Source organism: Numenius arquata, chromosome 7 (assembly GCF_964106895.1).
Source record: "Numenius arquata chromosome 7, bNumArq3.hap1.1, whole genome shotgun sequence".
Taxonomy (NCBI): Eukaryota; Metazoa; Chordata; class Aves; order Charadriiformes; family Scolopacidae; genus Numenius; species Numenius arquata.
The window spans coordinates 3,835,910-3,897,975 of NC_133582.1; the positions used below are offsets into that span (position 1 = coordinate 3,835,910).

At 40.6% G+C, this 62,066-nt stretch overlaps 1 protein-coding gene across 1 annotated transcript; it reads right to left on the reverse strand.

Annotated features, from left to right (window-relative positions):
* Window positions 1-6,711: 6,711 nt before the first annotated feature.
* On the reverse strand, window positions 6,712-59,473 carry IBTK (inhibitor of Bruton tyrosine kinase). The gene is made up of 28 exons (XM_074150371.1): window positions 59,290-59,473; window positions 50,581-51,243; window positions 47,198-47,294; window positions 46,510-46,634; window positions 45,692-45,802; window positions 43,992-44,162; window positions 42,780-42,897; window positions 40,289-40,469; window positions 39,592-39,715; window positions 37,240-37,417; window positions 36,236-36,410; window positions 34,828-35,424; window positions 33,316-33,402; window positions 32,252-32,334; window positions 32,117-32,154; window positions 29,130-29,226; window positions 28,698-28,799; window positions 27,709-27,826; window positions 26,014-26,074; window positions 25,152-25,279; window positions 23,274-23,386; window positions 22,505-22,653; window positions 21,594-21,757; window positions 19,771-19,863; window positions 18,467-18,625; window positions 13,792-13,944; window positions 9,580-9,712; window positions 6,712-7,659 (listed from the first exon to the last, which is right to left on the reverse strand). Exons 2-28 carry the CDS (start codon window positions 50,902-50,904, stop codon window positions 7,534-7,536), a joined length of 4,005 nt encoding a protein of 1,334 aa, XP_074006472.1. The 5' UTR covers window positions 50,905-51,243; window positions 59,290-59,473; the 3' UTR covers window positions 6,712-7,533.
* Window positions 59,474-62,066: the final 2,593 nt, after the last annotated feature.

Below are 62,066 nucleotides of genomic sequence, written 5' to 3' on the forward strand. Positions count from 1 at the left end.
AGAGAAATGGGAACACTCTGCTCAGCAAATGAAGAGGAGGCACAAGGACTACGCCTAACAGTATCAGTGATATTCTACTTACCTATTCTATTGGCATATTTCCCCAAATTCAAGACCATTCCCCTTCAAAGATCCCACTGTTGGAATGCAGCTTCTGAGCACTCAAACTGGAAAGCTTAGTTCTGTGGTGGGGATGGGCCCCACCATACTCCAGGTGGGAGCTGCCTCTCGACACATCGGTGTCCTCCTCGCTCGACCCCTTTGCCTCCGCCCCGGGAGGATCAGCAAGCGCCTCCCGTACTTAAGATGGAAAGCATCATCACGGCTTTCAGGAGGAAACTACTAACGCATTCACAGCTCGATGGAGCCAGTGTGAACCACCCAGCGCCGCAGCCGCTGTGCCAGGGCTGCCGGCTCCACGGTCCCCGGGAAAAAGGGAAAAGTTACGGTGCCTCTGATCCGGCAGATTTTTGCTACTGTGTTTCATAAAGCCTTTCCAGCACTTACTGTAAGTTTTACTCCATATCACTCCATTAAAAAAATCCGTGGGATTTTTTAAAATCTCATCCCCTTAACCAGCTAAATTTTTATCATCGAAGCGGGAGACTTGCTCCTGCTTTAAGTTACGTGAGGTGTAAAAGCACGAGCCAGGAGAAACTAAATCCAGCTTCAGAACTACATGAACTTGGACGTTACTGAAATTAAGGTGGCAATTTCAGGCTCCGAAAAAAATGCACAGCTCGGTGACTGCTGTGCAGGGAAGACTTTATATGGGAGCGCTGAGGAATCTTTGGGTGCTCTTTATACCAAATCCACTCTTCAAGAAACCCCAAAGTGTCGCATACACGTTTTGCCATCGCCACTTAGGCTGAAAGCCTAGCTGGAGGGTAGAGAGGCTTTGCAGAGGGATCTAGACAGGCTGGATCGATGGGCTGAGACCAACGGGATGAGGTTCAATAAGGCCAAGTGCCGGGTCCTGCACTTGGGTCACAGAAACCCCAGGCAGCGCTACAGGCTTGGGGAAGAATGGCTGGAGAGCTGCCTGGCAGAAAAGGACCTGGGGGTGTTGGTCGACAGCAGGCTGAACATGAGCCAGCAGTGTGCCCAGGTGGCCAAAAAGGCCAACAGCATCCTGGCCTGTATCAAGAACAGTGTAGTGAGTAGGACCCGAGAGGTGATCATCCCCCTGTACTCGGCACTGGTGAGACCCCACCTCAAGTACTGCGTCCAGTTTTGGGCCCCCTACCACAGGAAAGACATTGAGGTGCTGGAGCAGGTCCAGAGAAGGGCAACGAAGCTGGTGAGGGGTCTGGAGCACAAGTCTTACGAAGAGAGGCTGAGGGAGCTGGGGCTGTTCAGCCTGGGGAAGAGGAGGCTGAGGGGAGACCTTATTGCTCTCTACAAGTACCTGAAAGGAGGCTGTAGAGAGGCGGGGGTCGGTCTCTTCTCCCAAGTTACAGATGATAGGACAAGAGGCAATGGCCTCAAGTTACGCCAGGGGAAGTTCAGGTTAGATATTAGGAAATATTTCTTTACTGAAAGGGTTGTCAGGCATTGGAATGGGCTGCCCAGGGAGGTGGTTGAGGCACCATCCCTGGAGGTATTCAAGAGAGGAGTTGACATAGTGCTTGGGAATATGGATTAGTGTTGGGTGGTGTGGTGGTGTGTGTGTGGGTTGCGTGTGTGGTGGTTTTGTTTTTGTTTTTTTGTGTTGTGGTTTTTTTTTTTTTTTTTTTCATTGGTTGGACTAGATGATCTTAAAAGGTCCCTTCCAACCTCTGTGATTCTGTGATTCTGTGATTTCTGCCGCAATCGGTGCTTTTCTAATGTAGAATCATAGAATCATCCAGGTTGGAAGAGACCCTTGGGATCATTGAGTCCAACCATCTACCCCACTCTACAAAGTTCTCCCCTATACCATATCCCCCAACACCACATCTAAACGTCTCTTAAACACCTCCAGGGATGGTGACTCAACCCCCTCCCTGGGCAGCCTGTTCCAATGCCCGACCACTCTTTCTCTGAAAAATTCTTTCCTAATGTTCAGTCTAAACCTACCCTGTTGGAGCTTGAAGCCATTCCCTCTCGTTCTGTCATTAATTACCTGTGCAAAGAGACCAGCACCAACCTCTCTACAGTGTCCTTTCAAGTAGTTGTAGAGGGTGATGAGGTCTCCCCTCAGCCTCCTCTTCCTCATAGATACATATACGTACCCAACAGCCCTTCACAGGAGGAGCTTGCCCTGCGCAGCGTTAAACCTTCCCACCTCCTCGTCCACCAAAGCTTTAGCAATACGACGATATTCTGTTCCTGCTGCTCCTTCTCAAGCTGCAACGGAGCAAGGAGAAAAGTAAGCCCGAGTAAAACCCGGGTTTATCGTTTCTAGGAGAGAAGAGGGTGGACGTTGTAAGATGAGAGTGAATACAGGGCAGCAGAAACAACTTGCGGGCTGCAACTCGCTAGGAGTTTTCAGGATTCCGGCCCAAACCTCCTCTTTGATGCCGTTTGCCAGAAGCGAGCGAGCCCTGGGAGCGCAATTTCCAACCTCCCTCTGCTCACGGCGCTGCCCGAGCCCTGATGGGGGCTCTGGAACCTCACACACGGCAAATAACATCGCATGCTTTGAGAAGTAACCATATACCTCTTTTTCCACCCCGAGCAATCAAGTTAGGCTCGTGCTTTTTTATTTTTCTTGTACTGTTTTGCCATTTCCCTGCCCCCCCCCCCCAGCTTAACTACTGGGAATCATTTTGATTTTATTGCTTCAAACAACGGGAGTTTCAGGTCAGAGCTTTCCTGGATTTACTAGAGGACATTTTAGAGACTAAAGGAATACTTACTGCCTGTTCTTGCAGGTTGGCTGAAAGATGTTGCCTGTTAAACACCTGGAAGGAAATATCCACGTTGAGGTTATAACAAGCCGTGATTAAAATCTTCGCCTTCTCTTGGCTTTTCTCTTGTCCTGATGTTACTAGGATAATACCATCTATTTAACATAGCAACGGACTGACCTTGTAATGTTAAGATTTTCAGAAAAAAAAACCAACAAAACACCAAAAAAAGATACATGGAAATATATGCCCCATCCCTGGAGGGGTTCAAGGCCAGGCTGGACGGGGCTTTGAGCAACCTGGTCTGGTGGGAGGTGTCCCTGCCCGGGGCAAGGGGTTGGAACTGGATGATCTTTAAGGTCCCTTCCAACCCAACCCATTCTGTGATATCAAAGATGTACCAGAAACTACTTCTACATCGTCAACAAGGAAATGCAGAGGATGTGAGCTCAATTTTCTTCTCTTTGTAGCTCACCTTTAGACACGTTGCCATCGGCCCATGGCTTCTCCAAGCAGCGGGCATGTGCAACTTCTCCTGCCTTACCTTAGGGTGCCTTCCCCCAAGGAATTCTTCTCCACCAGTTCAACTAGTTCATTTTCCCTATTTAAAGTGAAATCGCGACACTAAAACTTGCAGGTAACAATCATCATAGACTTGCCAATAGCAGGTCAAGCACTTTTTACCAGAACATTAGCTTACGAGGCTAGCAATTGCTCATGAACACGGAAACAAAACAAAAAGAGAAATACATCATGACCAGCTCGTGAAGGACCTGCAGCCCCTTCAGAAGGGGAAGGGACAGCCCAGAGGAGCGTGTTCTGCAGCAGAGCCCCTCACTTCAGAAAGAGGGTCTGAGAGGAACAAGCCCTGGCTGAAAAGAATTTTTATATAGCTGATCCCAGAAAAGCTACATGGGGCTGGAACAGGCAACTAGGAAGGAGAGACTTCCAGATTGTCCTCCAGGACGTGACAGTAAATAGAATCGTAGAATTGTCTGGGTTGGAAGGGACCTTTCAGATCATTGAGTCCAACCATCAACCCAACTCTGATAAAAACCATCACTAACCCATGTCTCTAAGCACTACGTCAACCCGTCTTTTAAATACCTCCAGGGATGGTGCCTCAACCACTTCCCTGGGCAGCCCATTCCAACGCTTAATAACCCTTTCCATGTAAAAATTTTTCCTAATATCCAATCGGAACTCAGAACCTCCCCTGGAGCAACTTGAGGCCTTGAGCAACTTTACTGCTTAACTTTAGATTAACCAACTCATTGCTTGTGTGTTGATGGCCACCGCCTGGAAGCTGGGTAAGAGCTCACGGTTACTGTGCCTCCCAAATTCAGCGAGGTTTAATTGTTAACATTTGCAAAGGGGAGGGGGGGGGAGATAAAGTTCAGATGAAAAAGGTTCACCACCGCTCAGCGCACACAGATGGAGAGGAGAGATAACACCTTAACTCTTGTTTGCTGAAGTGGTGCAATATTAATTCAATTCTACTACCGCACACAAACGGGAGGAGGAGTTACGGTAGGGCACACGTGCACGCACACACGTTCTCCTTCAGCCCTGATGCCATCAGCTGCTTGTGCAACACAAAGACGTGATCCTGGAAACCCCACCGCGTTCACAGCCTCGCAGCTCCGTTCCATCTTCGCTCAAAGGCGGGCAGCGCGGCTCGTAAACACCTTAAAATGCACACAGTGGGAAAAGGATAAACAAAAATATCCGTACCTGTGCATAAAGAACACAGAAGAGAACTCAATACATTCTTTATATTTTTAAGACCAGGCTGGATGGGGCTTGGAACAACCTGGTCTGGTGGGAGGTGTCCCTGCCCAAGGCAGGGGGTGGGAACTGGATGATCTTTAAGGTCCCTTCCAACCCGAACCATTCTGTGATTCTATGACTCTTTTTACTGATTTATCACCTGTTCGGGCACTGTGTCACCAGATGGCACGAGCGCGGTTCTCACCACAAAGTGCTGTGCTGCCACCAAGGACCTAGAGCAGGATGTCCCCTTCAGAAGAAAGCAGCCCCGGTCATGCTGCAAAGGCTGTCACAGCCGAGGGATCACAATGACAGGAGCTCGTGTTCCCGTGAGAGGTGTTCTCATGACCTCTTCACCCGCCGTCCGGGGATCATCGCCAGGCTCACGTAGCAGATCCAGCTGCTGGGCTTAAAGCAAAGGTCACCCGGTGTCCTCCCACCCCCAACTGCATCACCCACGAGACAGGCAGCTGTTTCCTCGTAGCCAGGGGGTTGGGTCACCGGCTGACAAACGTAGGTGACACCTTCCTGCAGAGCTACGGGACGGCGAAATGACCCGATGAGAAAGAAAGGCTCATCATCTACTTGAGTGTCGCTCGGGTCTGAGGAGGCAGCGATCTGTCAACGCTTTCCCAACCCGCAATTCTCAGACCCATACAAAAAAAAAATTAATCTACTCTGACATCACGTTAATCCTGGGAAATGAGTTTTCAGTCAAAGCAAAGCACACAACTGAGGAAAATTTAAGGTTCCACCACCTCCGCAGAAAAGACCTTTACATCTGTTGATGCAACTGCCTTGTTCTGGGTTTTTGTTCGGGTTTTCCATCCCCAGAGCGTATCCAGGGGTTTAGAAACTTTTATTTCTCTTTCCACTATAATTTGAATTTCTTAAGTACATTTCAAACACTTTAAACTCTGTTGATTTCCAAGTTTTAAGATAAATAAAGACGGAATCTGTAAGTTTACAAAGGTTTCTGTGACATGTTTCAGCCTTAACTTTAAGCTGTTCTAACACAGCAGTATAAAAAATGTTCTCAGCTCCAGAAGAGCAGAACGCTGATCGTTCCTCTTTTTTGTGAACATTAAGTATATTTATTTATCATCACTCATTAAACTGCGACAATAAACCCAGAACCAGTAAGTAGTCAAGCTCCTTGGCACAGTGGAAGCACGAATCCTCTTATAACGTCAGGAGAACGACGTTAAACAGCATATCCTAATTGACTTTGAAAACAAAAATAAATATCAAAACGCAAAATTAGGAACTCTACAATGATTTTATATTTGAGAACAACTTGGGTTCACACCTGGAAAGGCCCCCTGCTTTTATAGCTGGTTTCTCACAGCTGTTTTTTAATTCAGAAGGGCAGTTTCAGCAGGTCCCAAGGCCCCGCAGTGCATCAAGTAAAGCACTTAACGCGCGTATTCTCATCAGCGCAGTCAATGAATCACCCACTGAATTTAAAAATAGAATTAAAAGCTACGCCCTCCTTTGCGTGTGTAGCTTCAAAATGCCTACAGTTCTTGTTTCATACGCAAAAGAAATACTTCTAGATTCCCTCAGAGTTACCTAAAGCGTTGATTATATATACACAGCACATAAGTATACTAACTTTGTGTAAATCAAGATTTTATGGTTTATTGCATTTGTTTACAATTTTGGGGGGGAGGGGGAATTTTTTTGGTGTAGCTTGACCTGAAACCATTAGACATATCTACATAGGGTTGTTGGTTTTTTGTTTGTTTTTTTTTCCCCCCCCCCGCAAGATTCTTTTATCACACAGTGATCAACTCTCTACATTCATTTTCCGTAGCGCTCTCGATTCCAGTTTTCCAGAGTCCGTGAGTTACTGACACTACTGAGAAAGTCCAAGTTCAAACACACCTACACAAACAGACAAACTAGACAGAATAGTGCAGATAAGGCTACTTTTTTTTTTTACTTTTTGTTGTGGGTTGTTTTTTTTATATATATATATCTATATATATATATAAATTCGTTTAAACCAGGCACAGAGAAGTTTGGAACACACAATACTGAAAGCCACCTATGATATTCTTTGAAGGTTTGGGTGTTTGCAAATTCCAGAGTCAAGCGCTCGCCCCTAGAGCTTTAACACACAGACCTTTTATTTCCTCAAGCACTTCAAGCGAGTTGTACCTTAAAACACGGTGGTTCTAAAACTGTACCATATTTACTGGGATAAGACTATAGAGGAGCTAATGAAGTGCCACCACGTTCTATTCACCCGATCGCTCAAAGGCCAGCCCCACGAGAGGGGGGAAAAACATGCACAACCGAAGCAAAAGCGGGCGATGGTGAGGGCAGAGGTTCATCGTGGAGCGTGACAGCAAAAAATACCGGCCACAACAATCAGAGGAACCGGTACTTACACACGTAACTTAAGGACAACTGCATTATCAAACTGTACTTTAACACGAAGTTCAAGCACAAACTTTTTTTTTTCCCAAATATTCCCAATTTGCCAGAAAGCTCTGAAGAACATACCCCACCCCACCCCCAAACTTTAAAGGTGTGTAATTCTGCACATTCAATTCCACGTTAAATCACAAAATAAGCACTCGCTTTTCAGCCATCTGTGAATTTAACAACAACAACAACAAAAAAAAAACCCTCACAACTGAAGATTAGCAAATGCATTTCCAATCTACAGCTTCATGTAACATCACCAATAATATGTCTTGTTATAGAAATTCTCTCAAAACATACATACAATATATACTGTGGGTAAAGGACACAGTGAACACATTGTTTCCATTCTCTCGAACAAACACCTAGTGATTATGTGCAGCGTTTTAATGCTGATGTTAAAAACTACATGATTCCTGTTCTTCCAGTCCCGTTTCGTTTGTAAGAAGAATTAGAACTTCGGAAGTGCACACGCAACACGGACTGTGAAGAGTACGAATTAGTGCTTGTTCCACATCGGTGCCGCTATAGGTCCCTGCGGAGCCCTTTCAACAGTCACAAACTCATCGGGGTTGTCAAAAGCTTCGTAGTGGATTAATAAATCTTGAATAGCACATTCCTCGATCTGGAAGGAAAAAAGAACATGTAGGTCAGTGTCAGATCTACATTTACACCAGCAACACGGTTTACGAACTGGCTTTTCCTGGTCCTGCATGCATGTCTGCTACAGACCTCCTCATCAGGAAGCAGTGGTAGATGAGCCCTTCTTGAAGGCAACTTGAAGAAGCCTCATGTTTGCAGGTCCTGCTCCTCACAGGAAACAAGCCACCCTGAGATCTGCACCACCGCAGGGCACAAGCACTGGTGAAAACTTCCTAACACACATGATCAAGGAGCTGATGAAGGGAGACACTCTGCAGGATCTCATACTTACAAACAAACAAGGACTGGTCAAGGTCAAAGACAGCCTTGGCTGCAATGACCATGAGACGTTGGAGCTCAGTAACCCAAGAGATGGGAACAAGACAAATAGCAGGATAACAACCTGGGACTTCAGACTAGGATCTGTGCAGGGATCTGCTTGGAAAAAAATCATGGGATATGGCCCTGGAAAGAAGAGAGGTCCAGGAGAACTGGTTGATTTTAAGGGTCACCTCCTCCAAGCTCGGGAATGGTCCATGCCAATGAGCAGGAAGCCAAGCAAGAGGGGCAAGAGGCCTGCATGGATGAAAGAGCTCCTGACAAAATTCAAACAAAAAGGAAGCAATACAAGAATTGGAAGTAGAGAAAGGTGACCCAGAAGGAAAACAAAGACACTCTAAGCACACAGGAAGAGAATGAGGAAAGTCAAAGCCCATCTGGAGTTGAATCTGACAAGAGACCTGAAGGGCAACAAGAAAGTCTTCTATGGCAGCAAAAAAAGACAACATGGGCTCACTGCTGAATGACAAAAGGACATGAAGAGGCTGGGGAACTAACAGCTGCCTTCATCTCAGTCTTTAGTTGCAAAATCAGCCTTCAGCAGTGCCAGGCCCCTCAGATCAGAGCTGGCAAATATGACTGCAAGCCCACTGTCAAAAGAAAATCTCTGAAAGGTTGTCACGATAAGAATTGGTCCCTGAGGGCTGGAAGAAAGCAAATGTCATTCCTACTTTCAAGAAGGGCAGGGCAAGGAGAACCTGGGTGACCACCTACCAGTCACCCTCATCTTCATCCCTAGGAAAGTGGTACAGCTTAAGTATGGACCAAGAGCTTAAGTGAACAAGCTTAAGTATGGACAATATAAATGGGCAGTGAGAGAGACTGAAAACTGGCTGAACTGGTGATCTCAAAGGGTTGCGATCGGTGGCACAAAGTCCAGCAGCTACAGGCCAGTCACTAGCCCCACCACAGAGACTAGGGCCAGTACTGTTTAGTATCTTCATTAATTACCCACACAATGGGACAGAGTCACCCTCAGCAAGGCTGCAGACAATCCAAAATTGGAAGGAGTGGCTGATAAGCCAGATGTTAAGAGGAACCTCATGAAGTTCAACAAAGGAAAATGCAAAGGGTGACAGCCTTCTGTGCTCTACAAGGGACAGCATTGCCAGCAGATTGAGGTAAGTGACCCTTCCCCTCTACTCAGCACTGGTGAGACACATTTGAAGTGCTTTTTACTGTGGTTAGACATTGGAACAGGTTTCCCAGAGACGCCACGGAGTCTCCATCCTGGCAGATATTCCAAAGCTGCCTGGACACAGCTTTGAGCAACCTGCTCTAACTGACCCTGCTCCGGGCAGGGGTTTGGATTAGACAGTTTCCAGAGATTCCTTCCAATGCCAACCACTCTCCAATGCTGTGAAGACATTAATCATGGACTCAGTAATCAATCTGACTCTGATATAGGCCTATCAAACAGCAACGCAAAGTTATTATTAAATGATATTGAATATCATTATGTAAATTATACTGTGTACCAATACATAATTAATCCTAAAAAACTGATCTCTGAAACAGCTATTGGAAACTCCTCGTGTTACTTCACAGTAACTGAGCACTTTACCTGGATCAAAGCCAAAGGTTTTTCTCTGCTCCTAATGAGAGCAGCTTCTTGCTGGAGCTCTTCCTCTACAATGGCCGAAAACATGACAGGTGCCATCACAGGAGAGCGAGATGGTGACGCTGCTACCCACGGACTGCAAAAAAACCCCAAAAAATAAAAGACATTATGAGGCAACATCCCGAACACAATCAGCACAACAGATAGAAAACAAGCTCCAGAGTCTAAGCCACTGGCAAATTTAATTATGACTTTCCGGGTGTGGAGAATCCAGAAAATGGTCTTCCAGACCTGGGCTACTTCTAGGAAAGAAGAGTGAAAGTCACAGACAGAGCATTTTCTGTAAGAAAGACACTGAGTCAAGTGCCACAGAACCATTTATTTATTTACTTGTTTGTTTATTAAACAAGTTTCTCATAACTCTCCTACCTAATTCCTTACTTTACAGCTGAGTTAATCACTATGGGGACGATCATACCCTGCAACATGTGGCCCAGAAAGGTTGGAGTATCTTCATACTTGGAATCAGTCACAACTCAACTGGAGCAGGCCCTGAGCAATGTAATCCAGTTTGACTTATTTTGAGCAGCAGGCTGCTAGAGAATCTAAATTATTCTAGGATTTCAACAGCAGGGGACTACTTCTTAGCTGAAATCTCCATAAATCAGCTTCCAGCTTTTACTGCACTTAAGAAAGATAATAACATAATAAAAAGCAGGAAAGAACCAGAGAAAAGGAAGGAAGAAGAAGAGAGAAAGGCAGTTTTTTGCTTGCTGGTTTGTTTAATTAAGAGCATGTTTGTACAACTAACTAAATGCCTTTATTCTAGCGTCACCTCTCAACTTTATCTCTTTTTCCACCTGCTTTAATAATGCTCACCTTCCTGCACACATAACAATAACTGACACCTATTCAGCCCATTTGACAGCTACGTTCTTCTTCCCCCTCAGAAGTCAAAGTATTCACAGCATTACTATAAATGAATCCAAGTAGACTGTTATACTTAACAAACCTGCTTCAGCACAGATAAGTTCTTCCCAGAGTAAGACTTCTACACTAACAAACCAAAAACCTCCCAAAACAACCAAAAAAACCTCACCACAACAGGAATTTCCAAAAGCTGGTACTAATAGTTCCAGTGCCACAGCACACTCTAGTGATCAATTAAAAGATAAGTTTCAATACCTGTGTCATCTCCCGCAATTTAAATGTGGCTTTAAAATGTAGGAAGCGGTTCAGATATTTTGAAGCTGTTTGTACATCTGTGTTTCTTGCTAGCAAGACACTCAGTCCAGATATTAAATCAACTGCAGATATTTCAACATGCTAGATTAATTCCTCAGCTGGCATCAAAATAACTGAGAGAACTGGAACAAACGGGAAAGGGGAAGCTAGAATATACAGAAAAATGGAAAAAAAACCTCAAAAATATAGAACTTGGAAACCTGGAAGTCTTGAAAATTAAAGACTGATGCAGAGACATAAGTGGTTCTGCATGGGAACAAACCAGCCAAGTATCATCAGTACTGACCCAACCTGATAAACTCAGTTGGCTGAACTTGCCGTGACTCCTGCACAGCCACCAAGTTGTCCCAGCACTCGGCTCCCCAGCCTTTCTTCAGGATTTGTCCATTTGAAGCCAGCTCAGGTCTGGTGCCTCCCTCATCTAATGACTGCTCTCAGAAAAGGAACACAAAAGCCTGGTCTCCTGCAGAACCTCTTGGGTTTTGCTGTCCCGTTTGAGTCATGTACTACTCATTAGCTCACTATTAGCCCTGCCAGAACTAGGCTGTTCCCACGCGAAGCCACAAAGGCTCGTTTCCACTAAGACTCTTCACTGCTCCCTGGAGTAATACAGTGAAGACAACCCAGGCTGCCACAACAAAGTTAAGTCATGTCGGGGCCATGTTTTCAGCTTGGACTATGAGCTCCACATGCCCAGCTGCAGAGCCTACCTCCCAAGGCTGAGCTGACCCTAGAAACAAGGCAGCCACATCCACACAGCCCAGCTTTGGGGCCGATCTGCCTCTGGACCGGATCCAGTTCATATCTCCACATCCATGACATGCTTCATCTCCAGAAAATTTCTGGAAGAAAAACCTGGAAGGTGATCATAGAATGGTTAGAGTTGGAAGGGACCTTAAAGATCACAGAGTTCCAACCCCCCTGCCATGGGCAGGGACACCTCCACTAAAGCAGGTTGCTCAAAGCCCCATCCAGCCTGGCCTTGAATACTTCCAGGGATGGGGCAGCCACAACTTCCCTGGGTAACCTGTTCCAGTGCTTCACCACCCTCACAGTAAATGATGGTATATGGAAGAATGTTTATGCAACCATCAAAAATCCCTCATCCAGAGACTTGAGAAAACTGTCAGTTTAATTACCATAGAATCATAGAATGGTTTGGATTGGAAGGGACCTTAAAGATCATCCAGTTCCAACTCCAGATCATCCATTCCAGTCCCATGTCCCTGCCATGGGGAGGGACACCTCGCACCAGACCAGGTTGCTCAAAGCCCCATCCAGCCTGGCCTTGAACATCTCCAGGGATGGGGCATCATTATTATTGCACAGTTTATCCAAATTAAAACCACAAACCAGGAACAGAAGCCACACAAGTGTCTTGAGTGTCCCATCACTGAGACTGACATCAACAGATGAGGATTACTTATGCCCTACGCACACACAATTTCCCTTCCTTAAAAAGGAAGGGGTACGACTGTGGAAAATTAATCTTCACAGAAATAGCCCTTGAATGCCGCAAGCAAGAATCAGAGCCTACTGTGACAGAAACTGTACAGTCAAAGAATAAAATTACCTCAAACTAGAAACTCAACTCCTAACTTTCAGCTGGATGAACTAGTCACCTGGGCTCTTTACACCTAATTGAGAGAAATAGGCATCTTCAGACACAATTCAAAACCTGAAATAGCTCTGAAATTGCCGACTTTTCCAACTGATTATAGTCAATCTAAGTCATCTGGGCTCCCACTAGCTTAATGTATCATCTTCAGACAGGTAACATATTAAGCCTTGGTTCAACTCAAATAATCCACTGTGAGAGCGCGCAGACCGGCCGGACTGCACAGACCAGACAGAGCAACGCAAAAGGAGAAGAAATGACTTAGAGCAGGTGTGACAAAGTAAATAACAGCATCCAGTGCTAATTCCCTTTTCGCCAGCCCTTGCCATCTCCCATGTGACGAAAAGCTTTATTGTTTTGCTAGCAACAAAATTAGTGATACCTGTTTTTCTGCAGATTTGTGCTTCGTGTCCCTACATCTCCACTCACCACATCGTCTTCAGCTTTACCCCTCTGTTCCTGAAAATACTCACCCGTCACACACACTCTCCAAATCCCTCCCACTTCTCTAACACCATCCCACACACCATGTTCTTATATTTCTACCCTCATTTTGTTCTTTATATCTACAGTAGGAAACGTACTACTTCCATCCTAGGGAAACACCAGGTTTTATACGAGCTGAGCAACCAAGAGGGAGGCCCAGCAGAACTTTCTTTTCCTTATAAAGGGGACAGTTTTTCGAGGGGGATGGAACAGCAGTTCGTAAGAAAAACTGGGAGGTAATGGGTGTCAGGGTGCCTGTGCACCAACAGGCTCTGCAAAGAATTAGTAGTAGAACTGTAGTCTCCCAGTAATTCTAATACACAGGTGTAACCAATGCATCAGTATTTCAGGAAGCCCTCTCCATCCATGAAAAACTGCACCTAAACAATTAAATCAGTTTATAAGAAAACCCAGATGAGGAAATGCAAGAACTGTGCTTGAATAAACTGATTTTATCCACTAAGTGATTACGAAAAATATTGCTAAGCAAACTCCGTTTCATGCACACCGTAACTGAATGCTAAATAATATCCAATTTCCGCAGAAGTTAGAAAACACCCTTTTTTCAGTTTTATACATACACACATGTGCAAATGTACACACACACACACATCCATCTATATGGACACTCTGAACCTCAAACAAAGTATTAGCAGTGGCATTCAATTGCCTTAGTCTTTAAGCTTCCTATTCCTGAGAGTACTTCGTTCATAAAATCCTATTAACAGAATCATTAAAAAAATGCTTACAGGATCTTTGTTTTTTTTTAAAATCACATTTTTAGCCTTTCTTATTTCAGCAGAATTTAGACAGGTTATTGCGGTTCTTGTGTAATGGTTGATCAATTAGGAAAAGGCTACTCTTACCTTGTGGTGTTTTGGACTGATGAATCCTCAGTTCCTTTATATCCAGCTCTTTTGACGCCAGAACCAGGTGAATTATTCGCGCTCATACATTTTTCTTCTTCCATTACAAGATCACGGAATGACTTTGGCAAAGCAGAATGTAATGAAGGTGACCTTAAAAAAAAAAATCAATAAATAAAAACAAACAACTCATTTTATACTTGCACTTTCTAGGACTACCATACTGTTCCACAATTCAGAGAGCAAAGAGGGCCTTTTCAGTTACTGAAAGATAAAAACATAATAGTAGTTAGCTTTTGTACCTCACCATTATGTCTGCTAGACCCCATTCACTAAAATAAGTCACTTTATATTCTGACATCTAACTTCTTGATCCAAATACTTAGAAGAACAAGCCAGTAGCATAGAAATTTCGTAAGAAGGAAAAAAAACCCACAACTCAAAACCCAACACCCACCCCTCCATCTATTCCCCCCCAACTCATCCTCTTAAAAAGCAATTTTATTTCCACACCTTGTCTCAGAGAAACTGTACCTTTTCTAGCAGTGTTATTCCTTGAAAAGTATTCTCATAAATCACACAATTAGTACTTGTGTGCTAAAACTGTTAATTTACTACCATGAAAGTCAAATATAGCTGATCTTCTTTCCCAAGATATTGAATGGGTTACTCGTACCTGCTGGAGGCTCTATAAAGAACTCCATCCACAGTGAAATTCATAAAACTGATAGAACTTTGTTTTCTTTTACTTGTCTAAGTATAAAGTGTACAGTTACTGAGCTAGAGCCTGCATATTATCTTTCAAAAATAAACCAGTATCAAAATACAGCAATTTAGCATCATAGCTATTCTGAACACTTTCTGACCTAAAAGCCTTTTTATTTACAGAATTCAAGGCAGTTACCGTTAGTCTTTCCCTTACCCATCAAGGCTTTGGAATTAATTCTTCATACGTTTGCTTACATTTAATTTTACTAAGCACAGCAGTCCCACCCATTGTGAAATATACAAAATACTGGAAGAAATACAAATATTTGAAGAATAGCTCTGCTCATTATCTGCTCAAGGAAATGAGAGATCAATTATAAATACTACTGAAGCAAAAAAAGCTTTCTATACAACGCTGACTGATTTTGCAGCTACCGTAAGAAGGGAAGCATTTGAAGCCAAATACTTTCAGTCTACATCTATAGGGTATACAATTTAAGATAACATACATGAGGGAATTAAGACATTGCAACATTGTATCTGGAATCTTACAACAAAAGCACCTGAAAGTTATGAATGATGTCTGAATTCCATTGGTAGACCACTCAGGCTTAAGTTTGGGGGAATTCTGTTGGGTTTTTTTCTTTGTTTTTTTGTTTTTTTTTTTTTAATACTGCTTGAGCAGTGCAGAAGGCACAGAAAGCAGGATTGGAACCTCCAGGTGCAGGGGCTCAGAGATATTTTGCACATCCTTTGTTCCTACCACCAGTTGGCACACAAGAGTCCAGGAAAGTGTTTGACCAGAACTTCCCCAAATTTACTGTATCGAGAGGGCAAATGGTTCCTTTGGGATTTTCTGTCACAGAATCATAGAATGGTTTGGGTTGGAAGGGACCTTAAAGGCCATTGAGTTCCAAGCGATGAAGCAGAAGCTTCTTCTGCTACTAATTATTTAAGTAAACTACCCATTTTCATGAAAATTCTGTACTGCAATCAGATCCACCTGCAACACAGCACCAAAAAAACCCCCAAAAATCCCAACACAGACCCCCCCTCCAAAAAAAAAAACCAAAAAACAAAAAACCCAACCACCCACACAAACCTGAACGATTCTCAGCTTGTGAACCCATCCAAAACAACTACCAGTGGTTTAAAATGGTTCAGCTTCAACTGTTACAAATTTTCCTCAGAGTAACAACTCTAAATTTCAGCTTTTCCTGCCTGATATGTTGCCATTTCTATCGATTTTTTAGCATTAAAAAAACTAATTTATACATCTTTCTTAAAAAGTGGAATATGACTAAGTTTCTCTAAGCTCTAACTGCAAAACATCAAAGCACAAAGTTCCAAAACAGGTGTTGATGTTTCAGTATAAACTGAAATACTGACAAGCTGCCAACCTAGACATTAAAATGTACAGTTGTTAATTCAACAGACAGACCTCAAACTGCTTTACGCCTCCACTCTTGAAAAGCCATAGGCTCTCCTGAGCTTAAAAAAAACCCCAAACAAACAACAGCCCCCTCCCTCAATCAAAATAGGTTTGGAGAAGTTAACACTTGCATGAAATACATGCATTCTTGCATGAAATACTCTCAAAGTATTAATAACGGGATAATTTCTTTCCCCCCTTCTAATTTCCACTTTTCTTCAAAGGAGGAAATCTAGGTCCAGCCCCACCGCAACCTATGATACTAGAGGTTTCTTTTGGTGGAAAAAGGTAGGACATTATGTATGATGGACTCTGTCTTTTAGTCAGCCAAGAAAGAGCCGGAAGGTCCCCCACCCTTCTGGCAAGTGCGCTCACTGCACATCCAAGATGAGTGTCCTATTTCATTGGAACACAAGCTCCATGGCTTTGACTATATTGCATGTGTGGAAAGCTCAATCTGTTGCCAAACGCACTCTGAAAGTCCATTGTGAAATTACAGAATATAACTTTACAAATACAATATTAGAGCAGATGGGTACCACCATTCTACCTTACATACAAACCAGCCAGCAGGAGCAATCAAATAATTGATGCCTTGCCTAAAGTAGCTGAAAGTTGATTCAAGAAACGCGCTCTTCCAGCAGCTAGGCATAACTTTAAATATTCATATACCTCCCACTGGTTCTTTGCTTGAACTCTTGAGCTACCGGCATTTTCCAGATTAGCAGCCAGAGGAACGTACAGAATCCTGCGTGGTGACCACATGAGCTTTAGACCGAATTCTACCCTCCTGAAGTATATCCTGGCCTTGCCACTCAAGATGGTTTGTGTGACACAGTAGAGCCCAGCTACTTTTGAAAACTGTTTAATCAGAACCTTAAGAGCACAATATATTTTCTGGACAGTTATTCTAAGCATATTCAAAAAATCAGTCCCTATTTGCTTTTTAAAAGGAAGGAAGAGTTCATAGGCAGGTGGTAGTGTAAGTAACACCCAAGAGGTAAAGAATTATCTACCAGAGAGTAGAAGAATAGACGGATGGTATTCAGGAACAGGAAATTCCATTTGAACGTGAGGAAAAACTTCTTTCCTGTGAGGGTGGCAGAGCCCTGGAAGAGGCTGCCCAGAGAGGTGGTGGAGTCTCCTTCCCTGGAGACATTCCAAACCCGCCTGGACACGTTCCTGTGGGACCTGCTCTGGGTGACCCTGCTCTGGCAGGGGGTTGGACTAGATGATCTCCAGAGGTCCCTTCCAACCCCATATCATTCTGTGATCACTGTCCAAATCACTGCTTGAAGGATACATAATGCCACACTACCCTGAATTCCCCAAACAAGTGCCCATTTCAGATCAGACTGATATGATCCCTGTAAAATACTGAAGCCCTCTAACCATGAGGCTGAACATACTGCATGGTGTCCACTGGAGAAATAAAGCTTATTCTGGTGTCATAACTGCACGTAGAATACCATTTTAGAATCAACTATTATCTAATTTATAATTCATGATTTTGGGAAGATTACAACATGCTCTCACAGTTTCTCCCACGTTACTGATAAGTATTTTGAACGCCAGCTCTATTTTACCATTGTTACGTGGGATATTACTGTGATTACTGGGGTCTTAAACTAAGATAAGAGCGTAGCAACAGACCTTGTGGAATCTCAAAGAAATCTAAAGGCGCTTCAAGTCTAGACCTTCTTGAAGAGGAAAAGGAGCAGAACTGCCCAGCATGCACATAGGTATTTAATCTGTAATAATTAAACTCATTAAATTTACATAGCTTGCAACTTTTACATTTATGCCTTTATGCTTTCATCTGATGACAACTGTAAATGTGAACAACAAAGCACGAATTGGGCGAGCGCCTCATTACATTCGATGCTGTGACCCTAGTTCATTGAACAGATGAAAAACCATTTTTCTATTTGATACAGTGATAATAACTTGAACATTTAGATTGTGGGTAATCAGCATTACAAGTAATCTTAAACCCATCATGCATCCTTCCAGTATAAGAATTCTTAGCAGCATCCATCACTCCCTTCAGCTCCTAGCCACCAAGGTAACTTTGTTATCTATAATTTCGGTCTATTTTTGCTCTACCCCAAAGTCATTCTAGCCCTTTCCCCCTCTGTTTTTGACAGAGAAAAAAAAAAAACCCAACACATTCATAATGGTTTTCAATAACCTCTTCCTGACTAAGTTTCAAAGCTTGTGCTCAACCTTCTTTTTCTATACTTCACTTTGATACCATCTGCAAATACCACATCACACACAGGCAGGAACCAGATGGGATGCAGTCATCTGACTCACCAGAGCAAAATTTCAAAGAACTGTTAAACTGCAACCACTCCATTTCCCCACCCCCTTTGAATTTCTAGATTACTACCAAATGTAGATACAAACAGTTCAATGCCAGTCGTCTTAGTGAACAGAACCTAGACCATTTTTATTTAAGAAACTGCATCTAAGAGGCTATTCAACGTAAAAACCCTCCAAAGAAAAAGAAGGGATATTTGATTTATTCCATACCATGCATTCCCTAGTTTTGCAACTTTCGTAGGCGGAGGCGGTGTGGTTATTAGCGTAGTAGGTTCTGTGCTGCCGGTTATTGCTCCGTTATCTTTTGCTGCCAGGGCAATCATCTTCCTTTGCTTCTGAGAAAGCTTGATTCCATGAGATGCCATTCTGCTGTGAATTGTTATTGCAAAGAGAGATGTAAGACCAGTGTCCTTTGAGACGACTCGCCTTTAATCTTGCAAATTAAACTGAGAAATACTTCTTTCCTAGACCAAAATACTTTGTGAGGAGCAGCAAAAGGGGAGTATAGGTTGGGGGGGAGGGGAGGAAGAGTTGGATGGCTGGGGAGCAAGAGGAGGCTCAATGAATATCAAGAGTGACAGAAAGAAAAGCATCAGCAAACTATTTCTCACAAATGAAAACATACAGAGTAGGAATCAAGCCTCCAAAAGAGATGGAATAGCATCAGATGAAGACTATTTTCTAATTTTGTGACATTTTAGAGACTATCAGAAGCTTAGCTCCCTTAAACCAAATACATTCACACATAAGAAACATATATAACGTAATATAGACATTTTTTTTATTTGTAATAATTTCCTAAGTTATTTGGATTCTTTGGTCTTGGCAGTTTTGGTCATAGCTTCTGAATTTCCCTAGCCAGCAACCCTTTCCTAGGCTCCAGGACCACTGTCCTAGCTCTCCTTTAAAAGAATACTACATTCCAAAGGTCATGAAAGTCGTCTCCTGTTCTCTTCCATGGATCACTAGTTAAGAAACACCAGGTTTAATCCACTGTCTCCTGAAAATGTACTTTTATCTCGCAGTGTCTTTGGGATGCTTCTCCAAACAAGAACCATGCTTGCTGAGAAAGAATTCTCAGTATCAACACATGGGTGCTGGGGGAGGTCAGAGAATGGGAGACAAGAAATAAACTTCAGGATCAACTACAGTCCTTGTCCACAAGCAATTCCCAAAGTGCTAGCGACAAGAATTAGTTCTTTTTTTGGTTAGAAACAGGAAAGCTCCACAGAGCAGGTCACTGATTTCAGATACTAGCTTGCTCTTTCACATTTCAACAGCTAACACGGGCTTTTGCAGCAGTTGACCAAACACGACTACAGTAAAATAAAGGGATAAATTTTGTATGCGCACAGAAAAACACTATTACGAACTGAAGTAAACAAAGCTGTTAAAAAAACAAATAGGACAATTTTTCTCCTGCTTGTTTTAAACTCTGAACTGCCTGAACCGCTAAGTAAATTCATAATAGCCCGGTCACGCTTTTCTTTTATAGATATTGGTTTTTTACCAACCCTGAATTTGCCTTTGGCATGGTTCCACATTTCTGCATACTTTCTTCAATTTCCATGATGGTTCTTAGGTCCATAGCAGGAGGGCTGGCAGGGCTAAATGAAAAATAAAAAGTTACCTTACAAGGCGCTCATTTTTCCTTACATTCCACAGTTCCAGCCTTCACTGAAATTCTCTAAATCATACATAAGATTGGGAACCGGATGTATAATTTATGTCTGGTTCCTCAATTATGGCAAACCTCAAATAGAATGTTTCTGACAGAACTTTTATAAATATATACATATTTAAGAGCATACTATAAAAATACTTTCAAGACTCATTATACTATGAAACAAAAAGATGTGAACTATGATTACTTCAAAAAAAATTAGATACCTAAAAGCAGGATACTTATTTAGCAGTCAACTTCTCACACTAAGTACTAGAGACTCATTGCTCACAGCAGTTTCATGAAAGTTGAATAAAATCTTTCTTTGAAGAACAGGATTAAAATTATTTCACATGGCAAACAGAACACTCTTTGCAAAGTTTGAGCTCTGTACAAACACTAGTAATATTCTCAAGCTTTAGGAATCAGTTTCCTTTTCATAAGTGACCTAGATTTTAATCTTCCAGAGAAATAAACATGAATTAAATCCAGATATTTCCAAGCTTTACATGAAACTATAAATTAAAACCCATGTACGTAGAGGCATTTGTAAACTAAGCAGTGTTACAACTAGATTCAAGGACAAGCTTTGAAATAAAACATAACCAGCACTACCTCTGTCCCTCCCTACATAAACCCAACTGCCATACATTAAATGGTGAATTAACCACTGGGAGATCACACCAAAGTCTGTTGTCACTGCTCCTCCACAGTAGTTCAACCAAATACACTACAATATTAATCCTTTAAACATTCTACACAACAGCACTACCTGCTTTTTCTTGACACCATACCAGCAATACTAGAAAAAGTGAATAAAGGGTACAAGGGAAACCCATAAAGGCACAGTGACATTACACCAAAGTCCTGGGGTTTTATCTGTTCCCCTTTCATGCAATCCTCTAAAAAACATTCAAAAAGAACTCTCAATGAAGGTGGAGCTTCTTCCAACCAGTCTGAAGAGTTGGTTGTGGGATGTGCTAGCTTCTGATTTCCACAGCTGTATCACCCGTATTAACAAAGCCCATCAGCTACAAACCAACAGGGCCTGGGAAAATTGTGGGAAATGATCACTATATGACTCTCTAAATCCTTAAACTCTTCTCTATTCAACTTTTATTGACAACTCAGAGACAAGACACTAGGCAAGACAGAACTTCAGTCTATCCCAGTACTGCTCCTTTTTCATATGCAGATACTGCTACAGATAAAAATTAATAATTTTTTTTTTTTATTACTGTATCAGTTAAACCTGTAGTGTTGATTTTCACAGACTGTTTATGTCTAAAAGGCATGCCTTAAAAATGTCAAAGTACAATGGTGCTTCTAATGGCTTCAGGCATGGTCTGATTCTACAAAAAAATACCAAGTATTTTACAAAGTGTTAACCAGGTAGACCTCCTAAAAAAAAAAAACAAAACCAAACATTAGAAGTCCAGACTGGTAGCACTTAAAAAAAAATATATATGTATCTAACAATTGGTTTTCTCAAAGAATAATTAAAAAAATACCAGTTGTATTAAACTATCAAAACCTTTAATTCACATGTCAAGTAATATATGATCATTTTGAAGAGTAGACAGCTTTTTAGTCTGAATAGAATATTATTAGCATTCACTACAAAGCGTAGAACAGTGATTAAAAGTTATGTAGGCACCACAACAGTTACTCCACCTGAAACTGGTTGCTACCCAATTGGGAGAGCTGGCATAATTGTTCCTAGCACTGGGAATGGACTGTGGGACAGACTGTGTCAGCGCTGGTGAGCCCTTGTATGACTTCAACTCCTTGTGAGGTGGAGAGGGTTTCATACCCTGACTGCACGCTTTGTCCTTCATCTAAAAAAAAGACAGAAAAGTGTTGAATAAATATTCTCACGTTTTTTCATTTAGGAAAAAAAAAAAAAAACAAACATGATCCTACAAACAACTTGAATGACACTTAAGTGAAAAGATTTTAAAGGATACCTCAAAAATAGCAATACTGTAGCGAATCCCTGACCCGTCTGCTATTTGTACCTTTATTTTTTTTTCGCTTCACAGTTCACCCTGAATCATTTCAGTCCAAACATGCACCTTTATAGGGGAGAATTCACTCAAAGAGATTCATTTTTAAAGCTTTAACACTTAACATAGGCACAATTCTCTCAAACTTATTTCTCTTTGCCAGTTATCTCAGTTATCCTGGACCATACTTCTGTACAACTACAGTAGTCAAAGAACAGCAGGATTTTCCTGGAGTTTTTTGGCTTCTGTTTTTGTTTTCTTGGCTTCTGAACTTCAGATTTGCTTTTGCATTTTAAATGAAGTAGATAAAGACTTTACATAATTGCTCTTCCAGTTTGCAATTTTCTGGACACTACACACATAAAAATTCTTATTACGATACCACATGAATAAACTACCCTTAGAAGACTTAATAAAGAATACTCATTTTTATTTGCTTTATCAGACAAACAGTAACTACTTAAAGTTGTCTACTCCATTTTAAGGACAACAGCTTCTCAGAAACACTCCAAAATACAAACTCTGCTTTTGATGAACTAGATAAACACAGACAAATTGCCAAGAACAAAGAAATCCAACCTCAGTCTTCTCTGGATGAAATCCTTTTGTGAAATCAGGGGACTGCAAGTCTCTGGGGCTACTCACTCCTGCGTAACTACCTTCAGAGTCAGACGTTAAGAGTTCTGGAAGTGATTCTACAGAGTTAGTCTTATCCAGTTTTACTGAGCCTAAGAAATAAGAAGAGAGAGAGAAGAACTATTAAATCACGAGAGCCGGACAAAACAATGTTTAAAAAACCCCCAAAGTTATTCAGTCCATATGATGAATACAAAATAACCAGAATTTTCCCCAGTCCAGTATTCTAGACTGGAATAAATATAAGGAAATTTAAGACTACCTTAAATATTTTTTCAGAATGACTCCCACTTTTCTTTCTCTGTCTCACAATATACAGGTTTAGAAAGTAACACTAACACTTTTGTGCTGAAAATGAAGGCTTCTACCATCTCTCCAATAAACAGCGACCGATTTATTTTTTATACTCCAGAAAAAAAAGCCAAACAAACAAAAAACACATCAGCAGAAATGTTCCACTTATTAAAACCACATGGGAAACTGTCCATTAACTTTATTTGATAAAATACATGCTTTTACAGAATCCAAACTTTGGGCACAAGCTCAGTATGACACACGTGCTTTCAAATGCAACTTAAGAATTCACTATTTAAATTCAACTATGATATTCACTAGAAAATAAATAACCTTTGCAAGATTTCCTTATTGAAGTACAGACATTGCATTGCATATTAAACTTTATGTTCTGTTTTTATACCTCTTTCCCACTGACCTGTAGAAGCTGGACTCTGAATAATGTCTGACAGATTATATCCTCCGGAGCTGTCGGACCGTTTTCGTGGCTTCTTTTTTGCCTTAGTTTTTGCTTTTTTGAAAAGGGCTTCCCTATTAAAAACAAAGAAAAAAAGACCCCACGATGGATTCAACCAAAGAAATTAAGCCTCAAAACTATCAGTGTCAACATCAAGTTTTTCAGTCAGCAGCAACGGTTGTACTTCAAGCAGTAATTCCTGGTCCCGCCAACTGTCACCTGCTGCTCGTTCCTGCTCTGCTTCTGCATTGGCACAATTAGTTAGAAAAATGATTTGTGGGGAAAAAAAAAACCATCCAGGAGGAAGAGAAAAGACTCTTTCCAGTCTAGATCTAGTCTCTGGTCTAGTACCCTGCACAAAGGCTTCTGTGGAGAAGATACAGCAGCTGCATAGGCTGGCACTGCCACCTAGGCCAGATTAAACCTGCTACAACAACAGATATAAAGCCAACTACATCCAAGTCTCTTTTGATTTCTCCTAAGTTAGTGAAGTTCAACAAACTCCATAGTTGGTCTCATTTTTCCCCAACACAAATATTGCCACCAAGATGATACTACCTCTACAATAAGGCAGGTATATGGTCATGTTACCAAAATGTCATGGGTTCCTATATATGATAACTAGGAAGAGTGGAATCAAATAAAAGGCATCTGTCCTTTTAACGAGACTAGTAGAAATTCAGAATTATATGAATCACAGCTACAGTAACCCCATCTCAAAAAGCTTCTTTGAGAAGCTTTTTTGTGGAATAACTATATATGTACTTATTCATCCCTGCATCACTACTGTAACCTTAGAACGGTTGGGGGTTTTTTTCCAGTCCTTGGACTGCCTTATTCCCTAAAGGTTATCGTCAAGTATTTAAAAACACTGAAAGGCTTGAAATCTAATACAAAATGGGCTCTCAGTTCCTCTGATCTACTACTCCTTATCTCTACTAGCTCATTTACCATAACTTTTCTTGACACAAGCGCTCAGAACAGTACACAGTACTGCAGGCGAGGTCTCATCCGCACACTGACATCAGATTTCACTGCCCGTCTTGGAAAAAATGTTACCAAGCCATCCTATCAAATTAACTTTTCATAGTTCTGACGTCCCAGCCCGCTTCTCCAGTTTAAAAACCGTACAAAAAAAAAAAAGCAGTTGCAATTTTATTATTTGCTCGCCAGAGAAAAATAGCACATTAAGTCAGTCTGACAAGGCTTTACAGATTCTATCGCTCTCACCTCTATGTCTTCAGAATAAATCTTCAAAGACAAATACCAGAAGTCCACAAAACCAAACTACCTGATCTATGGTTGTCTGGATCACGTTTTCTAACCCTTTTTAAAACACAGGTCGCTTGTTTTGTTACTCTACAGCCAGACAGTAGCCACTTTAAACTGACAGATTAAAAACTCATGCCACAAAACTTGCTATTTCACTTGACAATTCTGTTAATATTAAAGAAATTTAGGTTATCACAATTTTCTGACCAGACCTACAGTATGCTCAAGTCTGATTTTTTCCTCTTTTGATTTCTCCTAATTCTTCACTGAACTCCACAGTTGGTCTCATCAAGCACAGGTACTCTCATCACATGCGTAACTCCCAGACATTACTGTACATGCTTGTTTTGCTGCCTTTACTCACATGCTACTTCTAAATTGAAAAAAACAGTTTCTGTAACATTTCAAAATACTTAAGAGAGCTGAGAACAGTCTTTGAAATCTCCATTTCTCCTTTTTCTTAATATTTCTATTCTGAACCCAAAGGGAGTCAGGCACCATCCAAACGGGGATAAATGCCATACACAGCTCACCCAACTTAAAAATTGATGAAAAATAGATACTTACTGAGCATTTTGTTCTGTATTCATTTCTTCCCTTAAAAAGACAAAGTTCTCTCCCTCTTCAGGCTCAAAAGAACTTATATCAGGTCCATCTGGATACGGAGTAATTACTCTTCTGACCATAGCTGGAATCTGTAGTTATAAATGTCATTACATTAAGTTTCTCTTAAGTTTTACGCTAGCAAATATGTGATCTCTTTTAAAAGGACCAAAAGTGACTGTCATTTGAAACACTTTTACAGATCAAGTAATTGATTACTTAACTAGCTTATAAACTTAAATTACATCTTCAAGCAAAACAGCAGGAGGATTATTTTAAGTGACAGGCTCAGAATGCATATGTTTCAGCTGCCTGTAATTCCTGACAAAAAAAAAAAAAATGCTTCAAGGTTTTGCAAACATTCATCTTTTACTACTGTAGAGTTAAAGAACATTGGATTATAATGTGCCTTGGTTTTCTCCTTTGCATTAAAGTCCAGCTTTCACATTCCTTTTCTTACTGCTTTTAAGATCTATATGATCACCCTGACCTTTACACTGGAGAAGTCTAATGTGCTTTCTTCTCCTTTCTTCTAAGTAGCAAATGCTCTTTTCCATAGGTTATGCTTTGGTTTTTCATGCAATAATTGTTAATTACAGAACATTTAATGTGTATAATTAATGAATTTAAAGGACGCACTACTGTTGCAGCAGTGAATAATGAAATATGAGCTCCGTGAGAGTGATAATAGCAGGAGCTAACCTTAGCTTTTGAGTCAAATGTCCCACATTCAGCCTGTCATCTACAAACCCTGCATGTATGTATTTATTACTCATCCGTTCTCATATTAAACCTAATCAGCTTATACTCAAGTTGTACCACTTACCATTTTCCTGTAATAAACAGAAAGATCCTTTACAACTTCATCACTTAAGACATCCAGAGTCCTAAAAAAAATAAAATATAAATTTATCTTACCAGCTTAAAAAAAAAAAATCACTTAAAAAAAAAATCACATTACTGAGTAATTCAAATTAACGTTTTAGATGAATCTCACCTAGAGGCACTATTACCTACTCACGGTGATCACAGAGTCAGAAGGAAGAAAATGAACACAAAATATGAACTACTCAAGGCCGTTGATGTAAAGCATGATTAAACCCACAACCTTTCCCAACAGCCTACCTTTACTTAAGGCCACAGCCAATATAGACCTATATAGTTAAGTTGCCATCAACTGGTCATTCTTTTACCTATTTCTGCATACTTTCAAGTCTTCCTGATGTGTATCTAACACTCCAAGTCTACATAAATTCTTCTATAAAACTCAGCCACAACCTCCCTTGATATTCATGCCAAAAAATAACATTACAGCAACAAACATTACTCCACAGAACTGTTTTGCCCGTGTAAGCGGCCTTCTTTGTACAAAGCTGCCTAAGTTCTAAATGTCTCAGGTGTCTCAGATTAAAAGTCTTGCTACCCAGTAATGACAGTTTCAGATTTTCACTAAAACGCAGATACAGTCTTAATGGTAGTAAGAATGTTGCATGACCTTTCCAGGCTTAAGATGAAACAAATCTGAATTGAGAATACTACTTAAGATAACGTTATAAGGTTTTTACTCTTCTCTCCAAAATCCAAGGTTGAAATGTTTATACTCAAATTGTGAAGAGGAAAATTGCTAATATGAATGGATTCCTGTATCTGTGATACAAGCAGAGCAGTTGTGTGACACAGCAAAGAAGTGCTGGCATCCTGAGCTGGCTCAGATCTCTAAGAACTTCTGTAGGTAAAAAGAAATGTGACAAAAGGCCAGGGAGTGGACAGAGTGGACCAATAATAGAGATAAGGGGTTTTTTGTTTGGTTGGGTTGTGTTGTTTTATGGGGGGGTTAAGTCTTTGCTAGAAAAGAAGTTCTATCAGTGCTCATAAGGCTTGCTCTGAGATGATGATACATACTCTGGAAGCAACCTGAAACTCTGTCCAAAAACATCAAGAGAAGAAAAGCCAGGGGACACTTACAACTTCTTAGAACCCCAGCTGAATCATTGTGGAAAGTAAAGGTAATTAATTAATTTGTTCAGCCCTCACTGCAGACAGTTAAAGCAAAGAGACTACAAGAAGGCAGGCACATCCTCTTTGGAAAATGCATCAGCTACAATAAACCTACTTAAATTTAATTTGCATAGTAACTATAATAATTAAAAAAAAAAACACAATAAAAAAACCCAGCAGTTTTATGCATCTTCAAAAACAATATAAAAACTCAAATAAGCTCAGACCTAATTTCAAAGCCCACTGAATTCAGGAGAGTTTTTTCCCCTTAATTCAGTCTCTTCATAACAAACTGTAACACAGGGTTTTGTACTATAGAACTGGTACAGTATGTACAGAGAGCTAACTAATTTCTCTCTCCCTCTTTGGCAAAAATAAGCCTCCCTTTAAACTAGCAGCATTCAGTTGCATTTTAACATTTAATCGCTCCTATTTGCTCCTATTAGCTCTTCCAACCCTTCTGTCTTTTTGAGATGTTTGAATTGAACAGCTAGTGCATGAACACGTTTGCATTCCTCCGTACCTCGCCTCGAGCAAAGCTGCCATATTGAGTCCTATGAACTGCAAACAGGACAATTTTAACTGCTCAGCGTTATACATTGCTGAGAACTCCAACAGCTCGGCAGCGTTCTTCAAAGTAACTGCAAAGAAGAAAAACAACAAAATAAATTGGATAACCTGCCACAATACCATGCGGCAGGGTTTAAGACATTGAAGGGCATGATCTAGTTATTGAAACATATCATATACTTCTCCATTCCTAGAAGAAACGCTAATGCTCAAATGGCCATAAACTATAGCAAGCTCCATATAACTTTGTAGCAGCGAAAAAGAAAGCTAAAAATAGCACATTTCACATACAACATAAACAGTTCTCAAAGCTCAAAATATTCCCTCAGCAGGGAGGAAGGAAAAAAAAAAAAGGGGTGGTGAAGGGGTAGAGGGCGGGAGAGAGAGAGAAAGAGAGAGAGAGAGAGAGAAAAATGGAAGCCACTACGAAATGCTAAGCAAAAAATGCTTGCTGACTTCTTGTATGAAGGTAAGTAACAACACTTAGTGTTTTCTAGAAGAGAGACCTTCATAGCCATATAGAAACAGCACCATCTCAAACCAACAACAGAAGAACTAGTAGAACTAAATACAAGGACAGAAATAGAAACACAGAATACATTTCATCATGTTTTAAAGACAAAAAGTTTGAATTCAATGAAATAAAGGTTTTATAAAAGTTTGGCTTATTTGTTGTAGTAGTTGGGGGAGACTTTTTTTTTTTCTTTTATTAAAGAGCATGAGATGAAGAGAACCTTGCAAAAGGAATGGATAATTATGCTAACCTAGAACATCACCCAGACTAAAGAATCGTTAACAGCTATGCAATGAACAGCAAAAGGTAATTAGAGCAAAGGAATATAAGCAAGTAATTCTGTGCTGAAATAGAAAAGAACATCAACATCTAAAAAACCCACCATTTTTTATTCTCTAACTCTTTATAATACAAGTGGAAGAACTCACGTTTTTCCGCAATGGCTACTTCACAGATTTCTTTGAGTCTGGATATAAGAAGTTGATCTGCTACCACAAGAACGTTACATATGAATTCCACATTTTGAGAATCTGGAAAACAAAGCATCACGTAAACGCTGCGGGCAACTCAAAGTCACTATTAACACATAGAGCTTCAAGGAGATTTTACCAAAGGACAAATGTAATGGCTTTGCAAATTTAGATGGGATATTCACAGCACAAGGAATAGCTTAAAAGAGCACAAACAGCCACTTTTTGAAACGAGAGAAGGAAGGAAAAGGAAATCTGCAGTTCAAGTGTCACAAAAATTTGGATTTTCTACATAAAACTTAAACACGAGCATATTAAACATTGAATTTCTATTTTAAAAATATAAAAATTGAAGGAGCTACAGCTGAGTTGAAAATATAATAATGGCACCTTTTATCGCAAGAGCTTCATCTGTGTACAGGTAGTCTACAATTATCTGTAGTATGTCAGAATGGATCGGCATCTCCAGAGCTGAACAACAGGAAGCCTAAAAGGCAAAAGGATTTTAGAAAAAAAAAAAAAAAAAAAGACACACACACACAAACAGTAAAAGAAGCTGACTACAGAATTAAGACAGCAATTATATTTAGCAAATGATTCAGACTGACGGTCACATTTTCAAACTTGAACAATTTTTTAAGCATTTGGACAAAATCTGTTCAAGCTTTTCAGTTAATAATCAATTGTAGCAGAGCGATTAAAATCTGCCCAAACTGCTGAATAAATATCCATGAAACAGTTCAGTGTTTCATCAGTTTGAGCACCTTTTCTAATAATCCTCCTTGATTGCATTACTTCACCCTCAACTGTTTAAAAGTAGAGCCACAGGAGTCCCCTATGCAAGTACTGAACCGCTTCCCTTTCAAGGCAAAAAGATCTAGGGAAATCACAAATTCCCACACATGAATAAAATGAAAATAGCCATTACTGTTAATCCCTCCAAAAACAAGGTCCTCAGCAAACCCTCCATTTGAAGAACCATCTAAACCATTAAGGCAAAGCTTTTGAATAAGTAAACATTAGCCTTCAAACCATGTATTTGTCACCATTCAAGTTTATGCAGAAACACTTCTTAGAAACTTTGGGTTATTTCAGGTGGTACTGAAGCAAAGCTTTATACTAAAAGATTTCTTTTACTTTAGAACATGCTACTGGTACTGACACATTTCCTGTCCGAAGTTTAAAAACCTCTTACAGATATTAAGACTTTTACACAACATCTAGAGCACTTGAGAGCCCAGAGAGTTGTAATTAATGGGGTGAAATCCAGTTGGCGGCCGGTCACCAGTGGTGTCCCTCACGGCTCAGTTTTGGGGCCAGTCTTGTTTAATATCTTTATTGATGATCTGGATAAGTGGATTGAGTGCACCCTCAGTAAGTTTGCAGATGACACCAAACTAGGTGGGAGTGTTGATCTGCTTGAGGGTCGGAAGGCTCTACAGAGGGACCTGGACAGGTTGGATCAATGGGCCAAGGCCAATGGGATGAGGTTTAATAAGGCCAATTCCTGGTCCTGCATTTCGGTCACAACAACCCCAGGCAACGCTACAGGCTTGGGGCAGAGTGGCTGGAAAGCTGCCCAGCAGAAAAGGACCTGGGGGTGTTGGTGGACAGCCGGCTTAACACGAGCCAGCAGTGTGCCCAGGTGGCCAAGAAAGCCAACGGCATCCTGGCCTGGATCAGGAATAGCGTGGCCAGCAGGAGTAGGGCAGTGATGGTGCCTCTGTACTCGGCACTGGTGAGGCCTCACCTCGAGTGCTGTGTTCAGTTCTGGGCCCCTCACTACAGGAAGGACATTGAGCTGCTGGAGCACGTCCAGAGGAGAGCCACCAAGCTGGTGAGGGGTCTAGAGAACAAGTCATATGAGGAGCGGCTGAGGGAACTGGGCATGTTTAGTTTGGAGAAGAGGAGGCTGAGGGGGGACCTCATTGCCCTCTACAACTACCTGAAAGGAGGGTGTAGAGAGGTGGGTGTTGGCCTCTTCTCCCAAGGGAATAATGGCAGGACCAGAGGAAATGGTCTGAAGTTGGGGCAGGGGAGGTTTAGATTAGATATCAGGAAGAATTACTTTACTGAGAGAGTGGTCAGGCACTGGAACAGCCTGCCCAGGGAGGTGGTGGAGTCGCCATCCCTGGAGGTATTTCAGAAACGTGTAGACATGGCACTTCAGGGCATGCTCTAGTGCCCGAGATTGTTGGTTTGTGTCTGTTTGTGGGTGGGGTGGTGTGTGGTTGTGGGTGTTTGTTTTGGTTTGGTTCTGGTGTTTGGTGTTCTGGGATTTTGGGGTTTTTTTGTTTGTTTGTTTTTGGTGGGTTTTTTTGTTGGTTGGACTCTATGATCTCAAAGGTCCCATCCAACCAAAAATATTCTGTGATTCACAAAATATTTACTTATGAATTTAGTATGATTTAGATTTCCTTAGGAAATAATGGATAATTTAAAAAGTACATAAAAGTGATATAGAAATCAATGATACAAACAGACATGAAACACTTCAAAAAATAAATCAATCAATCACTTGTCTCGCAGTGCTTCAGATATATTTCCTCAGGGATGACTGAGGAAGAGGCAGCACAGTAATTTAAGAGGACAGGTAAAGTTCCCGTTACGCAGCAGAGGGACTGCCAGTGCTCTGCCAAGCTCTTAGATTTACATATTGCTAATAAGCTATGAAAGCTGAGAAAACTCCTGCATGCTGCTTCAGCTTTTAGTCTCTGAAAAATGCTTCTCCATTTACACCTTTCCTCCCCTTCAACAAGCATCCTCAATAGTATTCACATACTTTAAGAGAGGCATTTAGTGAAATGACGATGTCCAGGAACAACCAGGGCATCGAATCACAGGTAGCAAATATGAACCAAGACAAATAAAAGACCTTTGGAAGCAGCAGATGGTGACTAAGAGGAATAGTCCTTGATATCCTCTATTTCCTTAACAGTAAAAGTCAACTAGAGGTTCTACACAATGACTTTCAGTTCTGCTGTGTATTTGTATTCCATTCTGCATACTATTTAAATTCCAAGATCTTTTACAGAAAAAATGAAAATTCATCCATAGCCATATCCCATAAAAAGAGTCCAGCAGCTTCTATAAATACATGAACTAGCTCAAAATAAACCTCTAAAACAATACTTTAATTTCCTTTGATGTATATTATTACATTTATTACTCTCATTTAATTCACAATCTCAATAGTACAAATATAGAGTAACCAAAAATGTGCAGGTTTTTTTTTTTTTTCTTGCAAATGAGATCCAAGAACCCAACCTTTCCTTTTCCCTAGTATTTAGGGTATGTAATTCTAGGAAAAACTGAAAAGCTGTCACTTATTTGATGCAACAAAAGATACCACCACACATGTTTATTGACAAGCTTACCTCAATCCACGAGCTGCTTAACATGCTGTGAAAATAATCTGTAAAGAAAGGCATTTCAGTTCCAGATGCAATAAAATTTCAATGAAAATAGACAATACGATGTATATATATATATGTATAAATATACACACATACCAAGTCTTGCACAAAGTACACACTTATGACACGGGAATTCCTTTCCATCTAAAGATTTCAGGGTCACATCGCAGAGGTATGAACTAGAAGAGATTTAATAGGATCGGAACTGTGACTGTTCAGAAGAGCTACAAGTTGTGAACTCTACAAATAAATGCTTACTTTAGCAGATTAGGATTTATCTTTTAAAATAAAACACACCTGTACTTTAAAAATAGCATATGAAATGAAGCTAAAAGGACAGGAACGAATTCAAGAGAGAATTTTTTTGTCCAAAGATGAGCTCTCAAAATTCCACCTGAAGTATTTCCTTCAAAACACAGTCAATTACGGTTTCAAAACTGCTATGGCCAAATAAATTAATTAGGGTTAATTTTAGTCAATTTCAAAAGATCTATGTTAAATTAGTTATTTCTTTTACGTTAGTAGCTACTATAAGCTTTGAGAAAGCATTTTAAGAGTGAAGTAATCAAAATTCTGTGAAAAAGCTACTTTTATGCAATGTAGCTTTTACTACTATCCAAGCCTTTGAGCATGAATAACCCAATCACACCAATGGCATTAAAAACCAAACATCACTTTGATAAAAGCATAAGGAATTTTTCTATTGAAAGATACTCCAGAGATTTTCTTAATTAGAAAAAAAAATTATTATAAAATTATTATTAAAAATGTTATTTATATTATATTTTCTTATTTCCAATCCATGTCGTCTTATTGTCAGAGCAAGCATATTTGCAGAAGTCAAACTGGTTTTGACTGGGTTACCCACAACATTTCTCCTGGCATTAGTATTCTACAACTCAGTTAACCCACAGAACACACTAACGTACAGCAAAAAAGAAGCAAAAATACACCCTACATAACCTAGCCCAGATTCCTAATTCATATATCAGCCTGTAAGCGTCTACAGAGACCTTACAAACATGAGTTACTGTGGAAGAGACAAGTGTGCACCAGAAGTTAAAATACAGCTGATCAACCTCAGCCTACGCTTAACAGATAAAGAGATGGCTTAAGAGGAAGATGGTGGGGGTAGAGGAAGCTTGATTTTAAAAGTTTACCATTTCTTCTGATTTAACTTCAGTTTGTTCCCATTCTTCTTGTTGACAACATTAATTTTTCCGTTTTCTAACCTGACTCCATCCAACCTGCAAATTATTAACATTAGTAATAAGTAATACAATTACTAGACAGTTCAAATCATTAAAAAGAAGAGTCTCACAAAGTAACAGCACTTCAGCGGGCTCGGATTGTGAATACGAAAGAAGACTGAAATGATTCAGCACAGAAAACTAGAAAAGGTCAGTTGTTACTTGAAAACCTTCACTGGAGATGCAAAATGTAACCGACATTCTTTCCAGATCTTCACTACCTTATTGTTATCTTAGATGAAATCTTAGATGGGCTTTGAGCAACCTGGTCTAGTGGGAGGTGTCCCTGCCTATGGCAGGAGGGTTGGAACTCGATGATCTTTAAGATCCCTTCCAACCCAAACCATTCAATGATTCTATACTGCTATAGTTAAGGCCGAAGTCCAATATCACAGGGTCTAGGAGTTATATATACGGCTACCAAGCAGTTATCTGAGCAAAGGCTGGTTTGGAAGAGATGCACGTTTCACTACAGGCTTCCTTAGCACCCAAATTCCTCAAAGGAGGCTTGTGAATGGGATGGTGAAAACATCCGAGTGCTGCTGGTAGATTACAAAGCAATACACTTTCAAAAGGAAAGGTCTTAAACATGGAAATTTTACTCAGGAACTCAGTTTTAGCAGCAGCTTCACATCTTTGCTGATTAATTTTAGTGTTTCCTAAAAATACAGTGAAGAAAACTGCCCTGAAAACATTCATCCCCTCCTTTGAAAGTAAAAGACAAATGCAGGAAAACAAAGAAAAAACACGAGTGATGCAGTTCTACAGAGACATTTGGTCTCAATTCCATTAGTTTCATCACGTAAGATTAAAAATGCATCAGTTCAAGAGGAATTTAACTTTGCAATGTGTAGTTTCACACTAAGTATGTTCATTGTCAATGGAAAAACCGGTAGACTACGGACCACAGCATAGAAATTCATCAATCCAAAACTCAATTAGATCAGCTGTCTCTAACAAAACGACTATTGATGTTTTATGACAGTCATTCTGGAAAGTCAGATGGTTTGCAACGGTCTCGGAGAGCTCATGCCTTAAAAGATACACAGGCCAAATGTTTTAAATACAACCGTCCAAGAGGTTCTAGGACACAAGAAGGGCCAACAGCACATTTCCATCATATAGAAGCCCGTTCAAAAATGATGCTTTAAGTACATAATCATGCTATGAACGTTATTCGAAAAGATCATACACACTTTCTCTTAGCGAAGAGCATCAGAACAAACTGATACTGCTTTAAAGAGATGGCCTGGTATGTGCCGTAAACTTTTATACTTACAAACAATAAAAGAAGCAAAAAAAAGACAAATTTATCAACCCCAACTAGCCTTCTATTTTAGTAACAACTAAAGTTAGATTGGCTTACATAAAAACACTCCGGGAAGAGTTTCCCAGAATATAAATGCATTTCTTTTCACCCACCTTCCACTTAAATTGCTGAGTCCAAACTTCCTTGCAGCACTTTGCAACATTTTTATGAGGTTCGCTTCTTCCCCAGCAACTTTGCCTTTTTTAGATTTGCTCTTCTGTTTCTCATTTATAACTTGCACTTGATTATTTCTATAAATCTCAAATGCAGACTTTCCATTAACATTTTCATCAAAACTCATTTTGCTCAGGTTAGAAATTAAAGTATCTTGATATTCTTCCGATTTTCCTTTATGCAGGATTTTCGGTTTATAACCGTGAGTCAGGAGATCGCAAGTATCAGTGTATATGAACTGCAGAAGGTACGCAAACAGATCGGGATGAACTTTCTCTATAACATACAGGTCACATCCAACAGCATCTTCATCTTTACGGTAAACGTCTGGAGTGTCCAACTGGTTGTCACTGGAAACAAAGAGCTTCTTGAAGAATTCGGAGCGCGTGGCCAAGATGTATTTGTGCACAGGGTAAGTTCTCGTGCCAATCTGAAAAGTCACGTCGTGGATGCTGTCCATTTCATCTGTCTCATCTAACAGTTTGCCAAAATCCTCTCCAAAACTTGATAACGACACGCTTGGAATTTCATAGAGACTAGAACAAAATGAAATCCATCAAAAAACACCACCATTTACAAGCTCCATAAATTTTACACAGTATTTTTAATGAAGAGGGTGAGGTTGTTTCCATTTGGCTTGTTTAGGTTTTTTCTTACATTGGTGGATTACTCAATATTTCTCATCCTATTCTTTACAAAAAGAACTAGTAACATGGTATTTAAGCAACTAAAACACATACGAAAGATCTGTCTTGCTTCAGATTATCAAATATAGCATTTTGTCTTTGTAACATAGCCAGTAAATGTTTTATCCAAACTATCTTCATCTCATTTTTCCATCAAGAAAACATAGAAACGTTTGCTGTATTTCATATTACAATCCAAAGCAATAGAAAAAGCAAATATTTATCAGATATACTGGAAACTATTACAAGAGTGCAAGGAACATGGTTCAGTATTCTACTTATTTATTTTTTCCAAACAAATAAAGATCCACTTTTCAGGTTTATTTAAAAGCAATCATTGGTGATTACTGAAGGGGTGAATCTCTACAGTATTTGGAGCTCAGAGTGTGTTAAGAAATACATTGCAAATGCTCACCTTAAACACTTTAGATAAAACATTAAGACTATCTATAGTAATTTTGCAAATATATAAGCTGAGGTCTTTGAGTAACTTCAGCACAGTTGTTTACTAACAACTGGTATTCTCTAGCAGCAGGGATAACCACATTTACTGTGACTTCTGTTATGAGCCAAAACATAACAGAAAAGCAGAATAATTTAACTGCAATAACACACGCAGAAAAAAGGGGAAAAACTACAGTTGTTGATATTTTAAATATACCTTGTTTTAGGATCTGACTGTAAAACAGCAAAATTGCAGCCATTAGGATCGGTGGCAATACTAACAGCTCGGTGGACAAAAGTAAGCTTCTGGAGTCGAATTCTTTCATACACACTATTTGTATCGTGTTCACAGGACACATCACAAGAAGAATTCTGAAGGCTCGATACAAGTTCTGGTTAAAAAACAAAAAAAAGATTGAGAAAAGACACAGAAAGGTCCAGCTAATTAAATTGCAACTGATACAACAAAAAGGCAAGGTTTATGACTTCTGTAAGTCCACTGATGGAGTCACCGAATAAGGCTAAATTGTGCTGAAGATTTCAGCTCGCTTAATTGAAATATGGGAAGATGTTTTAAGAATAAGACTTTACATTACATATTGGAGTAGCTTTATCCAGAATTTCTTGTGGAAGTGTTTTGCCACTTCTTCATGTAAGGGAAGATGCTCCACCTAAAATTCAATGCAACCTCTTGTGGAACGAAAGAAGCTGTGCATCAGTGTACAACAATACAAGATTGTTTTTTCTTTTCCTGTTATATCAATTAGAGCAGATACAATATAATTGCCTTCAAACTTAATATTACACCTGTTTAAATTATACCCAAACAAACAAACAAAAAACCTATAAAAAAAAAGTTATATTCTCCGAATACTGGATTATTTTTCAAGAACTGGGTAACTGAATACACACACCCCCCATTTGCCACATTCGTTAAAACCCTTCCAAAAAACCAGAAGCTCTCCTTCTATTGCTTATAGTGCTACTATTACTCTTCAGGAGTACTTTTCTTCCTGGGAATCTCCACCTGAAGGTTACCTGAAGGCTGCAAAGTAAGTAAATTTTACTATTACTGAGGAAAGAGAACAGTAGTGGTCAATGCTACCTCCATCAGCCACAGAGGAAAGAACAACCTCACCACATAATACTGTTAGAGTCTATAAAGATTCAATTAAACTTTCATATTGATCTGAAGTACTTTAAGAAGAAATCACAGCTAACCTTTCTTTTCTGACATTTTTTTCCCTTCTTCCAGCCACTTCCCTGTAAAGGCTTCACCGTCCTGTGTGACAAACATTATTTCGTTCCTATTTAAAGCAACATCGGACATGAAGACTTGCCGGCCGTACACCCAACCACACTGCTTCATGGAGTTGTTAGATGACTTCCAGCAAAACACCTAAAATATCATTTTTTTTTCAGAGAAAGGGGAAATCTTCATGTGATATAAAAGCAGTTTTATATTAAATGCTATTTTTTTTAAACACAAGAACAGATCGTCTAAAAGTTGCATATATAAGGAGAAAGACATTCTTCAAAATTAGATCCTAAAGTGTTATGAGCATTTATTACAAAGAACCCACAAGGAAAATCTATTATGATATCAAGATCCATTTGCCCTTGAAGGGCATTTGAAAAGCTTCAAGTCAAACATCTTCAGAGCAGTCATCTATAGGACAGAACGTGTCATGAAGCCAAGAAACAAGTTTAATCTAGTTCTTAATTTACAGATTTTTCCAACTGGTTTGTTTATAAATCAGGCAAAATTCAAAGCTAGCACACCAAAAATTTAAAACAATTCCTGCTAATTGTTTGACAAAAAACCCCAAGTTTCTCTGTACCAGCTATGGTTTTGGAATGGAGATCGTGACCAAACGTAACCTCAAAACATTTAACAGATATGTGAAGAAACGAATGCACAGCAAGACCCCAGCAAGGTCTACTGTAGATGTCTGAAAGAAGCGAGCATGAAGCAACACTCCCACGCGAGGTAAAGCCCAGATGTGGCATTAGCGGCGCTAAAGTCTGTGTTTCCTCTTCTCCTATCGAAGGACCTGCACAGGTCTGTTAACACCTACATAAGGAGGGGGCAAAAGAATTGGAGTAACCCATTTCCGTTCTCCTGTCTTGAGCCGTACAGAATCACAGAAGCGTTGAGTTTGGAAGGGACATCTGGAGGTTTTATAGTCCAACCTCTTGCTCAAGCAGGGCAACCCAGAGCCAGTTGCTCAGGACCATGTCCAGACAGCTTTTGAATATCTCCAAGGATGCAGACTCTACAACCTCCATGGGGAACCTGGGCCAGTGCTCAATCACCCTCACAGTGAAAAAGTCTTCCTGATACTCAGACCAGAGCTTCCTTTGTTTCATTTTGTGCCCACTGCCTCTGGCTCTGTCACTGGGCACCACTGAGAAGAGCCCAGCTCCACCTTCTTTACATCTTTATGTGTGTACATTGATAAGATCCCCCGTGAGCCTTCTCTTTTCTAGGCTAAACTGTGCTCTCTTAAAGAGAGTACAATCAACCCAGACCAGGAAGCGCTGATTCAGGAAACAGAAGCATTAAGATCCCATCCCTCTCCTCACTCAGTAATTTATAATGTCTAAAAGCACTAAAGATCCCTGCATTTTCCAGTATTACTTACTGCTAAAGCAGTGTCCTAAAGATGTTGAAGGGGCATTACCAGTATGACAGATTCTAGAGGCTAAACCTCACGTGAACAAATATTGAATTGGAAGTTTATAATCCCCAAGAGAACTAATGACCTAATAAACAGATAAGGTCATCCCAAAACATAATTCATTCAAATGCAAGGAAATACCCACGCTCCTCCTTATTTTGATATACAAGCTTAGTTTTTTAAGATTCTTTAAGGAGGCAGCATTTCAGTAACAAAATCTTTTTTGTAAACACCACTAGATGGCGCTGAAGGTTCAGATGGCCCAGTGAGTGGATCTAGAAAAGGCTGGGGTTTTGAAGGGTCCTATAAACTGCTACTCTGTGAAAGAATGAGGGAAGGAAACAATAAATCCACCCTAGTATTCCAGTTCTAAGTCAACTCAGAGTCTACACTTAACTCTAAATACTAAGTCATTCACTAGGTTTAGCTGCAACTTTTCAACAATAAAAGGGACATCTCATCTACAGAAGAGCTGCTTTTCAGCAAAGGCTCTAAAACTTCCAAGTTCAGAGATTACTTCTTACACTATTTCTGGAGGGCGTAAAGGTGACCGGGTAGGTGGGGTGAGAGATGAGATGGGAAAAAAAAACAACTAAACAAAACAGACCATGTACCCTATATAACCACTTATCTAAAGGTAAAGAAGTTTACACCTTCACAAAGCCATTAGATGCTCACAGATTTAAATATAAATTACTGTACATTACTTTAGCAGTCTTCCCATAGCCCTTTTTTAAAAAAAAAAAAAAAAAAAAAAATCACTAGCAGCTCTACAGAAATGAATCGGGTATTGACTATGCGTGATTTTGTCTTGTTAACTTCTTGTGTTTCAAGTTTCATTAATCAGTATACAACTTGCTGTATAATTACGATTTCTAGAGAAACAACTTACCCTTCCAGCTTCATCCAGTGCTAGAATACAAATCTTCTGACCCCCATTTTCTTTAAGATGCTGGGTATCTACCTTATATTCCAAATATCCACCATTAACAAGAACTTTTTTAAGGTTCAGCTGTCTGAAAGAACACAAAAGGTTAAAGTAGTATTTCTTCATTGTGTATTGATGCTGCTTCTATGAGAGAGTTACCTTTTTCATTTAGAGAAGTGGTAAAAAAAAAAATAGATGAGGCAGCGACACTGAAAAATTACTCAAGTTTAGTTTCTCCCCATTGGTATTCCTAACATACCTGCTAATAAATACTATTAGTAGATTGTAATTTTTGCTTTGCTTTTAAGTAAATCACATCATATCCACAGGTTCGTCACAAAATTTCATAAACGAAAACCAGTATATGATTTGGCTTTGATCTCAAGCATTACGAAAATTATAGTTGTATAAATTTCATTTAGCTGTTTGTATTAAATGACCTATCCTATCCCAGCAGGCTGTTTCAAGTTTTTGGTGGATAAAAACCTAAAAAAGACTGCCACAGTTCATATGAAAGAACTGCAAATGAAGAAAACTCCGGGGAGCACATATTATCTCTAACTTTTTGCACAAAAATCTTTAGAATAGCTTGCAAGTGTAAGACTAGAGTGAAATCTTCACCTATTTGTGCTTCATGACAAATCAGAGAAGTAACACGTACTTTGAAGCCATCTTTTTGCACTGATAGTCTGCAAGCAAATAAATATCTCCTCTTTCAGTAACACACACTGTAGCGCCATCGCTTGCAGAGACCAAGGACACGGAGATATCTTTATGGTGCAGAGCAGAAACTTGCCGAGGTGCAGTTACACATTTTTCCCCATTAGGATCCAGCAGATAACCTAAAAAATACAACACACCCCAAACCATTATTTGTCATTCAACACATTGTGCATTTAAAAGACACTTTTGCTATGCTACTTTGAAGAACCTTTAAATTCTAAAAGACTTCTTAGGTAGTTAGATAATTCACTTTCAAAATAATTAGACAGAGATCCACCAGACATACTTGTTAATTCACCACAAACACCAGAAAACATTCAAGATTCGATAAAAAAAAAAAAAAAAAAAAAAAAAAGAGTGGCATATTCTGCAGGGAAAGCTATTTAATGTGGTTTGACTCTGCAGTGGTATTGCCTTTGATTCTGAAGAAAGAACATTTTTTGATCATATTGCAGTTCAAGACGCTAGAAATACTATCACACTGGCATAAACCATAGATTATTTCAGCCATTGGAAGATAGTAAACAAGCTTGTCCTAGAAATTACTGTAAGTGCACATAAGGAAGAAGGCAGGCAGTTATGTGAGAGAACAGACAAGGTTGGAGCTGTAATACAAGGTCTCCGAAAATGTATTAAAAATAAAAAATAAAAAAATCAGGCCATTACTGCTCTGCTGCATCAAGAACCCTCGCACAGTCTCATACATAACCACTTAGGGCCACGAAGATGATCAGAGGGCTGGAGCACCTCTCTATGAAGACAGGCTGAGAGTTGGGGCTGTTCAGCCTGGAGAAGAGAAGGCTCCGGGGAGACCTTAGAGCCCCTTCCAGTACCTAAAGGGGCTACAGGAGAGATGGGGGGCACTATTTATCAGGGGAGGGGAGCCATATGATGGGAGGTAACAGTTTTAAATGGAAAGAGGGTAGATTTAGATTAGATATTAGGAAAAAATTCTTCCCTGTGAGGGTGGTGAGACAGTCGAACAGGTTGCCCAGAGAGGTGGTGGAGGCCCCATCACTGGAGACCTCGTGTCATTCTGTGACATCTCAGACTGTGACATTCAAGGTCAGGATGATGAGGCTCTGAGCAATCTGATCTAGTTAAAGATGTCCCTGCCCATGGCAGGGGGGTTGGACTAAATGACCTTTAAAGGTCCCTTCCAACCCAACACATCCTATGATTCTATAACATAACCCTGCTCTGTGTGCACTTATGTCTGCACCACAGCGTGGAGCAGGGTACAAATATCCAGGAACAAGCAGCAGAGCCACCTCTAAAGCTGGGAGCACCCCTGTCATACGACAGCATAGTGCTGTGCCAGAACGTCTCAAAGAGGCAAGGTTTATTTACCAGAGGTCTAGCACAGCACCCAGCTGACACAACTATACCCCTAACAACCCAATTACTGTCTCCATAGGGTACTGCACTGGGCCACATATGTGCCAGAATAATCCCAACAACACAAGCAACCACAAAGAAACTTATATGATGGGTGGCTATAAAAAAAAAAAAAAAAAAAGACCAAAACCAAACACACAAAAAATATTCATTAGTAAGATACTTCTCTGACAAAGACAAGTTTTTTTCACATACCTTTGCAATCTTAAATAGGAACACAAAAAAAGCGTCTGAACCTGCTGTCAGAACCGATGCAGATTAACTGTAAGTACCAGAGCTAGCTAAGAGGTTTGTTTGCACACAGATACAGAACTGCGGAAACGCAAACCCAAACCAATATTGCAATACCTGTTCATTAAAAAAGACAAAAGCAATTAAAGTATCCCATTCACACAACAAATCAAGACGTTCACTAGTTGGTAAGACATTTTATTAGGTTCTTTCTTGACTTCGGAATAATAGTGAGTTAAGGGAAGATTCCGGTAATGGCATTGTTGGGAAAAAAAAAAAAAATCTAGATATGGGCAAACATTTCAGTTTTAAAAGTTAGTATGGAAAAAGTTATCAGTAGCATGTTTACAGTGCAAGGTGAAAGGAGCACATAGGCAAGAGAGCTGAATGCTAATTTATAATTTATTTAGGGCCAGACTGCTGGAAGGAGACGAGCATGCCTTGGGGGTATGTGCAACATAAAGAGCAACATTCTGTTTCCTGAAAATCTTGAGTAGCAGGACCACATGAGATGCACGGAAGGCAAAAGAATTATAAGGAGTTCAAGTAACAGAGCTAAGTCTGCCTTGCTCCCACCATCTCCAAATGTTAAAGTGACTGGCAGTAATGAAAAATATTCTTCAAAAGAAGTGCGAATGGATGATGTCATCAGACTGGTTTAAAAAAAAAAAAAAATGGAGAGAGAAGAGAAAGCTTTAACTAGGCTTCTGTTGTAAGAAGCAGATGACAGCTTCAGTACAAATAACATGAAAATCATCTTTTAATGGCTGGGGTTTACTTTCAGAAGGCTTCTACCTTACCTAGTTGGCCGCCATTCAGCCCCATGGTATACACTGCTTCCTTAGTCCATAGCACTGTATGGAATCTGCCTGCCGCCACTCCAATCACCATTCTACCTTTCAGGTTTTTTGCCTGAACCTAAGCACAAATCCAAAGCACATCTTAATATTAAGCAGCAACAAGTGAATTTCACACGTACAAACTTCTGACAACATTTAACTCCTAACGTCAGTATGGATGAATCATTGGTATCAACCCATACACAGTCTAATAAATCAGGATTACTTCACAAGTTTGCCAAGTGGGGCACTATTGCGCTAGTGACAAAAAGAAGTGAACTTTTTTGGATTATCAAATCAAAATCTGCATTTTTCATCTGCATTTGCCATCTGCATTTGTATTCATCTGCAAAAGTGCCAGCTAAAAATCTTCAGCTTCTAAGTCCTAATGCCCTAAACACACTGCAGATACTATACTACTAACTCTACACTTCAAATCAAGATGATCAAGATCAAAGCAAATCCCGTGGACACATTATCCTACTGAAGAGCATCCCATGGTACCCCAAAGCACTATCCTGTTGCACTTTGGCCAATTATTCTTTCCTACTTTTTTACCACTGGTGGTGCAATGTTGTTCTACTCTAGATGAAGTCTCCTTTCAATAAAAGGTAATGTAACTCTTACTTACTTAAAAAAAATAGAAAAAGTTATAGATTGAGTGTAGACATATAGTCAAGTTGCTGATGTCCATGCCCTCTCCTCCCTGATGCTATTATGACCCAGAATCAACAGTGTTTCCCACAAAGGAGACTCAACCATCAAACCCCGAGATCCATCATCCAGTGATTCAAAAGGCATAAAGGGCATGAATTTCCAGTAATACATACCCATTGCTTTTACATCATTTCAGCTACAGAACAATTTGGGGACGAGAGTGGTTTTTGGCAGTTGTAACTTGTATCATATTTAGCACTACAAACTTTAGTACAATTCAGGTTAAGACGTTTACCAGGACACAAGAAAGTATTTCAGATTGAGATGTATGATAACATAGAATTAAGATTGTATCTGAACTCGCATTCGACTTTATTGCCCTGAAAACTTAAGTTATTTCCATAATCCATTTATTTTCTGCTAAAAAAAAAAAAAACAAAAACAAAAAACAAAACAAAACAAAAAAAAAGCAAATTAACAAAAAACCAACTAAGCTTTGACTGAAATTATTTTTACCTGTCTAGGAACAGTGCAATTAGCAGGAGGAGGAAGAATACCCAATTGATGGAAAGTATTTAAACCAAATGTGTAAACATATCCATCTTCAGTTAAAACAACAGTATGATCCTTGGCTGCAGCTATCTGGGAGCACTGGTGGCCAGCTAAGCCTTCCACGAGTCTTGGAACCTGAACAAGAAAGAAAAAAGTTCGATATTAACCAGTGGCCATGTATGAAACTAAAGTTACACCAACAGAAAGTCATTACCAAATACTGAACTACAAATGAAAATGCATTTCAACATACAATACACTCATTAATATAGAATCACAGAATGGTTTGGATTGGAAGGGACCTTAAAGATCATCCAGTTCCAACCCCCCTGCCCTGGGCAGGGACACCTCCCACCAGACCAGGTTGCTCCAAGCCCCATCCAGCCTGGCCTTGAACCCCTCCAGGGATGGGGCAGCCACAGCTTCTCTGGGCAACCTGGGCCAGGCTCTCACCACCCTCACAGGAAAGAATTTCTTCCTGAGATCTAATCTAAATCTCCCCTCTTTCAGTACCGTTACCCCTCGTCCTATCGCTCCACTCCCTGATATATAGTGAATATATTTACCATATCCAATGCAGTAAGATAAACTACTCTCATTTGAAATGCAACCTCTGCTATCAGGGGAGGATTTTTAAACTACCTGCTCCAAAATTAGGTTGGAAACTGTATCTTCAGGACAGCTGGACAAATATTAACTATTACCTCTTCCGTTTTTCTTTTTAAATTACCGTGAGTGATAAAGATTTCTCCCTTCCTCCAAAACACAGGATAATCCTACAAAAATTCCACAGAATAAGGAAGTAATTCCGTACCTTCGAGTCTTCACGCAATCTAATGCGAGTTCTCTGTTATTCAACTGGTTAATATCCCAATTTCAAAAAAGCAATTTGCAAAAAATTCTGATTTCATGGAATTGCATTTTTTTTAAAAGGCATTAAAAAATTGAGCTCCAGTCTTCACTGTAACATCCAGCAACATAATATCAAGTTCTACCAGATACCAGATTTTTATCTAGCAGAAATTTCAGAAAATTATTATGCAGTATGCTAAACGCACGCTACCAGGTAGCGAGCACGGGATAAGAGACTGAAGTCTAAAAATGGTATTGTCATCGTATCTTAGTCTTCTCAAATTTTGCTTTTGCATATTGCGACAATGTACCATTCAAATGAAAAAGATGGGTGATTTTTCACTTAATGGCTGTGCAAGTCTAGTAAGACGCAACCCTACCATCGCTTTTCATGTCGCTACAGCTCCACAGTACTGCTGTTTCCTTTGTGCCAGCCTTGACACTCATCAGACAGTGTCACCAGCCTCTTTAAGTGGGCAACACAGCCAAAAACAATTTGCTTCCACTTACCTGGCATCAGCCAGCCTTAGAACAACTCAGCCAGAACACAGAAGTTTGACCGCAGTACCTAGCTCTCTTAAATTAAAATATATTCAAATGCATATTCTTCTACTCTCTGCCACCTCACTACTATTACTGCAGAGGGTTTTTTTCCTGTTGTTTGGTGGGGACCAAGACGGTTTGTTTGAAATCAACAGCAAACTGATTTTGCAAGCACACTCACAGAAACCCTAATTCACTTTTTCAACTTGCTGTTTGAAATAAAAAGCAGTATCGTGCCAGACTACACACGAAAGCATAAAACAGCATACCAGGCATGTTTGTTCATCACCATGACCCAAGCGTCCTCCTTGTCCATGGCCACATGTATAAACTTGGCCTTTGTGGGAAAGGAACACAGAGTGGAATTTGCAGAGTACCACCTGAAAGAAAAAGGGCAAAAAGGGGATAGGGAGGAGGCAGGATAGGACAAATTAATTTTCTTGGATAATCTGCAAAAAAGGGCCAAAACTACTTTGTGAAGAAGTTCAGCTTTAATAAAATCTGTTTGTGAAAATATGAGTAAGATACTAGTGTTAAAGCACAGGACTGCCAGATCAAGTCACAGGGAACACAAAATATTTCCTTTAAATTTATTATGTTCTGCCTTAACCTACTTGAAGAGACCTACAGTTTGTATTTATTAAAATAAATTAGCCTACAGGCTAACAGAAGCTCAAAAGATGCAGAGTTTTAAGGGCAACAAGACTGCCTCAGAAGAGCTGAAGGAAACATGTTACGACTGTAGAACAAAATGTCTGCCCTGAATGCGTATTCAAGTTGTACTTTAAACTTTCAAACTGTCTTAAACTGAAGTCCCAAGAAGTTACTAGGAACAAAACGACTGTTACAGGAAGAACACTTAACAGCACATAGAATCATAGAATGGGTTGGATTAGAAGGAACCTTGAAAATCATCGAGTTCCAACCCCCCTGCCCTGGGCAGAGACACCTCCCACCAGACCAGGTTGCTCAAAGCTCCATCCAGCCTGGTCCTGAACACCTCCAGGGATGGGGCTGCTTTCAACACAAGAAATTCACACCCCTCCCAGTTCCCTGAGAAACGTGCCCGTGGAATACTGTCAGATACCTGTTTGATATACACGCCATTCCGAGGAAAAAGGTCCACTAATTCAGGATGATGTTTACCCTGTTGACCACCGTGACCCAAAGTAAAATTGATATTGTTTCCCCAGGTGTAGACTTCGGTGGGATCTGCAATGAAAAAAAATTCTCTCTGCAGTTTGTAAATTTACAAGTTTTGTGCCGATGACTTCGAAAATCAACTCCTGCTGTTTCTATTTAAAATTTGAGGAGGAAAGCTGATTTTTACCAAAAATTGAACTTTTGAAAGTTTGATTCTTGTAAGAAGGAAGGTGCTATGACAAAACATTTTAACATCAATGTACAGAAGATGATCAACATTACTTATACATATTTTCATACAGTTGCAGAATATGCATACATTCTTCAGCAGCAAATTTATTTGTTATGTTTTCAGAATACAACTACTACTACCTTAGACTACACATGCTTTGCTTCAATTTAGTAAAAAGCCTTTCCGAAAAAAATGACTGTTGTGTATGAAAACCATAAGCACTTTCAAATCAGAGCAGTATCCATGTCTTATGACATTAGCGACTCCACATCTTCAGATGTCTCATAACTTAAACGGTCCTAATTAGAAACAGAAAAGGTTGTCTATACTGGTACATACATTAATAAACTGTTGAAGCATGACTCCTCATAAAATAAAATTTAGCTACTTGATTTCCTACCGGTTTTCTTGAAGACCACATGGATTGGCCTATCTTTCATCACAAGATCCAGGGCTGATAAGCCTTCTTTATCCTGAACATACAGACTAACGCCATGCTGAAAGAGGAAAGTAAAATTAAAATTAAACTTTGCAGCTTTAAGTATGCCAGGTAAACATTTAAGCAGCTAAACAAGTCTTTAATTGAAGTTTCATATAGAGAAAAGAAAATCTTCAGATACTGTCAAGTAAATTGTAAGCGGATATGAAAAGTTCTGTTCAACTACATATACATCATATTGATCTATCAACTGGGATTTTATTGTATGAATCCTGATTGAGCAGTAAGATTTAATCAGGGAAAATATACAAAGGAAATACACTTGAAGATAAAGCACTGCCATCTAGGAAGGGCAAGTATTTACCAAAAATGCATTTACCAGCTTTGAAGAATACATTTTCTTATACCAGCATGTTTACAGAATCAGTTTTCACAAGCTGGAAAAGTGAGAAGATCAAAAAAACCTACTATGGCTTTGAAAATAAGCAGGGAACAGTAGTTCAGAGTTGCTGAAAAAGGTCAAGAGGATACAAACAGACAAGAGAGCAGCAAGGAAGCTTCAGAAGCACAAAGCATGAACAGGTCATTGTGTTAACACTTTGAGAGAGGTATATTCTCTGTAAATACCATTTTCTCAGTACAAAAAAGTGCTGCTACGCCAGCATTGGTTTTAAGGAAGTCAAGTGTCATCAATAAGATCAGTGAAGGGAAGAACTGCAGATGTCCCCAAGCAGAACCTAATGGATAATACGGCTACATACCACAGCTCACGGGTAACATAAAAGAAAACCTTACAGAATTTCACATTTAACAAGTAAACACATGAAATCCAAAAATCAAGGGAGCACAATCCATTCAAGCATGACAGAAGGACAGCTTAGCCACATCTGCAGTGGGGATTTTAACTTCATTTCAAAAAACACTAGCCAGACAAACAACATACATTCTCCAAATTATAAAGGCAACCCTACTAGCAACACTGCTGGTATTAATTCACTATATGACAGAAGAACCAACCTATTTTTAGGATTTAACGGATAGCTGGATATTCTTCTCTTTGGCAGCTGCATAGGTCATTTACAAGCAGAGCAGAGGCTGCAGCGATATTCACGTGGTCTGAATTCGTAATAACATACCCCAATTGCTGAGTGGCAGAACTTGCAGTTAGATACAGTCGGAGAATAAGCCACAACCACCTCCAGCCCACAACAGAAGTCTGTCATCCACACTAGTTGAGTACTCCAAGGGTCAATGGTGGGGCCAGTACTGATTAACATCTTCACTAATGACCTGGATGACAGGGCAGTGGGCACCTTCAGCAAGGGTGCTGATGATCCAAGACCAGGAGGTAGATAAGCCAGAGGGTTGTGCTGCCATTCAGAGGGACCTTGACAGGCTGGAGCAATCAGCTGAGAGGAACCTCATGAAGTTCAACATAGGGAAGTGCAAATCCTGGCCCTAGGGAGGAACAGCCCACTACACCAATACAGCTGGAAAGCAGCTTGGCAGAAAAGGACCTAGGGCTCTTGCTGAACAACCAGTTGACCACAAGCCAGCAGTGTGTCCTCGCAGCTAAGAATGGTGAAAGCATCCAGGGCCGCATGAGGGAGCATTGCCAGCAGGCATTACTCAGCACTGGCAACCCATAGCTGGAGTGCTGGATTCAGGTCTGGACTCCCCAGTACCACAGAGTAGACCTACAGCCGCAAGTCCAGCAAAAGACCATGAAAATAAGGACTGAGGCATCTGACACACAGGGAGAGACTGAGGGAGCTGGGATGTTTATTCTAGAGAAGGTTCAGGGTGGGAGGGGGGAGGATGTGTCTGATCAATGTGTATAATAAATACCTGACTGGAGATGGGGAGTGGGGATCCCAGCAATATTCAATAGGCACAAATTGAAATATAAGAAAATCTGTTTAAAACTAAAAACCATTTTTACTGGACTAGTTTAAAACACTGGAACAGAGAGTCTCTGTCCCTGCAGACATTCAAAATCCAGCTGGACAATCCTGGGTAACCTGCTCTAGCTGACCTCACTTCAGCATGGGGGTTGGGACAGACAATCTTCAGAGATCTGTTTCAAGCCCAGCTATTTCATAATTCTGTTCTATAATCCCTTCCTGTTGTTGCTATAATACCTTTCTATAATGCAGTACAGCAGTGAGACTTCAGTTAAGGAAGTGGGAGGCAGAGCATTCTCCATGAGCTGTTTCGTTCTGCTTCTTAGAGGAATACCAGCAGAGCAGAAAAACCTCACTCATTTATGCAATGGACAGAAAAGTAAAATATGTGTGGGGAAACCTGTATAGGCCTCCTGTAAGCAAATATCAAAAGATACAGATATACACACACGAGAAGTGAATACACTGTCCATACAACACATACAGTTTCCAGTTTTCTAGAAAACAGAATCACGTCCAATTCTCACACAAACACCTAGTTTTGTGAATGAAAACCTCCTCACTATGCAGGAGTTCAGCACACGAAATACGTATTTAACAGATAGCAGGCCTTCAAGAATTAAAAACTACTGGATTCACAATCATTTTGCTCAAACTGCTCGTTGAAAGCAGAGAGTTTAATGCTTACAATTGCACTGCAATTTACAAAGGCTGAACTCAAAATGGGAAACCCTCTGCCTTGAAAAGTTTACTTTTAAGTAACCCTGAACCACAAATATTTCATTTTCTCACATGGTTAAAGGGACCCTGAACATCTCAACCATATGTAGCTTCTTCCCTTTGCTGTACTTGGGACAGGAGGAACAAAAGAGCAACCAAAAAATATACACAACTTGCTAAGTGGTAGGGAAGAAAAAGCAATTGCAAGAAAGGAATAAGGGGGACTGAGCAAAAGGCCTGGTTAAAATATGAATGAAATGGGGATTCACTTAATAAATTGTTCCATATCTCAAAGTGCTTATCTCTCAAGTCTAATATTCATTTCTAATTAGAACACCATTCAGGCTTTCATTATTTTATATTCTCTAAAAACACTAATTGGTCTAACTACTGAAGAGTCTATTTTTAGAGTATCTTTCGTCTGATCACTCTCCACTTTTAAGATCCTGACCCTGGTATCATCCACACAAATCAATCTTTAGGGAAGTCCACAATTAATCAGGAATCCTTACTCAGTGCTGATTTCTGCATAGGCAAAGGCAGAGATCTTTTATGAACACAGAGACAACTTTCAAGTAAATCAATGCACTGTGATCTAAACACAGTATTAAGACAGCCCTCAAAAGGCTTTCAGGCAAGTTTAAAACCCCACTTTTACATAACGAATACAACTCTAAAAATTGTAGATACCAAGGAAAACTACAGTTCTAAATGACTCACCTTCAGTAACGACAAAACACAATCAATGTATCCATAAAATATACTTCTGTGCAAAGCTGTCCATCCAGACTCTTTGTCTTTCGCCAAGAGATCTACTCCTTTGGTCTCAGCCAACCAGTCCAGCACACCTTTTTTGCCACAAGATGAAGCGAGGTGTATAACGTTTCTTCCAAAGGCATCCTTTATAGTTGCAGCATTGTAGCAGTAAGAAGAGAGAAAGGCCTTGATCTGGCCTTCGCTTCCTCTGGTTACCACAGAAATAACATCCAGAGCATGCTGTAGAGATCGACACTTCGTAGTGCAGTCTGGCATGAGAGAACTCATCTTCACTTCTGAAGCTGCTCCTCTTCTTAAGGGGAACAACCCTTAAGCGTATCAAGGCACTCCAGTACACAACACAGTGCCTTCAAAAACTTGTAATTCCAAGGATGTAAATCCAGTTTTATTGAGCTGCCATTAGAAATCTTTGTACTGCTATGTTTGGCACTTGATCCAAATAAATATTTATAAATATATATTTTTAGAAGTCTTATTTCACCATCTTATATAACAAATATTCTTGTCCATAGAAAATTCCAAAAGTGAACTACCTCAAGTGTGGAGAGGGGGATTCCCCCTCCACACTACCTTGTTCTTCTAAAACTCCATAATTGCAAGGGAGACCTGAAAAAGAACAAACCAGAACAGATTAGTCAACAAAAATTCTTTTCCCCAGCAACTGCATCAATTTAAATGCATATCAAACTAGCGCTTGCAAGTACAGGAGCAATGGGACAAGGGTTTAGTGACCTGCCCCATGTCAGAACTTACACTCAGGGATTCAGTCAGTTTAAAAAAGACGTGACTCCATTCCCCACCCCAACCTCCAAAGGCACCTCCTCCCTTTCTTTGACATAAACCTTTGAGGCTACAAAGAGAACTGGATCCAAAAACGTAATCTGAAGAGAAAAAAAAAATGTTTGCTTTCTCAGCCTTAGGGTCCTTGGGACCCTCATAGTTTACTGTGTAATTCTATCATTACTTTGTGATCAGAAAGCGAGGACTGAACTAAAAGACTGCTGAAGGAAAAAAAAAAAAACACACAACCAAAACAAACAAAAAAACCCAAAACACCCACCCACCAAAAAACTCCCACACCTGTAGAGTAGATCGTGGCTAACAGAAGCTTTTGTCAGTCACACCCAGAAGGAGGGAGGGACCACCAGTTTCCTTTAGCCACTGAAAAAAAGGATTTTTTTCTTTTTTTACTTTCTTTCCCTGGCCTGAATGCCTACCCATCTCCCTGCTGAGCCTCTCCTCCATAATCAACAGGAAGGCTCCTCTCCACCACTCCCAGAGCCACCGATAAATACAAGCGGAAGGATGGCAACAGAGCAAAGAAAGAAAAAAAAACAAATACACTTGTATAAGAGCTGCGGATTCAGACAGGCAATGCAAACTCAGGGCAAAGGTCTAAAGCTCCTGAAATAGGCAAGAAGAAATGAAGGTCTAGGTCGGAAGGAGTAAGGGAGGAAGAAGAAGGAAGAGGAGGCAAAGATACAAATTCTTGTTCATGACAATATATTCACAGTCTGGGGCATACGGCATTTCTGCTTATCTGGTCACAGGTTACTTTTAGCTAAAATCTTTTTCTGCTAGCACTACAAAAGTTTAATATGTTTCACAGAATCACAGAATGATATGGGGTTGGAAGGGACCTCTGGAGATCATCCAGTCCAACCCCCTGCCAGAACAGGTCCACCCAGAGCAGGTTGCACAGGAACACGTCCAGGTGGGTTTGGAATGTCTCCAGAGAAGGAGACTCCACCACCTCTCTGGGCAGCCTCTTCCAGGGCTCTGCCACTCTCACAGGAAAGAAGTTCCTCCTCCTGTTTAGATGGAACTTCTCATGTTGCAGTTTGTGCCCGTTCCCTCTTGTCCTGTCCCTGGGCACCACTGAAAAAAGACTGGCCCCATCCTCCTGACACCCACCCTTTAAGTATTTATAGGTGTTGATCAGATCCCCCCTCAGTCTTCTCTTCTCCAGACTAAAAAGACCCAAGTCCCTCAGCCTTTCCTCACAAGAGAGATTCTCCAGGCCCCTCATCATCTTTGTCCACCTTTGCTGTACCCTCTCCAGCAGTTCCCTGTCCTTGAACTGGGGAGCCCAGAACTGGACACAGTGGACACAGATGGGGCCTCCCCAGGGCAGAGCAGAGGGGCAGGATGACCTCCATTGACCTGTTGGTCACACTCTTCCTGATGTACCCCAGGATGCCATCGGCCTTCTTGGCCACAAGGGCACATTGCTGGCTCATGGTCATCCTGTTTTCCACCAGGACTCTCAGGTCTTTTTCCTCAGAGCTGCTCTCCAGCAGGTCAGCGCCCAATCTGTACTGGAGCAGGGGGTTATTCCTCCCCAGGTGCAGCACCCTACACTTGCCCTTGTTGAATAGCAGTAACTTAAAAATATATATATATATATTTGGAGATCTATAGGAAAAACATCAGAAGTGTTATTATCCTCAAACCATTTTGTCATGTTTCGTCAATATGCCGCCAGGGAATAAAATCATGTTGTGGAAGAAATATGAATTTTACATATGTCTTGTAATGCCTACTTTAAATATAATTAATATTTAAGACATTGCTATTAGTGCTACAAAGAAAGAAAAGTAAAGATAAAAAGAGCAAAGAAACAATACTCAGGGTAGTCACAAAATGAAGTTGACTGGTCTGTTTGGTAAACTGGTATGAAATGGCACCACCACCCAAGGAAGCAGCCCTGCCATGCCCCATGCTAGACCCTCCCTTCTGCAGTCCACACCTATTTAGGACACTGAATTGCATGAGAAAAGGATTCAGTAGAAAGTAAATTCTGGCTCCACAGAAACTTGTGCCATTACAAGAAAGGAACAGAGAGGCCAGAGCAAAACTTCTTTAAAGCACCTGAGGTCAAGCCTCACCAAACATGAAAATACCGTGGGGCAACAAAAGACACATTAAAATAAAAAGTTTGCTATTAAATAGAAGTACAACCCTGCCAACCTCACACTAGCTTCATTGTGGTGACATTTACTGCAGCTATGTGAAATCTGACTCTGCGGAATTATTTCTTTGTAAGTCATTCTAACCCAGCCCTCCTTTACTATAAACATTACCACACTAGATACTATATTAGTACATTGATATATACACCTTGAGTTTCGAGACAGAAGGCTGTAGATCAAGTTTGCACCCCTCTACAATAAAGACTGGCACACCAGTAACACACAATATCATGTTATTAGAACATCTGAAAAGGGTTAACAATCAGATCTGACTCTTTTTAAATACAAACTAGGTCCTTAAGTGAAACCTTAAAACTTTCAAACTGTGACTTGATGACCACATCCCTGTGAAAACCCTGTGATTGCTGTTCAAATGCCTACTTCTAGTATATGGAGTCCCAGCTGAATAATCAGCACCTAAAATAAGCACAAAATAGGACCAGCACCAGAATTTTTTAAAGTTTGAATTTTAATGTCTAAAAAACAGTGCCCTTATGATTATGCACCTCTGCTTTTATTTGCAGATATTTCTGTAGGCTTCTCAGTACTAATCATATTCACATAATAATACCAGTGTCTTCCTAATGCTGTACTTAGTGAGACATAAATTATCATCTTTTGCACATCTTTATGATACAATAGGTATCACTGGGAATTCAAATTCTTTTTAAAAACTGACCCTAACCAGCATTTTCATGGTAGAAAAACGTCACAAAAAACAAAGCAATTGGAGCAGTAATCAGAGTATCCCAAAGATGTTTTATTTCAGTAGCAAGTGGATTTCTAATTTTTCCCTTAGAGACACAAACTACTTATTATGCATGTTCACAGCCCAGGAAAATTTAAAAGATTACACCCAACTTGGAAGCAATTCCAAAGTAGCACGAAAGTGTTTGTGCTATCTTGCCTCCTGGAAGTGAGTGGGTAGAGCCCTTTAACTCAGCTCTTCCCCTCAAAGGGGGCAAAGCACCACCACACAACAGCTGTCAGACACCCTCCAAGGAGGAACGTCTCAGATGTGTCATCCGATTTTGCGGAGTCAGAACTCCTACAGCTGAAAAAGAAGCTCTCCACCTACTGTGGTTATCTCAAAAAAATTAAATCTCTGTTTCTTTCAAGAAGTCACTGCAAATACTGGTTTTTGCTAAAAAGTCTAACATCAAAGCTGTCACACCTCTCCAGTATGAAATTAAATCATATTCTACACATCTGTCAGACTAAGCTAACAAATACCTTAATGACTAAGGATGGTGACGGTAGATTTCATTTCCTGCAGAGAGCAGATGTGAAACCATGAGATTCTGTTCAATTATTGGGAAAAACAGAGTTGGCAGAAGCTTCCCACTGAGGAGCTACAGAAATCTTTCTGCCTATCAAAGCTGCTTACAAGGGTGGGTTAGTGGTCTTCAAGTCCAAGAGTTCTGTTTATCTATTTTTATTATCCAAGACACTTCCCAGAATAGATAAAAAAAAAAATATATAATCAATTCTGTTCTGGTAACACGAAATCTCACAAAAATTAAGTCAGAATAAAGAGATGATAACAAGGCAGCTTCAGGACCCCCTGCGATATATCTGTTTCTTAGTCACTATCTTTCAGAAGACAAACCCAGTGAAAGCAGAGCACATTCAGCACAAATTTTGGTAATGCCTAGAACCCTGACATTTAGCACAGAGACATCACAAGCTACTGGATGAAGGAAAATACCAGACTGCTCGTTTCCACATCTGTAGGATCCTGTTCTCCACAAATGCATTCCCAATTTTATTTTTTAATAGAAAGTATTTCTACAGAGGTTGCATGCTCTTGCCTCAAAGGTACAAGGACTTGTACAAGGTACAAGGGGAGGGACTCTTGATCAGGGAGTGGAGCCATAGGATGAGGGGGAATGGTTTTAAACTGAAAGAAGAGAGATTTAGATTAGATATCAGGAAGAAATTCTTTGCTGGGAGGGTGGTGAGACACTGGAACAGGTTGCCCAGAGAAGCTGTGGCTGCCCCATCCCTGGAGGGGTTCAAGGCCAGGCTGGATGGGGCTTGGAGCAACCTGGTCTGGTGGGAGGCGTCCCTGTCCATGGCAGGGAGTGGGTACTGGATGATCTTTAAGGTCCATTCCAATCCAAACCATTCTATGATTCTACAAGGGTGCTCTCAGAAGAGAGACAGTAACCAACCCTTACCACATGGCTGGATGCCAGAAACATGTATTGAAACTGCCAATCTGGGAGGTGTGCATGCTTGGTACTGGAATTCGTATCTGTGGTCTTTCAGATTCTTCCTGATGAAAGCCTTTACTCGGATTAGATCTAGCAAAATCTGGCTAACGTGGATGTGGATACCAGTACCAAGGCAACGGCTTGTACCTGCTGTTGTGGTCTCACATGGAAGTGAAAGAGAAAGCCCAAGGGATTCAGATCTTTAGAATTCAGTACCACTTGAAGACAGATGCTGGTTTTGCATCTTTCACCTGCACTGCATTAAAGTAACTCAACTGTCAAATTAGTGACATGGCCTTGAAACCCAGCTTTAAGCTGCTTTACTAAGAAAATATTTCTCAAGACCTTATTTGACCTTTAAATTGGCATAACCTCATTCCATTCACTGTTTTGGGGGGGTTTTGTTTGTTTGGTTGGTTTTGTTTGTTTGTTTTTTTAAGTGGAACCGATTTTTTTCTAAATACCAGTTACATCTAGGATGCACTTGGTGAAAAACTACCTGTCTTTTGGGTCTACTAAAACAGAACTAAATAATGGTTTCTATTTTCCATATAAAAGAAGCCTAGAGTTTTCCTTGTTAATACCAATACCGCTACTTTCAAAAAAAAAAAAAAAAAAGTATAAATAATACAGCTTTTCAGAATGTGCAAAATTCATTTGCTCTTCCTTTTTGACAGTAAGTTGCTAAAGGAAGACAGATCTGACTGCCAATATCAAACACTTCAGGAAGGTTAAGTCCATCCTTATAAGGGTATTGCGAGTTCTTAAAGATTATCAAGATGGAAAGGAAGGGAGATTGTTTTTTAAACAAGCATGCTGACATTTCATAATATCCGCCAAGTTGGTCCATTTGCCCTTGTTTCATAACATCACAAAAGACCTGTAACCATAACAGCGTGGAAATCCTGAAAATAGTTGTACCCAAAACAAACTTCACCATGCAGACTACTTGATTAGTAACCTAATAAAAAAAAAAAAAAATCATCTAAAGCTTACAGAATTAAAGCCATAGGAATTTGCTAGCATATTACTGATTTTCCAGGATTTTCTGTTGACTGTAGTCTTACCTAAAGGCAACTTTCACTAATACATATTAAAGTAGTAGTTTAGAACCTGACAAAAGCGACTAGCAAATTGAAGCTGGGTAGTAATATAATAAATACAGCACTGACATTAAGCAACATATCCTCAAGGAAACATAGATGAATTCCTAGATAAATAACAGCAAACACAGCCTTGAGCTATAAGCAGCATATTGTCCAAGGCTTTAAAGAACAGGTAGACTACCAATTTCTACTCAGAAGATTACATATCCACAGATAGTTTAACCTGTTCAGGAACTCCCCTGCACATTTGTTGAAGCCTGGGCATAAATTTAGACTATTCAAGCCCTTGAGCAATATTATTTGAATACATGATATATTTTATGAGGGGAAAAGTGATTGAATATACAACAAAAAAAGGGTAAATCTAAGTTACACAGCAGTCAGAAATTCCCACATAGGTTTGGCAGTCAGAAATCCCCACATAATTCTTATAACAGACATAGTCTTTTAAAAAAATTAGCTTCTTCTCAACTATATTACAACAGTATTGCAATTGAAGGAACAGAAAGCAAGGGTTCTGCCCTTTTCAGTACACAAAACATCAGGTACAGTGCTGCCTCCAGCTCAGACACCAAGTTTTAAGAGAAGTACGTAAGTAGAAGAAAACTTTGGAAAGAGCAATTAGGATTCAGAAGGTTTACAAAACAACCCGTGAGTACAGGCTGAGCAAATTGGACCTATTTTCTCCTTCAGCTGTGTTTTCTACAAACCACCCAGAGCCTTTGAATAAGGCAGCTGCTACATAAAGAAGAAAAATCAGAACTCTAGTCCACTTGACGCCTGACCATGGGATAAGTAGTAATTTGATCAAATTTTGTAAGAGACTAAGATTATATATCAGTAAGCACTTTCAAATGATAAATTGAATGCTAAGGAGGCTCTCAAAACAGGCTAGACTACAAACAACCTGTTCAAGACCTGCCTAGAAGTAAAGCTATGGAGGAAAACCACCTTGCTTTAAAAAACACCACACTCCACCACGCCTGCTATGTCCCCTGGGCCACAGCAGATCCAAGCTGCTTCATTTACCAGGCTGGGGCCTCTCTGCCACCGCTCGGCACAGGTGACCTTTACAGGTTCTCCCCAGACTTTCTAAAACTTCTGCTTTCGCAATGACAGCAGAATAATCCTCATCAGGATGAGACATTCAGTGATCCAGCAACTCTAATCCATGTGCTCCTAACAGCGCTAACAAGTACTGCCAATTAAAGGCAGACACGCCTGTCAAAAAAAACCACCAAAGTACCATTGGTAGCTAAATTCAGCTACAACACGTCAGAGCGGATCTATTAGTCAGGAATCACAGTACATAAACAGTATACTGTGAAATACTGTGCTTGGCTTATCTACGAACAGTCAGAACTACTTACTTTTAAAAACCTAACGCTGTCCCAAAAAATTAAAACATACAGAAAGCGGTATAGACAAAAGTACAGCAAGTGCAGTTATAGGCACTTCCACAAGACACTGGGACCTTGCTCTAGATTTTTTTATTGAAACAGATAACCTGAAGATAAGCCAAGAGCAACGAACCACAAATGTGTTCTAGAAATTCACCACACTTAAAACTGTATCAGATAAATACATCAAGTCTTAGGAAAAGCTGACTTTTCCGAATGAACTCTGAACTTCTGGTACAGTATTATTAAAGACTAGCCACACCAGATGTTGTTGGGTGATTATTGCTTTTTGGTAAACCACAAACTGTGGTCAGTTTCCATGAAGACAGGCAACTACAGTGACCACGTCAGCAAAAAAGGGCTGGATTTCAGAGATCAGGTGGGTGGTCCCTAAAAAGACTGGACAGAAATATCCTTTTAAACTAACTACAAGATTTCAGCACTCTCATGCTTACGCTGCTGCTCAAAGCCAGCAAACACTGTGAGCTGCTATCAAAAGCCACATACAGCTATCACCAAGAAGGCCAGAAACACGACAGGCTGCCCAGGAATCTCCAACTAAGGAAACCTGGCAGAGGCTGCTGCCAGTGTCAAGGGGGGAAGCTCTGAAGTGTTTCAAAAAGCCACCCACAGACGAGGGACAGGCAGGGGAGTAGGTGGCTGTTTGGACTCTCACTACACAAGTCCACGTAGCCAGGAAGCGACCAGCAACAGAAGAGACTTAACAACACAGGCGACGAAGGCACTTTTCTTCCGCCTCGAAGCCGGTTCCCTCCCATCCTACGTGGCCGGCTGCCCTTTACCCTCCCTGACTCTCCCGCCTGGGGCTCTCCCCATTCCTACAGCCCCCCGCCGCCGCCGTCCCGTCCCCACCGGGGGGGGCCAGCCCTGTCACTGCCCCTCCCGCAGGCCCGGCTCCCCCTCCGGACACATCAGCAGGTCGCGGCCCGCCCCTCACCAGTCGCTAGATGAATGGACTCGGGCGGGCAGGGCGGGACGAGCGCTGAGCAGCGCGGGGGCTCATCCTCAGTGACACCGGGGCAGGGCCAGGCTGCTGCGGCTACCGCGACACCTCAGGCGGCGGCGACAGCCGGTGCCAGCAGTTCACAGCGGGGAGCGGGGACAGCGGCCGCCGCACCCCCGAAGAAGCAAGCAGCCGATTGGCCGCGGCGCCGCCGCACCTCGCACGCCGATTGGCTGTGGCTGCAGCCTAGGCTCCGCCCACCACCCGCCCACGGAGGAGCCCGGATTGACTGACAGGGTGGCGGGAAGGGGGCGGGGTCTGCCATGATGGGCTGTACCGCGGCGCGCGAGGGTTAAGTTAAGATGGTGGCCGCAGGTGCGAGGGGCTGAGGAGCCGCGTCGTGTCGTGGGGGAGGGAAGGGGCTGGAAATCGTGAGGAAAGAGGAGATGATTCCGTGGCTTTTCCTGTCAGCCCTGGCGAGAGAAGCAGCGTTGGCGGCTGTGAAGGAGGAGGAGGAGGAGGATGGGTTTCTGGCGAGGCAACACCTCTCCAGGAGGAGTGGAAAGCAAAGAGTTGAATAGTCAGCCTGCAGGTTTCTAGCAAATAATCACAGAATCGTCATGGTTGGAAAGGACCTCTGAGATCACCAAGTTTAACCATACACACACACAAAAAAAACCCTACAATCTTGGCCACAATCTCATACAAATAACGAAGTGAGAGGAAGCATCGAGAAGGCTGGGTTGAGGCAGATTGTCTTATCAATGTAATTTCTGACAGAGCAAGTGGCCTAATTTATAGCATATACATCAACATATATATACAACAAGCATATACAGCTTGGTTTCTGTGAGACTTTTGTCACCGAGAGGGCAGTCTCATAAAGAAAGTTGGTATGTACACAAGGATTTGAAAAACTGCCCTTGTAAAGTAATTACCTACAGCTCACTTAATGCGTGTTTGAAGTAAGCTCCATGAGGGCTCACTTCAGTTCTACTTCTTAATTAATGTCTTGGATGATGTAATAGCTGGTACAGATTACAGATTAATCTGGAACAGGATTAGGGTCTGGCATTTTAAGGTGGGAGGCTAGGAAGCAAAACAAGCAGTACTTACTGTAAAATACAGAGTAAAAAAGTCACACATCACTTTCTCCAAAATAAGGAAATATATTAATAATGTATTAATGCCAATGGCCAGAGTTTCTATGTGTTTCTTTAAAGCCACAATTGTATCCCCTGTGTGGTGCAAGCATTAAAGGAATGTAAAACAATTTACCTGTCTTGTGAACCACAGAACCTTTGAAGCTGTAAAAAGTTATGTGTGTTCTTCAGCAGCAGTTCCATTTGGGGATTATTGAGTAGAAATTCTATGTAGGCGAATCTCAAGCATTTTTACTTGTGCCATCTGATCCAGTTAATGGGAATTGTGCAATCTGCTTTCTGTATTTCACTGTAAAAATGTTTGGTTTGCCAGCAGTCGTTCACCACTGTAACTAACCCTGCGTTCTACGTGAAATTTACTTATGCATTATCTTTTCTAGCGATGGCTTCTTTCTGCTTCAGTCATAAGCACATCTCAGAAGTGGCCTTGCTCCAAGCATGCTGCCAGCTGGCCTAAGGACATCAATGACTGTCCAGGGAGATAAGGAGGTCCAAATACAGCTGAGGTCAGTCGCAAACAATGCTTTGTTGTACAATAATGAATCCAGGTGAATAGCTGAGACAGGCATCCAGGGAGGGGTAAACAGCGCACTGGAAAGATCAAGAGGCTTAAAGTAGAACAAGGCCCTAATCAACATGAATAGATTGTGTATGAGAAAAATAATTTTTAAGAAGCTGGGCTGCCCCTCAGCTCTTTCATACAAAATAACTACTGTAAAGAATAGAAGACTACACCAAAGGACACAGAAACACTGGAAAATAATAATGAGTCATGAATAGGAGCTGAGGAGTCTGAGTCAGCCAAGACCTTGACAGTAACTGAAGGCTTTTAGCAATGGGTTGCTGTGCAAGAATTTGATCTCCTTTGCAGGACGTTTAATATTTTCATGGAAAAATAAGATATTAACTACTTTATTTATTGTTTATTGTTCAGGATTTCTAATTGTCCCCAGCTTATAGGTCAGTAGTAGAAATTCCTGCTATCTTGTGCTGTCTCTGCAAAAGCAGCAAACTAATGAATACCATTCACAGAATCAGGATGATATAGTTTGATTTGTTGAGGTGATAAGGTAACATTGTAAAACAAAAATGGCTCAAACAGTTTGACTAGAGCCTCTGTTTAAATTACTAGTTTTGTTTTGTTTTGGTTTGTTTTTTTTTTACCAGTGGAAAATGACAACATTGTTGCAGAAAAATATACTATTTTAAGCCTTTAAAGAAGAAATCACAGTCAGTGGAGATGAAAACGCAGTAATGAGTCACTGCAGAGTCTTTTTTAATTAGGTAGTCCAACAGTCAGATTTGTGAGTTCCTGAAGCATGTAATATGTGCCTGACAGTTAGAGACTGTTCATCTCTTTTTTCTTTTTTTCTTCTTTCAGTCTGTGGTGAAAAGGTCTGAATTATCACAAATAAATATGTAATTATAGGAAAAAAATGTGTCTCTGACCACTGTTGTTATTTTTTTATAGAAGCTCTAGACTTTAAGTCAAAAATCCCTCAAAGAATTGAAAGACCAGCACATGAAAACCAGTATACTTACCCATCTTCAGAATTTGAGGAGGAACATCAATTTTGAGAGTCTTAATTAGCCCACAGAGTGTATTTT

Coding starts and splice junctions, on each gene's coding strand:
- IBTK (XM_074150371.1), bottom strand. CDS start 50,904: ATGAGTTCTCTCATGCCAGACTGCACTACGAAGTGTCGATCTCTACAG. Junction 35,425..36,235: donor CAGTCAGATCCTAAAACAAG/GTATATTTAAAA, acceptor ATTTTGTTCTAG/TCTCTATGAAATTCCAAGCG. Junction 21,758..22,504: donor TTCATCCAGAGAAGACTGAG/GTTGGATTTCTT, acceptor TCTTTTTTTTAG/ATGAAGGACAAAGCGTGCAG.